Below are 72,089 nucleotides of genomic sequence, written 5' to 3'. Positions count from 1 at the left end.
TCTAGCTGAAACCACTGCCAATAATTTTCCCCACTCTTTATCTGTGCCTAAACACAAATTCCGCTTTCGTAAATAAGCATTGTTGCCTGGAGATGTCTCTAGTTGCTAAACACTAGAAGACCGAAATATGCTCATGACTGTGTAGCAACAAATTACTGCTTATGTAAAGACAAATTGAAAATGTAACTTGCTCTACTTCCGTATCGAGTACTCTTGTATTAACCTCGTTATATTTCATTGGTTACCCTACTTTTGAAAAATAGCAACTTCAAATTATATATATATATATAAGTTTTAAAAGCCAAAAGCAATGCGGAAAGGACCGAACAAACAAATAGACTAGTATGTTTGAGTAGTACCCGTGTATTTGTTTGTTCGTTTTTCTTTTCTTTACTCTAATGATTCCGGTTCTTTCCGCATTGCTTTTCGCTTTTAAAACTTCTGTATATTCCTTTATCAGCAATGTTTCAAGCAAACTACCATTTACTCTTTTATATATATACATACATATATATATATATATATATATATATATATATATATATACACACACTAGTAAATACCCACCCCAAGACGGATATAATCAATAAATATAGCATTAGTTTTAAAAAGGATGACAGCAATTACAGACATTTTTTTAAAAGGAAAACAATAGAAAAATCAGAAACGACAAAGGTTAAAATTGATTTTAGCAAATTGGTATTGATTTCAATGTACCTAAACGAAATTGAACACTCAGTTATTGATTAAAAAAAACTTTATTTTAAATTAAATTGCTACAAGCAAGGCATTAAACCACTTGATGTAAGAAGCTAAAAAAAAAATAATCAGAAACGATAAGTGTAGAAGTGTTAGATAGATAGATTTCTGACCCAGAAAACAGCAATTCTTCCCCCTTTGTCAGAAACAAAAGGATAAAATAAGGGACGCAATAGTTAGTAAACACAAAGTCCTCATGAGATAAGCAGGTTTTGCGTAATTAATCAGATTGTGAGCAAGAGTAAGCAGCACTGGTGTGCAGGATTGGATGGGGTGGAGATATGGAACAGTTGGCCCCAGGGATCCAGTCACATTCAAATTATCGCCTTTTCTCATAATATTTTTCAGTACTAGGATTTATACTTATAAACAGCGTCTTGTAATTTTTTCGTTTGGCATTTTGAATACTCGTACAGAATATGTGAGATGCTGTAGCAGTCTAGAGCAGAAAAGGTCGCCTGTTTTAATGGTCCCACTTCCGTCTTCGTAGCTCTTCAGTTTTTAAGTAAAAAAAATAAGGGGCTTTACTTTTTGAACAAACCACATATATATAAGTGAATTTAGTTTACAAACAAATGGCTACACATAAGATGTCCTTGGCCTGACGAAGCGATTCCCGTACTGGGTTTTCGCTGAAACATGTATGCTTATGTGTAGCCATTTGTTTGTAAACTAAATTCACTTATTTTGGCTCTGTCTAAACATTGAGCACTCTTTTGGTGGACACACTTACAAATAATTACTACCAATACAATATATATATATATATATATATTTAGGCACCGCCAAAAATGGCCGCAAAATCAAGTTGTTGTTGTTTTTTAAAACGAAATTAGATTTATTAGAATCCATTATTTCTGAGTAACTTTTTTTTTTCCAGAAAGATAAAACCCTGAATTTTATCATATAGAAAACAGAATAATGTAAAACTTTTTTCTACTATTTTTAATTCAATTTTAAATGTTAAATTTTCCCAAAAAGTTAACAATTGACATTTTTTGTCTTGCACAAAAAACGTACTTAAAGTATTTAAAAAAAGGGGTTTTGAAATAATTAATTAATTTATTTATTGTCTAACTAAGATTTAGGATGATTTTCTAAGAGAATATGCAAAAATATTATAATATAAGTACCTGAATTTCAAATAATTCCACTTATTCATATAGGTAACCAGATATTTCGCGTTGACGTAGAGTTCAGATCGACTCTGTTTACGTTTTCGTTTGATAAAAAGCAAACTATGGAAGACCAAACAGGCCAAAACAAACTTATTTTTCAGTGACGAAAATTTCAATGTATTATTAAGCTGAGGCTGGCCAGTACCAGATGAGTGACCATTTGTATGCGTTTGGTTTTAATGTGTATGTGTGTGGGGGCCAGGCTCCCCAAAATGGGGGGGGGGGCAATTTAAAGCAGAATAAAAAAAAATTATTTCAGCGCGTTTGGTCCACCGTAGTCGAAAGGCGGCAAACGTTTTCAAACGGGATCGAAAAAAATGATGCTATTTTTAACACAAAGGGCACAACATTTATCGAATTTTTTTTTTGTATCGATTATTCAAATAACAACACAATATGTTGATTTCAGTTTCAGATGATTATTTTAAGCATATTTGTTCCCACTTCAAAACAAGGGGGGGTTTTGTAAGCAAAAATATATATATATATAAATATCGTTTATGAAAAATAAGTACACTGTTATAAAGTTAATTCTTCTCCTAATAATCGCTGAAAATTTCGTATTGATCGGATAATTACCTGATTTTTGGTAGATTTTTAAAAAGACGGTCCGTCAAAAAGTAGGTAAATTTATACAAACACCGTGACAGCGAATTAACCCTAACCCTAACGCTGTCACGGTGTTTGTATAATAATACCAAAAAGGGCTGACCTGCCCCCCCCCCCCCCAGTTTTGGCGGTGCCTAATATATATATATATATACTAGCCTGGGTGCAGGCAGGCGTTGCCCGGGTGTTTGGAGGAGTGTGTTGAACAAAAAAAAAAAAAAAAGTGGTAGTAGGCAGACAGGCAGGCTCGAACCCGTACTGCAGACGATCTAACTAGTTGGTTAGTTGTGTACAAATCCCAAATAACAATTGCTCATCATCATTCATGTTGGCAATAATATCTCCTAAAGCTGAGCTCATACGATATAAATATCACTCCCAACTTCAATTTTTTTTTTTTTTTTTTTCATAAATTGGGGAAAATTGCATTTTTCGTAGATGTTTTAGAGTCGACAATGAAAATTGCAGAAACAAGGAGCATATTTAGATTCCATTTTGTTTTAATTTTTTTTATCACTTGGTTTTTGCTGGGATGGAGCATTCTACCGGATGCCAAACATTCTCCCGTTAGTTTAGTTACTCCAACCGAGAGATCCTTTTAAGATTCTAACGATTCCTTTAAGTGCTATTGCTTGTATTTCTCTTGGTTCACCTGGTATATTCTTTTTCATTAGCCCGGTTGCTCCTATAATGACTGGTGATTGATACCTTCTTAAGATTCCAGTTTCTTTTCATGTCGTACATAAGTCCTTGCTATTTTGCTATTTTCTCCCCCTCTGCTCTATTAAGGCCAGCATCATTAGGGACGCTTACTTCAACTAGGGTTATCACTTTCTCCCTCTTGTTCCATCGTACACTGTAGCCAGGTAGCCTATATCGAAAGACTTTTTTTTACTAAAAACACAATAGCAGTTGTTCTACGCGATGAATTTTCGTAATTTTTGGATATATTACTATTTTCGACACGACAATTCAGTAAGTGTTATTGTTTTTGGTACTCGTGCACTTATTGATCCGTGCTGAAATAATAACGTTATTATTTAAAAAGCCATTCTTAACATGGGGAGGGGAGGGTGTTTTGTGCCTATTCTGTACTTTAACCTTACAATTGAATAAAAAAAAACATAAAACTTTAATTAAACTTGGAAATACGATTAAAAAAAAATAGCGCGGATCAGTAAGTGCATTACTAGCACCTTGTTTTTTTACTTAAAATGACATTTTTTTTAAATCGATCTGTCGATTTTCTTTGAACAAGCATTGATTGTTTTGGTCTTTATGCACTTATGTTACCGTGCTTATTTTTTTTTTTTTTTTAAATAGTATTTTCAAGTTAAATTCAAGTTTCACGACACCTTTTTTATTATTAAATTGTTAGGTGAAAGTACAGAATAATTACAAAACACTCCCCTCTTCAATCTTCATGTTAAGAATGACTTTCTAAATGTTATTATTTCAGTACGATAACATAAGTGCATAAGTGCCAGTTTTTTTTTTTTTTTTTTTTTTTTAGGAAACCGGGTTTAATTTTGCATGGTAGTCCTTCCCTTCAGCTGTTCTAATCGAGTCAATATCGGTAGCCATGGGTGCAAGCACTTAATTTTTTTTTTTTTTTTTTTAAGAAATCACGTAAATACGTAATAATGTTTTCACCTGAAATGCGTTGGTTTAAAAGATCACCGAGCTAAACAAGTACTTAAATAATAATTCAAAGCGAAACCAATAAAAACAGGTGATTTATTTTTGCAATCGATTAAATTTTTTGTTTTGTTTTGTATTTTTCTTTTTATTCTCCCGGATATTTAAAAAACGATATTATTTAGATTGTTTTTTGTTTTTGTATCTCAAATTTATGTAAGAACGTTAATATTTATCTAAAACGAAACTGAAAATAAATAATTTTAATCAATAAATGAAACACGTCTTCCGTCTCTTAAGCAAAAATAATGTCTTGAAAATTAGGTGTGTGTCATAATAAAAGCGACGCAACGCAACTCTCAGGAAGATATATATATATATTTTTTTTTAATGGATACAGATCTTAAAAATATGGCGATTTAAAAAATAAAACGCCGGCTTCACGTGAAGGTATGGACATTTTGTGGACGGCTCACCTTTTTAAGAACGGGTCCGAACTCGACATATTCAGGACTGTGTTTGAGAGAGAAACATAACATTGGCATTCGAGGTACGGCCTCCATTTTGGCGTCTGAACTCTCGCGTGATTTCTCGCATCGACGAAATAACGCGAGATTACGTCGGCTTTTACTTGAATAAATAAATAAATAAATAAAATAATAATAATAATAAAAAAAAGATCATACACGTTTGTATAGTAGTTAATAAAATAAGGTTCAAGTCCAGAATTCAACCTAATTAAAAAAAAATAATAATAATAATTACAGGAAAGAAAATCATTTTTTAAGACAATTAGTTGGGTTTTTTTCCAATGCTTCCCCCCTGTTAAGAATGCCTTTTTAAAATTTTGCAAGTTTGAATTATTTTGAGTTATCTCCCTTGTTCTTTTAACCTATTTTTAATTGGGATTTGCCACTTATCAAGGCCCAAAGGCCACTCTAGAATAACGGTTAATGAATATAAGATGATAGTCTCGTAATCGTTAATGGTGTGAATTGGGTAGAATTTGATTATTTATGGAGACGGCTCAACAAGAACTTGTTTACATTGGATTTGGAGGATGACCAGTGGAACAGTGTTCCATAGGCGGGCAGTTCTGGGAAAGAAACTTTGTTCATGTAATCTACGTTTAGATTCAGGCACAGATAGAGAGTGAGGGGAAATTTTATATAGTGGCTGTAGCTAGTAGAATGCTTTTTGTGAAAGTTTGCGAAATATGGCGTCATGTTTGTTTTCGTTTTTAGCTAAAGTACTTAACACTACTTGCGCTTAAAATGCACTTTAAAATCAGTTAAAACACAAAACCTATCCAAGTAGGTAGAAGAGTAACTGTCATATAGTTGTTGCTGTTGTTTTTACCACTTTTCCGTACCTTGGTCTATTGTAAAACAAACCCAATCATTTTTAAGGGAATCTGAGTTTTTCCAATGCCCCTTCCCCTCATCATATTAAAAATGGCTTTCTCAGATCTTGCAAAAGTTTGAATTATTTGATGTTCTCTCCCCTTTTTCCTTCAGACTGTTTTCTGTTGCGAGATCGTTGCTCATAGTTTAGCCATTTGATCAATTTAAGAAACATTTTTGGTGCACAATATTTTCTCAGCACTACTTGCGTTTCACACTTAAAACACACTTCAAAATCAGCAAAAGAACCAAAGCCTTATCCAGGTAGGTAGAAGAGTAACTTATCTTGTCTTTGGTAATATTTATTTGTTTATTAGTTGTTGTTTTTTCTTGTTGTTTTACCAGTTTTTCATACTTTGGTCTACTGTAAAACAAACCCAATAATTTTTAATAAAATCTGAGTTTTTACCATGCCCTTTCCCCTCCTCATGTTAAGAATGGCTTCCAAAAATCTTGCAAAAGTTTGAATTATTTGGAGTTCTCGCTACTTTTTTCCTTCAGACTGTTTTCTGTTGGGAAATCGCCGCTCAGTGATTAACCATAAAATTTGACTTTCTTATTTAAAAATAAAACTACTAAATAAATTTAAATAACTTTTTTGGGGTATGCTATTTTCTTAACACTACTTGTGGTTCACACTCAAAACGCACATTAAAATCAGTTAACACACAAAAAACTTATCCAGGTAGGTAGAAGAGTAACTTATCTTGCCTTTGGTAACATTTATTTGTTATATAGTTGGGGGGGGGTATCACTTTTTCATACCTCGGTCTATTGTAAAACAACCCAATCATTTTTAAGTGAATCTAAGTTTTTCCAATGTCCTTTTCCCTCCCCATGTAAAGAAAGGCTTTTTTTTTTTATTACATTTTCACGCCAAACAAGGCACATTGCCACTTTGGTGTAGGGGGCTACTATCAGGGGCAGCAACTACTGGGGCCCTATGTTGGGATTTTGGAAGCAAGATGTCGGTTCACATTTCACTTGAACTTCTGCATGTCAGTACAGTTAGGGAAGCAGGAACCTGGAATGGAATTCCAGAGTCTAGCGGTTCTGGGGAAGAAACTACTGGAATAGAAAGATCTTTTACATCTAGGGATCTCTACTGTGTGGGGGTGGGATTTAGCTGCCTGTCGGGTTTGTCAAGGGTGTCTACGTCGTGGGGGCACAAATGTTTGCAGTTCGTCAGAGCATTCACTATTAAAATACTTGTAGAACAGGCAGAGGGATGCAACGTTTCCTAAATCTTGCAAAAGTTTGAATTGTTTGGAGTTTTCTCCACTTTTTCCTTCAGACTGTTTTCTGTTGCAAGATCGTCGCTCACAGGTTAGTCATAAAATTTGATTTTTCTATTTAAAAATAAATCAACTTGATCGAGTTAAGTAACTTTACGACATTCCGTTAGGGATATGTACATTATACTAATATATCGGTGCTTATTCAGATTGGCACTTATGGCAGCAATTAAAAGTAAAGAAAATACAGAAAAAAGTTTGTATGATGTATGTACCAGTCATGGAATGAAGATATCATATTCCAAAAATCACATAATTTGATCAAGTACATTTTTTTTAATTAAAAAAAATCAAATTTTATGACCAAGCGAGTCGTAGTGTTTTCGTCGACCATGATTAAATCCAATGAAATAAAAAAGGGAGATAACTCAAATATTATGTTTTCAAGTATAACCATCGAGGACAGCCTGGATTTTTCTCTTAGTTAAGAAAAATTTGATTATGTTAATGGTTACGCTTCTAACCCGTTTCCCAGACCAGCAAGAACAACACGCTTCACTTCTAGATCTGTTTCTGGCCACAGTTCCCGAGGATTGTGTAATGAATGCCCACAGCCCACTTGGGAACACCGATCATGCATTGATAATGGTTGAAATCGACCTAAACTCTAGAGCCAAAACTGAAGAGCCATTGCTCAAAACAACGAGATATTATAAAAAGACTGACTGGGAAGACATCAGGGATCTCATCAGACGCCCCATGGTGAATCCTTCGCGGGAGGGTGTAGTATCTTCCCGGCAGATGCTGCAATCAAAGACCATTGCCTTTGTGGCAATGGGCCTTTGGTCCATGTAGGGGCAACCCTATATACCAAGTGGCTCTCACTATCCAGCTCCATTTTCCCACCTCTCGGGATCTGGCCCCCTTTTCCCTCCCCCTCCCCCTCTTCACATTAAAAACGGCCTTGTGCCTAATTTTCTCTCGTGGGGAAGCAAACAAATACAGCCTCACGGTGAAATATCTTCTCACTTCCTGCTGAACAGTGCGCTAATAAAACCACTGAATGGTTCAAAACGGCAATTGAAGCACATATTCCCGTGCGAAAATTTTATAGCAAGCTCCACTCTCCCCAATGGTTTACTTCTACTTGTGCAGCTGCCATTGCACAAAGGCAGCATGCGTATTGCAGATTTAACCGATATAAGTCCAGTTCAAACAGACAGAAGTATATAGAAGCCAAAAGTTACTGTAAGAAAGAAATAAAAAATGCATCAAAGCACAGAAATTACGAACCCGTGACTTCTGAAAAATCTACAACAGTGTAGTAAATAATGGGCAATCAACAATTCCCCCATTAACCAACAATCACGAGGTTCTTTGCTCAGCAACCGAGAAGGCTAATATGCTTGCCAGTCGGTTTGCCTCAAACTCCACACTGGACCCTGCTAACAACCCCCTTTCCTTTGCAGACAGATGCCACACTAGACGATCTAAAAATCACCCCTGCTGAGGTGCATGCTATCATAAAAAATCTTGACACTTCAAAAGCATGTGGACCTGATCTCATCCCGGCTGTGCTATTAAAATATGCTCTCCAAACTTTACAACAAATGCCTTAATGAATCTTACTTTCCTACCTGCTGGAAAACTGCTTCTGTGGTACCAGTATTCAAGAATTCTGGCGAAAGAACTGACCCAGTAAACTATCGCCCCATTAGCCTCCTCCCACTTTTCGCCAAAATTAACCAAGCTCTAGTCCATCACCTTACAGATGCTAAATTTCTGACTGATCAACAATATGGATTTAGGCAAACCCGTTCCACAGCAGACATCCTAACTGTAATCTCTGAATGTATATACCATTCACTGGACAAAGCAGGGGAGGGTAGAGCGGTAGCTCTAGATATATCTAAGGCTTTTGACAGGGTATGGCATGAAGGTCTTCTCAGGAAAATCAGATCATACCGTATCACTGGAAAAATACTTAACACAATTAAATCCTTCTTAGATAAGAGAAAAATCCAGGTTGTTGTCGATGGTGGTACATCTAAACAATACAATATAAATGCAGGAGTGCCTCAAGAGTCTATCCTTGAAACTATTATTCCTAATATTCATACATGACCTCCCAGACAAAGTTGTCTGTGAGATGGGTATATATGCTGATGACACCATGCTCTATAACAGACATGACAGGAAAACAAATGAACACATGTTTAAAGAAATAACAGAAACACTAGAGGATGACCTCCAATCTGTAGTGGAATTGGGACAAAAAATGGATGGTCAAATTCAATGCTGCCAGGACTAAACTTGTTTCCTTCAATAATTACAAAAACCTTCTCTATCATCAATAGCAATGGCCAGTGACTCTTTATCTGAAAGTACATCTTTTAAACTCCTCAGCCTAACGTTCACAGGAAACATGAGTTGGAACAATTACATTGAGAGCATTGCCAGAAATGCTGCGAAGAAGGTAGGTTCTCTCTACCGTGCTAGAAAGCTACTAACGCCCGAAAGTATCCTGAATCTCTATAAGGTCATCATTCGCCCATGTATGAAATATTGTTGTCATATTTGGGCTGGTGCATCTGCTACTAGTATCTCGCTCCTGGACAAGGTTTAAAAGAGAGTCGCCAACCTGATAGGTCCTGAACTGTCATCTAAGCTTCAGCCTCTGTCCCATCGACGAAATGTTGCATCCCTCTGCCTGTTCTACAAGTACTTTAACAGTGAATGCTCTGACGAACTGCAAGCACTTGTACCCCTTCAACGTAAATACCCCCGACAGACCCGACAAGCAGCTAAATCCAACCCTTTCACAGTAGAGATCTCTAGATGTAAGCGAGCCTTCTACTCCAGTAGTTTCTTTCCCAGAACCGTTAGACTTTGAAATTCCCTTCCGGGACCCTGGTTCCCCAACTGTACTGACATGCAGAAGTTCAAGTGTAACGTGAATCGACATCTTGCTGCCCAACTCCCTACATAGTACCCCTGTAACTTATGCCCCTGATATAGCCCCTACATGAAAGTGGCGATGTGCCTTGTTTGGGGTGAAAATGTAATAAAAAAAAAATGGTAAGTATCAATCGTAGCTTTGATAAGCTCGATTTCTTCAGGCAAAATATATATATATATATCCGTTCAGATTTCATATTGGATAATGGGTGCTTATTTAAATTGGCACTTATAACGGCAATTAAAAGTAAAGAAAATACAGAAAAGAGATGTATGTACCAGTCATAGAATGAAGATGAAACATTCCAAAAATCATGTGATTTGATCAAGTATTTTTTTTTAATCAAGCAAATCAAATTTTACAACTAAGCGAGTTGTTGTGTTTTCGTCGGCCATGATTAAATTTGATGAAATAAAAAGGGGAGACAACTCAAATCGAAGTTGAGAGGTGAAAAATCAGCCTTACGTTCAATGCAGTTTTGTAGTTTAAATCACTAAAAATCTTAAATGTTAATTTTTTTAGTTTTAAATAAAAACTATTTGATTGATTTACGTGTCTTTTGGAATATGACATCTTCATTCTGTAACGAGTACATACATCATAACAGATTTTTTGGTGCTTCTACAGAATTGAGACGAGATTTTGTAGTCGCTAAATGGAGTTCTCAGATAAAACGCAATGATTTCAACTGATTTTTTTTTTGTCAATTCTAATAAGTTACAATGGTAGCTTCCAAATTATGCAGTCGAAATCACCTGAATATTACTGAATTATTAAAAAACAACTTTAATTGTGTTAGCAACTGAAAATTTTCCACCATCTTGTTTTAAACCAAAACTGAAAATTACCTCCCTGTTGAATTCTCCTGTGTTTTGTGATCGTTTTCATTAAATTTTATTTTTTTATTTTCTTTAATAAATAAGTTTCTACCTTATCGATTTTCGTAATTTTTGGATATAATCATCTTAAAAATACAAGGAATACATAGATACCATTGTTTTCATGTGAAATTCAGTTTTACGATTTCCGAAATTTCGTCCCAATAGTGTAGAAGCGACTTTTCTGTATTTTTTCTACTTTTTATTCCCGCCATAAGTGAATAAAATGAGACTGTCAGAAGGGAAGGCTAGAATATGTGTAGATCTCACGAAACGCAACAAGTGCATAAAACGTGAACTGCAGTAATTATTTTGGTTATATCTGACGAAGGGCAACTCCTCGTAACGTGAAAACCTTGATAAAAATAAAGAAACACACAAAGAAATAAATAAAAATAAAGAAACACACAAAGAAATAAATAAAAATAAAGAAACACACAAAGAAATAAATAAAAATAAAGAAACACACAAAGAAATAAATAAAAATAAAGAAACACACAAAGAAATAAATAAAAATAAAGAAACACACAAAGAAATAAATAAAAATAAAGAAACACACAAAGAAATAAATAAAAATAAAGAAACACACAAAGAAATAAATAAAAATAAAGAAACACACAAAGAAATAAATAAAAATAAAGAAACACACAAAGAAATAAATAAAAATAAAGAAACACACAAAGAAATAAATAAAAATAAAGAAACACACAAAGAAATAAATAAAAATAAAGAAACACACAAAGAAATAAATAAAAATAAAGAAACACACAAAGAAATAAATAAAAATAAAGAAACACACAAAGAATAAATAAAAATAAAGAAACACACAAAGAAATAAATAAAAATAAAGAAACACACAAAGAAATAAATAAAAACAAAGAAACACACAAAGAAATAAATAAAAATAAAGAAACACACAAAGAAATAAATAAAAATAAAGAAACACACAAAGAAATAAATAAAAATAAAGAAACACACAAAGAAATAAATAAAAATAAAGAAACACACAAAGAAATAAATAAAAATAAAGAAACACACAAAGAATAAATAAAAATAAAGAAACACACAAAGAAATAAATAAAAATAAAGAAACACACAAAGAAATAAATAAAAATAAAGAAACACACAAAGAAATAAATAAAAATAAAGAAACACACAAAGAAATAAATAAAAATAAAGAAACACACAAAGAAATAAATAAAAATAAAGAAACACACAAAGAAATAAATAAAAATAAAGAAACACACAAAGAAATAAATAAAAATAAAGAAACACACAAAGAAATAAATAAAAATAAAGAAACACACAAAGAAATAAATAAAAATAAAGAAACACACAAAGAAATAAATAAAAATAAAGAAACACACAAAGAAATAAATAAAAATAAAGAAACACACAAAGAAATAAATAAAAATAAAGAAACACACAAAGAAATAAATAAAAATAAAGAAACACACAAAGAAATAAATAAAAATAAAGAAACACACAAAGAATAAATAAAAATAAAGAAACACACAAAGAAATAAATAAAAATAAAAATAAACCAACCTAGGAGAGATCATTTTTTATTTAGGTGAGAAAAGGAGGGTAAAGAATCAATGCAGTCATGATTTCGAGTGTTGAGTAATTCTTAATAACAAAGATGGCGGCAAAGAATCAATGTAGTCCGGATCAATCATTTCAAGATGGAGACGGACTTGCATCCAAAATTCTATATTTCTCTAATAAGTTTGGAGGTTTCTCATTGGTTGATTATTCTAACACGTAGTTATAAATAAGACCAACCAAATCATTGGGGGTCATACCCTCATTATTAGTCAAAAACATTTTAACAAAGAGTTTATAAGGAATTAATCCAAGTAATCTTACGAATAGTTCTGGTACACATTTATTTTCTTATAAAGTAACAGTTTTCGAAATAAAAAGAGAGAAATTTCACTTACTAGATGGCAAAATATTCAGAGTTCAAATTAAATTCTTTTTTCTTAGCAGTGTTCTTTGTGTTCATAAAAGTATCGGGTTTGTATTACTGTACACATAGATTCGAAAAAGTTGTCAAAAAACAAATATATAACAAATAAATATTATCAAAGGCAAGATAAGTTACTTTTCTACCAAACTGGATACAGTTTTGTGTTTTTATTCAATGTAACATGTTTATTCAGCTCGAAAAACATGCAGTGTTTACCGATGTATTAGAAAATTCAAAATGGCGCCCGACACTCTCTTTAACATGGTAAGTTCGAGAAAAGGTGTTATAAATAATAAACTAGACAAAATACTATTAAAAAAACACCGGATATATGTCAACTTATGTCACAGTAATATATATTGAGCGAATTTCTAACAGTATTTTGTCTAGTTTATTATTTATAACATCTTTTCCTGAACTTATCGCATTAAAGAGAGACTCGGGCGCCATTTTGAATTTTCTAATACATCGGTAACCACTGTATGCTTTTCGAGCTGAATAAACATGTTACATTGAATAAAAACACAAAAAATATATCCAGTTATGTAGAAAAGTAACTTATCTTTCCTTTGATAACATTTATTTGTTATATATTTGTTTTTTGACAACTTTTTCGAATCTATGTGTACAGTAATACAAACCCAAAGTATCTTTTTTTTTAATTGCATTTTCACCTCAAACAAAGCACAGTGCCATTTTGATATAGGGGGCTACTATCAGGAACATAATTTGCAGGGATACTATGTAGGGAGTAAACTCAATTTCAATCCAAGACATAACTAAGCCATTGTTGCGGTGGCACCCACTCATTTACATATGGGGATAATATTACACATAAATAACAAAACTTGGTTAGTCTGAGTGCGTGTTAACCAGAAGCCACCGAAGGTCGAGCCGAGAGCAGATATGTTCTCCAGCCAAGACTCTCTTACTTGACAACCATTATGTAAATATAATGTAAATATACTTTTCTTAATACACTTCTTATTGATCTACCTTTGTTTGTTGAGTCTTCATTTGTATTGCCTTATACGTTATTTGGTTCAACCTGCAAACATAACAGTTGGCGACGAAGATGAGCATCAAACATAACAGCCATGAAGGGACTTATTAAACCAGAAATAGGCATTCAGCTTCATCAAGAAAGTATTGTGCTCATTGGATTTCGTCGCCAACAAAGAAGTCCGGCGTCGCTGCAATCTCCAGGCAATTACTGACCTACTGCGGGCCCGACACCTTCGATGGTTCGGCCATGCCTCTCGCTGTGATGCAGGGGTCTTTATCCACGAGGCTATCTCCCCACGTCCTCTACCCGGCTGGAAAAAACGTGTCGGTGGCCAGCTAAGAACGTGGCTCGGGACTATCAAAGCCGACGCTGAGCTTATTTCGGGCCCGCTCATCTATGGCCTGTCTCGTTGGAGACGTGACTGGCTGTTGCTCACTCGGGATCTTGCCTCCGATCGCCGGGCTTGGGCCGCAGCGATACGAGATGTGCATCTTCATGAAGCCGACTCAACTCCTCCAGGGTGAATGTCGTTTCAAGTACAAGTAAGTATTGTGCTCATCAGGGATTTACACCTGTTTTAAAAGTGCCCTTTTCAGAGGAATGTGTTATAGGCCTGTGTCTCATCGAGACATTGTTTTTATCACTTAAATACCTGCGCTGAAAAAGTTCTCTGTACGTCACTGGTGCTCATTACCTTTGCTATGCCTGTATAATCCATCAAATGAGACTGTCGGGTTAGGGTTAGGGTTAGTTTCTGCCAACGTTTCATCTAACAGGTTGAGAAATGATGCGTTGCACAGGGTTTACAGGCGTACAAGCAATTTTTGAGACACATCTTACGCTCGGACAAATCAGTAGATGAGTTCTACGCTGCATTGACGAAACTCTCCAGCTTATTTGGAGGAGTCTCCAGCCATACACTGAAATATGCATTCAAGGCCAGACAACAGGAATAGTTATGTGTTTTTACCAGCAGAGAACTAAAGGTTTTTGAATAGGAAGGCCAATTTATAAGATTTTTTTTTTTTACTTATTCTTTATCTGAAGAATATTCTCTCTTTCGCTCTAAATATTTTTTCACATCTGAGACGATTCTCTTGTCTCTACAAATTTAATATCGGATCATGTATGGAGTACTGTTGTCATATTTGGTGCCCATGAATCTGTCTTATTTGATGGTTTTAAAAAGGCCAGAATGCTTTCTTAAGGGTTGGTCTCTTGGCCTTTTGGCCTTGTGTCACATCTTCTTGCTGTGGAAAGAAAGTGAATGCTGCCAGTTTGAATAACCAAAGCAACATCGTAAGCCAACCAGTGGACTTTTACACCAAGGCATTTCAGGTGAAAACATTACTACATATTTATATGTCATGCTGAAATTAGTGTAATTTCCTAAGAATTACTGTTGTGGAGACGCCCACTAATTAACATAAGTGGGTGAGTGAGATATATAAAGGTATCAATCACCAATACCGGGGGAGTTCGGCAACGGATTGCCAAATAGGCTAGACGCCTATATTGCCTCCGGTAAGACATGCAACACGCCACCTGCCGGAATATCTCCAACTTTCTCTTCCTAATATATTATTGTTATACCTTTACTTTCCGTGTTCTTGTTAATTATTTGTGCAGACACAACAATTACGAAAAATGATCCAGTAGTTGCCTCATTCGTAATTGCACGGTGGTTTCAGTAGTAGTAATCACAGTGGCGTAGAAACTATTTTTGCCACCCTGGGTGGTCGTAAGATTTGAAGGATAAGGGTTAATGAATGTACGTTAGCAGTGGAAATTTGGCAAATTGGATTATTTAAGAGGATGGCACATCAAGAATTTGTTTACATTGGACTTGAAGACGACTATATTGCAGTCAGTTAAAAAGCAGGAAAACAGAACAGTTCCACAGGCATGCAGTTCTAAGAGAGAAGCTTTGTTCATGGAATCTATGTTTAGGTTTAGGCACAGATAAAGGGGGGGGAATTATTGATAACGGTTTCAGATAGATGAGTGTTTTTTTGTGAAAGTCAAGACCATAGATTGAAGCTCAGATGAGCACTTGTCATGAAAATAACGATAAAGCAAAGACAGGTTCGCAATGTCTCTCATTGGAAAGACATACAGAGAAGAGAAAAGGGCATCCCCCACTAGACTACGAAGTCTATTTTGAACTGTCAAAGCAGGATAAGCTGCTTCTAGCAGCTCCTGCCCAGATGTGGAAACAGTACTCCATCGTTGGCCGTACTTGGCTCTTATATAGAATTGCATCAACAGTTTGATATCTACTGGAGCAGTAGAACGATCCCACTATTTTTCCAGCAGCATTGGCAACGGATTTGATGTACGTGTTCCATCTCAGATCAGGAGTAAAGGTCAGACCTAGAAACTTGTCAAAACATGGAGCCTCCCCAATTCATTTCATTGATGCCAGACGTGGATCAGAGCATTGATGATGGAAAGACAGAAGCTTGGTTTTAGATGCGTTAAAAAATGAACCAGGATTCAAAACAAAATTCGATATATAAACAATATAAGAAACAAAAAAAAAAATTAATTGACAACAGGAAAAATCATTTTCATTTATCTCTTTATTTCATGAAGTAGTTTTAAAGGTCAGTTATTTACATATCTTCTTATTATAAATTTCCCTAATGTGTGTGTGTGTGTGCGTGTGTATAACACGGTTTATCTCAGCCTAGAGGCAACCCACCAAGGCAAGTTAGGTGCCAAAATGAAGCTTATGACTCAGCAGATGTTTTAGTGATTTTTATATCCATGTTTGGTGTATGGAAATGCAAAAAATTTACTAAACAATGTTTTATTTACTGGATATTTTTCTGGTATTTACCGGAAGTTATTATCTCCCTTAGTAAGTTCGATTTACTGCGTCAGTGTGTGTGTGACGTGGTTTATCTCAGCCTACCGGCAACCCACCCAGAAAAGTCAGGTACCGAAATGAAGCTTATGACCCAGCGGATGTTTTAGTGATATTTATAGCCATGATTGGTGTATGGAAATGCAAAAAATAACAATTTACTAAACGTTTTATTTACTGGCTATTTTGCCGGTACAAAGACTCAAGTTTGCCCAGCTGGGCAAACTTGGGTTCTTGTGCAACAAAACTAGTCAAATATTTACAGCTTGAACTCGTGACTTTCTAATCTAGTAATTATAAATCATTTCACCACATATCAAGGCCCAGAGGCCGCTCGAGGATAAGGGTTAAAGAGTGTACAGTAGTCAATGGCACAATATTATAGTAATCGTTAGTAGTGTAAATTTTGGTAAATTGAGTTACTTAAGGGGAATGGCTCATCAAGAAGTTGTTTACGTTGGACTTGAAGATGATCATATTATAATCAGCTGGAAAGCAGGCAAACAGAAGAGAGTTCCACAGGTGTGCAGTTCTAAGAAAGAAGCTTTGTTCATGGAATCTACGTTTAGGTTTAGGCATGGAAAAAGAGTGGGGGAATTATTGATAGTGTTTTTCAGTTAGACCAGTGTTTCTCGTGAAATTTTGGCAGGGGGGGGTGCCATAGATTGGAGCTCAGACGAGCACTTGCCATGAAAATAATGATAAAGCAGAGACAGGCTCGTACCATCTCTTCTGTGAGAAAGTGGTTGCAGGGGAGAGAAAAGGGCATCCCCTACTATGGAATCTAATTTTGAACTCTATCAAGGCAGGACAAGTCCTTTTTAGCAGCTCCTGCCCAGATGTGACAACAGTACTTCATCCTTGGACGTACCTGGCTCTTATATAGATAGAGAATTGCATCAGCAGTGAGATATCTACTGGATCGATAGAAGGATCCAACCATTTTTCCAGCAGCCTTGGCAACAGATTTGATGTACGTATTCCATTTTTTTGACAACTTTTTCGAATCTATGTGTACAGTAATACAAACCCAAAGTATCTTTTTTTTAATTGCATTTTCACCTCAAACAAAGCACAGTGCCATTTTGATATGGGGGCTACTATCAGGAACATAATTTGCAGGGATACTATGTAGGGAGTAAACTCAATTTCAATCCAAGACATAACTAAGCCATTGTTGTGGTGGCACCCACTCATTTACATATGGGGATAATATTACACATAAATAACAAGATCAGGAGTAAAGATCAAGCCCAGAAGCTTGTCAAAACTTGGGGCCTCACCAAGAAGAGAGCCATTCATTTTAACTGATGCCAGATGAGGATCAGAATGTTGATGATGTAAAGATAGAAGCTTGGTTTTAGATGCATTAAAAGTAACCAGCCACTTCTTTCCCCATTGTACAACGTGATCAAGATCAGAGGAGAGAGAATCGGAGAGAACTTGGTCGTTTACTGTCTTAGATGTACTACCATAGATTGTAGTGTCATCAGCAAAAATGTCTACGAATGATGTAAGGATGTGATTTGGAAGATCATTAATATAGATCAGGAAAAGAGTTGGGCCCAGGATGGACCCCTGAGGGACTCCAGCATTAATACTGAGAGCTTCTGGTTTCTGCCCATCAACCACTACTCTTATGAACCTATCAGAGAGAAAGGATTTAATAATTGAGAAGACATTTCCAGCTATACCATTGTTAAAACATGGAGCCTCCATGATTTGCCTTGTCACCGCTTTCGGTTGTGCTAGGAAATTTCTTTGAACTTAGCCAGTTCAGTTTTTTTTTTTTAGAGGCTGAATTTCTAAAGGCATTTGACTTTGTAAACCGATTCGAATTTCCAGTGAAATCCCTTGCTGCATTTACATGCATTTTATAACAATTTAAAAAACTTATTTTTATTGATGTATAATAAATGCAAGAAAAAAAAAATCAGTAAAAATAAGTTAAACAGCTTTTATTTTAAGCTAGCGAGGGATACCCGGCATTGCCCGGGTGTTTGGAGGTGTGTGGTGGGTTAAAAAAAAAAAAAGTAAGTATGAGGATCGAACCCAAATCCTTGAGGCAAAGTTGTAAATTAAAGTGTGAAAAAAAAAAAAAACCTGTGACGTTAACCATTGCCCCACTGCGAGATGCTAACGGAAACATGTTTGAATTTATTTAATTACTTGGATTTAGCAGGTACCCGTTTTAATGAGTTAATGAGGTCAAGTTTGACTGCGGGATTTCATTTACTGCTGAACGCTTCCCCCCCCCAAGATGTTATAGGAAAAAGACTAACCCACATGCGGCGAGCGACAAATGTTGAATATTTATCTTCCCGAAATCGAGCAAATTAAATAGACAGGCGAGCTTCGTTGTTAACTGTGAGATATTACGATTTATATGTGATATAAAAAGTTTTAAAAAGTTGTGAAGCGAGCGACCGCTCCTCTGAAAAAAGCTTTTTGTAGACACACAGAAAAAGCGAACACACATACATACATACATACATTTTCGCTTTTATATATATAGATTAAATTTAAATTTATTTTGGTATAAAATAAGAAGCAGGTTCTTTTTTTTATTTACATTATGCACACACACACGCACACACACACACATACATATATATATACACACATATGAAATGAAATTGCAGATTGTACAATACTGTAAGTGTAAAGTCCAAATAAATATTAATATCAATAAATTAAATTTAAATAATTTAAGCAACTTCTAGACTGAATCGGAAAAGTCTACGTCTTTCTTAAAATTGCCCGTCTATGGAACACTGTTCTGCTGGCTTGCTTCTTGACCAGCTACAATATCGTTGCCTTCAAGTTCAATGTAAACAAGCTCGGAAAAGTCTGACGATGTTCACTCTACACAGGTCTGAACGCCTCTGCCCACTACCCCTCCCACCCCCAGCAACCTGCTTTTATGGTACCCAGGCACACCTCAAAATCACATGTGAGACGCGATTTTTCGAGAACCGTTCAAGACCGTGGACATTAAAAGACCATGGTTGCCATCTTGGATCTTTTCGTTTTTCCTTCTCAGCCTTCACAACAGACAGACACAAAAAAGCATGTTTTTGCGGTAAGCCTTCTCTATTTTCTGCACATAGACAACTTTCAAAAATGAAAAATATTTTATGTGGAATAATTTATTAAAACTGTAAAAATTATGGTATGTCTATGTATCTAATAAGCAGTTATGTTTGGTGCAATCTCAATAGCGTAGGAAAATGTAGAATTGTTCTAGCGACGACTATAAATAACGAACGGTCGCTATTTATAGTCAGTTATAATACAGAACTGGGATGCGTTCGTAGGTGACCAGACCTCATGACTCCGACCAAAGAAATCACAAGCAAATTCGAGTCGTTAAATAACAGATGAATTGGACAACAAGATACAAAGAAAAAATCTCTTTCATCAATAACTGGTAAACATAAATGTCAATAGTTTTCTTATCATTACTTCCATGGCAAGTGCTCGTCTGAGCTCCAATCTCTGGTACCCACTCGCCAATCTTTCACAAAAAACACCTGTCTAGCTGAACCCACTGTCAATGATTTTCCCCACTCTTTATCTGTGCCTAAATCAAAACGTAGATTCCATGAACTAAGCTTCTTTCTTAGAAGTGCACGCCTGTGGAACTCTCTTCCGTTTGCCTGTTTCCCACCTGACTACAACTTGGATGTCTTCAAGTCCAACACAAACAAATTCCTGATGAACCACCCCCTTAGGTAAGACACTTTATCAAATCTCCAATACTAATGATTACTATGATATTATCCCATTGATTACTGTACACGTAATAACCCTTATCCCCGAGTGGCTTCAGAGCCTTGATAAGTGGTGACTACCATGTATAAAAAAGAAAAGACTGAAAATGTTAAATATCCACCAATAATATTTGTTTGAAAATACAAAATTAAATTTGGATTAATATTTTTATTTATGACCATGAAATCTCTGCTCAAAGCTTGTCGTTCTTTGAAATTCAAAACAGAATGCTCTTTGCAGCTTATATCTGAAGTTTCAATATATGGCAGGGATGAAATTTCACTTGTTTATTTGGGGGGAGGGGGTGGGGGTGTAGTTTTTTTTTGGGGGGGGGCGTCAAATTTCAATCCGCCATTTTGTTACTCCAAAAGTTGTTTGGTATCAAAATAAAACTACTACAGAACAAAAAAAGTTTATCTTTAAATATTTATCTAGCGAATAAACATTTTTTTAAAAATTATATTTTCACCCCAAACAAGGCACATTGCCACTTTGGTGTAGGGGGCTACTATCAGGGGCAACAACTACTGGGGTACTATGTTGGGCAGCAAGATGTCGGTTCACGTTACACTTGAACTTCTGCATGTCAGTACAGTTGGGGAAGCAGGAACATGGAATGGAATTCCAGTCTAGCGGTTCTGGGGAAGAAACTACTGGAGTAGAAAGATCTTTTACATCTAGGGATCTCTACTGTGTGGGGGTGGGATTTAGCTGCCTGTCGGGTTTGTCGAGGGTGTCTATGTCGTGGGGGCAACATTTCGTTGATGGGACAGAGGCTGAAGCTTAGATGACAGTTCAGGGCCTATCAGATTCACGACTCTCTTTTGAACCTTGTCTAGGAGCGAGAGACTAGTAGCAGATGCACCAGCCCAAATGTGACAGCAATACTCCATACATGGGTGAATGGTGGTCTTATAGAGTTACAGGATACTTTCGGGTGTTAGTAGTTTTCTAGCACGGTAGAGAGAGCCTACCTTCTTCGCAGGGGCCCTGGCAACGCTTTCAATGTAATTGTTCCAACTCATGTTTCCTGTGAACGTTAGGCCAAGCAGTTTGAAAGATGTACTTTCATATAAAGAGTCACTGGCCATTGCTATTGGTGGTAGAGAAGGTTTCTTGTAATTATTGAAGGAAACCAGTTTAGTCTTGGCAGCATTGAATGTGACCATCCATTTTTGTCCCCATTCCACTACAGATTGGAGGTCATCCTCTAGTGTTTTTGCCATTTCTTTAGATATATGTTCATTTGTTTTCCTGTTATGCTTGTTATAGAGTGTGATATCATCAGCATATATACCCATCTCAGAGGTAATTTTGTCGGGGAGGTCATTCATGTATATTAGGAACAATAGAGGTCCAAGGATAGACCCTTGAGGCACTCCCGCATTTATATCATATTGTTTAGATGTACGACCATCGAGGACAACCTGGATTTTTCTCTTATCTAAGAAGGATTTAATTGTGTTAAGTATTCTATCAGTGATACCGTATGATCTAATTTTCCTGAGGAGACTCTCATGCCATACCCTGTCAAAAGCCTTAGATATATCTAGAGTTACCGCTATGCCCTCCCCTGCTTTGTCCAGTGAATGGTATATACGTTCAGAGATTACAGATAGGATGTCTGCTTGGTTAATTTTGGCGAAAAGTGGGAGGAGGCTAATGGGGCGATAATTAGATGGGTCAGTTCTTTCGCCAGAATTCTTGAATACTGGTACCATAGAAGCAGTTTTCCAACAGGCAGGAAAGCAAGATTCATTAAGGCATTTGTTGTAGAGTTTGGAGAGAACTGGAGCTACTTCGGCTGAGCACTTTTTTAATAAACAGCTGGGATGAGATCGGGTCCACATGCTTTTGAAGTGTCAAGGTTTTTTATGATAGCATGCACCTGAGCAGGGGTGATTTGTAGATTGTCTAGGGTGGCGTTTGTCCGCAAAGGAAAGTCAGGCAGGGGGTTGTTGGAAGGGTCTAGTGTGGAGTTTGAGGCAAACCGACTGGCAAGCATATTAGCCTTATCGGTTGCTGAGCAAACAACCTCGTGATTGTTGGTTAGTGGGGAGAATTGTTGATTGCCCATTATTTACTACACTGTTGTAGATTTTTCAGAAGTCAAGCGTTCCTAATTTTTGTGCTCCGATGCGTTTTTTAGTGGTTTCTGTAAATTCTCTCTTAGCTGTCGCTATTTCTTTCTTAACGTTACTTCTAGCTTCTATATACTTCTGTCTGTTTGAACTGGACTTATGCCGATTAAATCTGTGGTATGCATGCTGCCTTTGAGCAATGGCAGTTGCGCAAGTAGAAGTAAACCATTGTGGAGAGTGGGGCTTGCTATAAAATTTCCGCATGGGAACATAAATTGCATATGAAAAACCACGTTCATTATCTTAAAAAAATTCAAGTTATCCAATCTGGTGTTTTAACTCTAAAATGAAACTGACTTTTTTTGATAAAATTATGTGTGGCGTACTGGTAAAATATTTTTCTAAAGAATAAAATTGAATAAAGTTTATTTTTACGAGAAAGAATGGTTTCCAAATAATCTGCAGTAAATGCACACAAATATGCTGCAATTCCTTAAAAATGCCATAAATATATTAAAAGAGAAAAGTTAGAAAACTCAAAATTGAATTGTAATGCATTATATGTACAAATAACTGAAATCGAAACCTAGGACTGTTTAAAAATGAATATATTGCAATATTCCTTTGGTATCATTGTAGATTAATACCTTCCGTTAACCACCCACCCCATCTGACCATCTCTCCAAAATATGTGATTTTTACCCTTGTGGGCAATTACATGTGAACACCTTGAAAAACTTTAATAAAAGATAAACAAGTATTATTTTAGAATTTAATGTAAAATGATTCCCCATTTTCAGTCATTCTAGCGGTTTATGGCAGTTAACCATTTTTTTTTTCTATAGGAGATAAATTCTGCGCACCTTTTTTTTCTAAAGACGCTTATGTGTGGTTTTAAGAGGGTCTTTGTGCAATTATGAGAGGGTGGGCAGGTTGCCACTCTAACTTTGGGTTAATGATAGAGCTAAGGAAAATTATGTGTGAACATCCTGAAGACTTGATAGAAACAAAACAAAAACAATTTTAGAATTTAGAGTGGGGGTTAGTTTCACATAAATTTAATGTAAAATAATTCACCATTTCAAGACTATTCTAGCGTTTTAGGACAGTTGACCAATTTATTTTTTATGGGAGATAAATTGTGCACTTTTCTTTAAGGAAGGATCTGTTTTTGTTTTTTTTAGACACTTATATGTAGCTTAGCGAGGAATTTTATTTGGTGAGGAGCTTGCCACTTGAACTTAACGTTATTGTTAGGGCTAGAGGAGGTTTTAGGAGGAGGAGGCTTGGGCAAAATTGCCCAGGTGGCCAGCACTACAGGCCAACCCGATACTTTTAAGAGAGGTGGACACGGCAAATATCTACACCGGTGAAAACATGAATTCGATTTTTAAAACAAATAATTACATATATTTAAACCTTTTTATTTATCAGAAACTATACAGAACGAATCATACAAATGAATTATATATATTTAAAAGTATTTATTTAATGAATTATATATATTTATAAGTATTTATTTAATGAATTATATATATTTAAAGTATTTATTTAATGAATTATATATATTTATAAGTATTTATTTAATAAATTATATATATTTATAAGTATTTATTTAATAAATTATATATATTTATAACTTTTTATTTAACAGAAAAACGAACAAAATAAAAACGAAATAAATTTGATAATGAAACAATTTTTACAAAAGAAATGTGAAACGTAAACAATGTTTGAAATCTATACTGCTATCGGATACATCTAATTAGGCGCGGAAATATGTGTCCTTTTCCACGCCGTCTCTATAGTTCTTCCATTAGATGCGAATGGAACATGTTTTCCTGTGTCCCTGTTATTCGCATTCTGTTTTTGATCTGGGACCAAAACTACTCCACAGTTTGGGTGTGGATTGAGGGGTTCACGAAGTTCTGTTCATGGATCACCTTATCATGGATATATATTGGTGGAAGGTTATCGTATTCTGCCCATCCATCGCTTATGATCCTGGTCCCTGGCAGAATCCAGGATTTTATAATAGGCAATAGCGTTTGCCTATCTCGTTTCTCCACCTGTCATGTTGCACTTGTTGGTCCCATGCTCCACAGCCGTAAACACCCATACCGCATTCTTCACTCGACCTCTATTGTACTTGCGACGGAAGAATAAAGATTTCTACTTCTTTGGGTAGATGTATCTCTTCGTTTATTCCGCCAAGCATAACTGGGTGATCGAAAACGTTCCTTTCATATACCTCACGGATGAATGACATCCAATCCACTATGGTATGCTCTGCCACCTGTATTTTTTCTTTAATCTGGCACTGGAGCATTCCCAAGCTCCACCAGATTAATGGGTGTAATAATTTTTTTAGAGGCAAGCGGCTTTTTTCAAAAAAAGATCCCTTCCTCACACTGGCTGAGGACTGGCAGGGCTGCGGACAATTCCATACAAATCCGTCGAAATTTGACCTTTTCTTCAAGGTCCTAGCCCCATTACAACATTGGCAATGGCTTGTATTAGATACCAGTCCTAAAAATGCTGCAGCTTTCAACTCGTTAGTTCCCAATATTTCTCCAAAATTTTTTTTTTTTTTTTTTTTTTTTTTTTTTTTTTTTACACAGTGATCACCACTTATCAAGGCCCGGAAGCCACTCAGGGATAAGGGTTATTGCAAGTACATTATGTTAGTGAGGAGATTTGCTGAAATGTTTACTTAAGGGGGCGGTTCATTAGGAATTTGTTAACATTGGACTTGAAGACATCCAAGTTGTAGTCCGGAGGGAAGCAGGCAGACGGAACAGAGTTCCACAGGCGTGCAGTTCTAACAAAGAAGCTTTGTTCATGGAATCCGCGTTTTGATTTAGGCACAGATATAGAGTGGGGGAAATTTTTCACAGTGGATTCAGCTAGACGAGTGTTTTTCATGAAAGATTGGCGAGGGGGGACCAGAGATTGGAGTTCAGACGAGCATCTGCCATGGAAATAACGATAAAACAAGGACAGGCTCGCAACGTCTCTTCTGTGGGAGAGAGGTTGCAGGGTAGAGAAAAGGGCATTCCCCACTAAGCCACGAAGTCTATTTTGTACTCTGTCAAGGCAGGATAGGCTGTTTTTAGCAGCTCCTGCCCAGATATGGCAACAGTATTCCATCCTTGGACGTACTTGGCTTTTATATAGATAGAGAATTGCATCCGTAGTGAGATATCTTCTGGAGCGGTAGAAGGATTCCACCATCTTTCCAGCGACCTTGGCAACAGACTTGATGTACGTGTTCCATTTCAGATCAGGAGTAAAGGTCAAACCCAGAAGCTTGTCAAAACACGGGGCCTCACTCAGACGAGAGCCATCCATCACAATTGATGCCAGATGGGGATCAGAGCGTTGATGATGTAAGGATAGCAGTTTGCTTTTGGATGCATTAAAGGTAACCAGCCACCTTTTCCCCCACTGAACCACGCACTCGAGATCAGAGGAGAGAGAATCAGAGAGAACTTTGTCATTTACAGCATTTGATGTGTTGCCGTAGATGGTCGTGTCATCAGCATAGATGTCAATGAATGATTTAAGTATGTGTTTAGGGAGGTCATTGATGTAGATCAGGAAGAGAAATTAGAAAAGGTCTATCGCCTCTGACGCATTTCCGTTATTGCCATAACACGATCGACAATTTCAGTTTTCATGATAAAACTTGAAAAAAAAAAACTTTAAAAAAACCGTAAAACTTAAAAAACAAAACGTAAAACTTAAAAAACAAAACGTAAAACCTAAAAAACAAAACGTAAAACTTAAAAAACAAAACGTAAAATCTAAAAAACAAAACGTAAAACCTAAAAAACAAAACGTAAAACTTAAAAAACAAAACGTAAAACTTAAACAAAACGTAAAACCTAAAAAAACAAAACGTAAAACCTAAAAAACAAAACGTAAAACCTTAAAAAACAAAATGTATAACTTAAAAAACAAAACGTAAAACCTAAAAACAAAACGTAAAACCTAAAAACAAAACGTAAAACCTAAAAACAAAACGTAAAACCTAAAAAACAAAACGTAAAACCTAAAAAACAAAACGTAAAACCTAAAAACAAAACGTAAAACCTAAAAAAACAAAACGTAAAACCTTAAAAACAAAACGTAAAACCTTAAAAAACAAAACGTAAAACCTTAAAAAACAAAACGTAAAACCTAAAAAACAAAACGTAAAACTTAAAAAATAAAACGTAAAACTTAAAAAATAAAACGTAAAACTTAAAAAACAAAACGTAAAACTTAAAAAACAAAATGTAAAACTTAAAAAACAAAACGTAAAACCTAAAAAACAAAACGTAAAACTTAAAAAACAAAACGTAAAACTTAAAAAACAAAACGTAAAACCTAAAAAACAAAACGTAAAACTTAAAACAAAACGTAAAACTTAAAAAACAAAACGTAAAACTTAAAAAACAAAACGTAAAACTTAAAAAACAAAACGTAAAATTTTAAAAACAAAACGTAAAACCTAAAAAAACAAAACGTAAAACCTAAAAAAACAAAACATAAAATCTTAAAAACAAAACGTAAAACTTAAAAAACAAAACGTAAAACCTTAAAAACAAAATGTAAAACTTAAAAAACAAAACGTAAAACCTAAAAAACAAAACGTAAAACCTAAAAAAACAAAACATAAAACCTTAACAGAACAAAAAGTAAAAAATTAAAATAACATAAGTTACTCGGAAAGCGTGTAAAAATCAAATTAACGTTTTCACCGGTGTAGATATTTGGTGTGTCCCCCTCTCTTAAAAGTACCGGGTCAGCCTGTAGTGCTGGCAATCTATGCAAATTCTCTGAGGCTTGCCACTCATACCTAAGGTTAGAGGTAGGATTAAGGAAGATTTTTTTTTAAGAGGGCGTTTGACACCCATATTTACAGTTAGTGGGTCATAATTATTGGCTTTTGAAAATGTTATGCCTTGGATTTTTAACATCAAATTACTTTTAAATATGTAAACTTACGTAAATGAGGAGTGTGAAACTTAACAAGAATTACGACATCACTAACAGAAAACGTGACACATTATGTTGTATATTACCTGTTCTCTTCTCCCTAAGGTAAAACAATTTCATATACATGCTGTAAATTACCTATGCTAGGGATAAAACATGAACAATACCAGTCCTAGGGTAGATAAAACAAATAATACATAGAGATGAAAGATTCCTCTCCCCTAAGAATAAAACATATGTTCAATATCTGCTTTTGTTTTTTCATTGTTTATACGGTCCCGAGCAACGCCGGGTAGCCCTGCTAGTTTAAAATAAGTGACATCACTAACAGAAAACGTGACGCCTGGAAAACTATTAAGTACTTTTTGCCCACCTATATAATAAATATCAAAAAACACTCACAAATTTTGGATAAATTTAGTTTTTATTTTCAATTACATTTCTTGTCAGAGTGACACATTATTTCGTTAAACTTTCCAGTTTAAGACGTTTTTCTATTTCTCTACCTGGACTTCAAGCCAAGATCATGGTGTAGTATTCTGATGGTACACTTTGCCTTTTCTGTCATCAGTGCAGGAGAAATCCTTCATCACAGAGACAATTTTTATGTTCGTTCCTATCCAGATTACCCCTTTTGGGGGAGCTGGATTTTCCTCACATTAAAAACTGACCTTGTGTCTAACTCTGTCCTCGTGGGGAGGCAAGTAAATAGGAACTTGCCTAGAAACTGAGCACGTCCTACAAATATTTGAATGTTGATTTTGCATTTTTTTTTTTTTATAATTGGGTAGATTAGTGTCCATTCGATTGTAATCCGCTGAAAAAAAATCGTAAAAAGATGAGAAAAAAATATGGGGGGGGGGGGTACTGCTCGCACACATGAAGCAAAAAAAAATCATATTTTACATTTTCGTTTTTTTTTTAAATAAAACAGATTAATTCACCGTTAAAAACTAATGCAATGAATAAAAGTGCACGCAATTTACATATTTACAAAGCTTATTTTCTTGTCTTTTCAACCATATAAATATTTTTTAAATTTGACCAAAAATAACGTCGGACTGGTTGGGATTGCTTTAATTATATATTCTGGTAATCGAATTAAGCTAATTATGTTCTGATAACAAAATAGCTCCAACTAAATATGTAAAAACTTGTTTTTTATATTCATATTTCCATTTTTGAAATTTTTCATTCATTCTGGAATAAAAATTTGACAAAAAAACGTTTGCTATTGCTGCTGCAGATAGGTTTTAGATACTTTTTAAAAATAGAATGATTTTTTTTTTGCCAGATATCATGATTTTAAACTGCTCAGTACCACAAGAGAAAGCAGGTTACAAGTTTACTTTTAATGGATAAAAAATAGTAAAAAGATTGATTTAACAGTGGGTGTCTGAAGAAATTTTTTTTCAAAATTTTCAATACTCGTCATGTTGAAGTCTTTTTTAGCACAACAAAAAAATGAATTGTCAAAAGAATTTCAGACACCCGAATCTATTAAAAGTGACAACTCTTCTAGTTAATTTCCAAATTTCATAAAAAAATTTGTAACACAAACACGGTATGACCATTTACAAATCGAGGGACGAGGAGGTATTACAAAATCTTACCGAAAACGCAGTTTTATGATGTTAACATTTTTATCACCTTATCTGCTTAAAACTCTTAAAAATATAAATTTGTAGCAGTTAACAAACTATTTACTATAAGCGGATCAATGCCCGGTGCCAAAGTGATTCGGCCTTAAGGAGTATTTTTAGCCCTTTGGGATCTCAGCTGCGATCACCAGAGAGACGCCAGCAAGCAACCTATACAGACCTCTCTCACTCACCCCTCCCACTGCTACTTGTTGATGACTGCAGTCTGATAGCAGACGATACCTTCAAACAGACATTTACACTTTCTTTCTTTCTCTCCAGTTTGAGATACAATCTCGCCTTTTCTAAATAAACCCTTTATTATTGTTTTGTTAAAAGCAATGTCGTTTGGCCTTGTGTTTATTTAAGTAATTATTAGGCGAGAAATACACAACATTTCACTCCTATACCCCGTCATTTTCTTTGTCTATTTTCTAATTTCTTCAAATTGATTTCATATCGATCAGATCTTAGTAAGTGGTTCCCGACTTTCTAGCTAAAACGCAATGGGACTCCTATTTCCCTCGTATAAATGTACATTATTATTTATTAATTCATTTGAAAGTATATTCATTTCCGAACAAAATAGTGGTATTTTGAGGACTTAAAATAAGGTTTGTAGTTCTTGATATTTGACTTATCTTATTTAATAATTTGTTAATAAGGGGACTTAAAGTGCTTCGGTTTTTATGTATTTTTTTAATAGTTTGTTTGAGATCTGTGTCAGGGATCTTTGTATCGGATCATTCCAACTTCAGGGATTCTTTTGCTGCTGAGTGAACCTTTTCATTATCTTTGATGCCTGCATGGCTTGGGATCCAGCAGAAAATAAGGTTTGTAGTTCTTGATATTTGGGTTATTTAATAATTTGGTAATAAGGGGACTTAAAGTGCTTTGGTTTTTAAAATATGATGATTTTAGCAGAACCCCCTTGAAATCCGTAATTATCCAAAGCGTTTCTATCGTCTGTGTATATTGCTACTTGAAGCAACTTGTATCATATATTGCTATCAACCTTCTTAAACACTCACATATTCTAGACAGATAGAGATAATAATAATGATAGATAGACAGACAGGTAGAGATAGATATTTATATATAGAGAGAGCAAGAGAGGCAGGCTTCTTAAACACATAGATAGATAGATAGATAAATAGATAGACAGACAGGTAGAGATAGATATTTCAAGAGAGGCAGGCTTCTTAAACACATAGATAGATAGATAGATAGACAGACAGACAGGTAGGGATAGATATCTACAGGGTGGTCAAAAAGTCAGGTAACATTTTAAAGGTAGAAAAAACAATATGATCCATTATAATCTCTATTCGTTTAATATTATTTGTTTAAATATTTGAGTGTAATATATAAACTACCCCTCCTGATTTCTGGCTTTGGGGCTATGTAAAGGATAGCGTTTATGGCAAGAAGCCTGATACAATAGCGTCTTTAAAGTTATTTATTGAAGAGGAGATTGCGCGGATATCAGCTGACATGATTACACGTGTTACACAATCAGTGGTTAATCGCTTTCAGCGATTGATAGAGAGAAATGGACGACAATTAACAAAATAAACATATTTCATGTTTGTTTCATTTTATATTTCAATGTATGGTACTTAAATATACGTGTATTGCTAATATCGTTTTTCTTTAAAATGTTACCTGACTTTTTGACCACCCTGTATATATAGAGAGAGCAAGGCTTTGGTTTTTAAAATATGACAATTTTATCAGAACCCCCTTGAAATCTGTGATTACCCAAAGCGTTTTATCGTCCATGTGTATTGCTACTTTTAGCATCCCAGCACATAATTTTTTTTTGTGTCAACACAAGTATTTTTTGCTCTCTGGCTGCAAAATTATAATTTAATTATATTCATTTAGGAATTGGAAATTGAAATTTATATTTTGCATTATTAAAGAGCGTGTCACTTTGGTCCAATGGTAATCATACTTGACTTTAGGTTTGGGTTTCAATCTCAGTTCGAGTTTCCTTTTTTTTTTTTTTTTTTTTTTTTTTTTTTAAAATACTTACAAGAAGTCCAACTGTTTAGAAAAAAACCACAATATTTGTATGTTCATGTCTCAGTTTCTATATTAATTAAAATATAATATTTATGCGTATTTTATGACCGGGCAATGCTGGGTGGCCTGCTAGTATCAATATGAAGTATGTACCTGTGATAGAATAAAAACACAAACCACATAAATTGATTTAGTAGTTTTATCTATATATATAAAAGCCAAACGTCTGTGTGTATGTATGTTTGTTTGTAACGCTAAAACTTTTGAAAGACGGAACCAAACTTGACAAATTTGGTATCATATCGAAGCCCCATCACCCGGATGACAAATATCGAAATTTCACGTCAAACGGACCACTAGAAGTTGGTCAACTGATCAGTTATCTTCGAGGGGGGCCCCCCAAAAAACCTGTCATTATCTATATATATAAAAGACAAATGTTTGTTTGTAACGCTAAAACTTGAGATGAAAGATTCCTCTCCCCTAAGAATAAAACATATGTTCAATATCTGCTTTTGTTTTTTCATTGTTTATACGGTCCCGAGCAACGCCGGGTAGCCCTGCTAGTCTATAATATAAATCTCACCTGTCTGTTTAAATGTATGTATGTCTAAAACTTTCAACAGAGGCAACGGATTTTCACAAGATCAGTATCATCTTGAAGCGCGACCCCTCGGACGGCAAATATCGAAAAATTGACCAAAAACATTAATTCCTTCACCCTCAACTGGGCACTTTTCTACAGGGGAGGGGTCGGTTTTTTCTTGTCTAGTCTTAATTGGAACCTACATCACTTCTGATTTGACGATGGGCGCAGCAGCTAACGAGTCATGTTTTTTTTCTTCTCCTTCGCAGCACAAATGCCTAGAATGCCTGCCTGCCTATTACCACTTTTTTTTTTTTGTTCAACACACACCTACAAACACCCGGGCAATACCAGGTACCCAGGCTAGTTTTTATCTCTCTATATATAAAATGAATTCATTTTTCCTCCTGTGATTTTGACCTTAATAGGATTAAAAATCAAGACATTTCATGCAAATATAATATGCACAAACTGCAGCACAATATCTGAGGTGTGTTATAGGCATATTACCTCTCCACTTCCTTGATAATTGTAGCTTCCTATATTTTTTCTGTTGAGAGTTCACTGCCAAAATCAGTTAAGATCAATGCAAATAGTAAAATCTTTTCTCTTTAATAAATTCTTCCTTCCTCCGCCACCGATTCACACCGTTGTGGATCGTTCACAAGGGACAGTTACGAACGAACACCGGTTTCGGTTTTCTGTACTTCGTAGTTGCTTAAAAAAACTGGAATCAAATTTCACCGTGCCCTTCCATTCGATGTTTCCTATTGGATGAAACGCACCACGCTTACTTTTACCATTTATACACTTAAAAAAAAAACAAAAAAAAACAAGGATTCTTTCCATTTTTTTTTAAAAATAACATTTAATACATCATTTCCGTTTTATTTCGTTTTGTTCGATGTTTTTTTTTCTGTTTTCATTTTTCCAATTTTTTTTTGGAAGTTTAACATGTTTTGTTTTTTTTATTATTGAAACAGGGTTATTACTTCGTTTATTCTTTACTTTACCCCCCCCCTACACACACATACTTACAAACACCCGGCAAACGTCGGGTACCCCCGCTAGTATTTAATAAAGGCAAGAAGCCATAATAGTGACCAGACACTTAACAAATGTTAAGTTAAATTAGCAGTTACTTTGTTAATGTGTCAAAGCTATCTGATGAGTCACTTAGCAATGATGAAATGGTTTAAATTTAATAGGAAAGAGAAAAGTAATTAATTGGCCGATTGCCGATTAATCAGCAAAGAGGCGAGTACCGATAACATGCCGATTAATCGGTACAGCCCTCATAGAAAAAGGCCTTTTCAAGGTAAATGACGAAATTCAAGTTTGTGCACACCCTGGTAACAGGCGTTAAAAATGGGTTTGAGGAAATCATTCACATTTAAAATCCACTCAATGTTATGCATGTAAAATTAGGGAAGACATTAGCTGACCCATGTTTTATTTATTTTTAACTATATATTTCTTGAACATGTTGTAGAAATGTTTCGAAATTATTGAGTACTTTTTCGCATGTCATATGATAAGCTTCTCTATACATGGCCTCGTCGACGTGAGACCATTTCATTTCTTCTTCTGATACTGATCCCGCCATGTGTTTCAGTCGTCTTTTAATCCGAGACCAGTACTCCCCAATGGTGCTGGTGCAAACACTGAAATCGCTGACAATCCTGTGCACGTATCCTAACTTTTCTAAATTATTATAACCCTTCAACTGGACTGTAGAAACAGTCGAACCAGGGGCGACGTATTCCAGAATCACATGTTCTAGTGTTGTGGCCGAGCGGTCCGGTATTTGCTGCAAGAAACCTACGTTTTTGGTTTCATCATAGAACCCTATGATCCATGTTTCTCCAAGGATGCTGCAAATATGGTCTTTACTTTTAAAATGCAGATTTTCATCAACTTGTATTACATGTCCCGGGCCACCCATCATCTTCCGTTCTTTAACCATTTTCGTAGTACACACATCTCTACAAAATTCATACCATTGAATGGCACATTCATGCGTGATACCAGTCAAATTCGCTGAGCATGTCACAGGTAGCTGACAGACAAAATCAAACATTATTTGTAAGATTACCGACAAAGTTAGGTTGGAATTTTCAAAAAAGGTCCCACTCCTTATAGAAGTTTTTTGCTTACATTTGCTGCACTTCCAGCAAACTTTATCCATTTTCATTTTGGAACATTCCTGAACGGACATGGCATGCCCACATGAACACAACTTCTCTTGAGGAATTAATTTTTTCGATTGAGCATATTGTAAAGCTGAATCCGGCATAAAATTTTTTAATAATTCCATTCTTGGGGTTTCTGAAGGAGTAGCCATTATAAGTACTCGAATACCTCCGCTGGAAAAAAAAAAAATATCAATAAGAAAATAAATATATAAATAAATGACAAAAAAACAAACTATATTCCAAATTTCAAGATGCTGTCCATCTTACTGTTTATTTCTTTAAGCATGTTAAGGGTTTGTATTACTGTGCACATAGATTCAAAAAAAGTGGTCAAAAATTAAACTATACCGCAAAACAGTATTAACATTAAACATTAACATAAAAGTTACTTTACAATCTATCTGAATCATTTATTAGTGTTTTAATATTAACATTAAATATTAACATAAAAGTTACTTTACAACCTGAATCATTTATTAGTGTTTTCAAGTAGTTTTAAACACACTTTATTTTATATCAAATATTAACTTTTTGCGAGTCGTAAAAATTCAATTTTTGACCACTTTTTCGAATCTATATGTATACAAACCCAATAAAAATGATGACAAAATAATAAAAATTTATTTTTTTTCTGGTTTTATTTCAATCCTTGTGTCTAATAATAAAAATAAATAGTTTTTACGATTTTTTGTTTGTCAAATTAAATTACGCCGGTAACTATACATTTACCGATTGGGTATTAAAAAAAAAAAAAAAAAAAAAAAATCGAGAAAAGAAAAAAAAGTTCCGTCCTTGTAATGAAAGTCCCCAACACACTCCCCCCCACCTGCTCCCCAAAAAAATTAAAAGAAAAGAAACCCCCTGCAAAAAAAAAAAAGTCGAGTTGTAAGAATTCAAGATGGCCAAAACTTACCACCACCACCCCTTTCCCTTCTTGTTTGCAGAGAAAAGCCTCATTTTCAAATTTTAGTTCGCGCGCATTTTGGTCGGAATAGCGTGCTTTGTTTTCGGCACATGACTCTGCGGACATTTTGGGTATACATTTTTTTTGGTTACATTTTTTAGAAGCTCCGTCTTTGTAATGAAAGTATTTGTGAACATTACATTTAATTTAGATAATTATTGCACACAACTTCTAATTTCTTGGCGCGTGCCCCAACACGCACCTTGGGCCTCTTCGACGAATCCATTTCAATGGAAATGTTTCATCAAGATACTCACGATTTCCTTTGGAATAATTTTCAGAGGCGTCATCTATAATACAAATCTTGTTTGTATGCTTGCCTAAAATTTTCGACAGAGGTGACAGATTTTCACAACATCAGTATCCTTCACTCTGAGCGCTTTTCTGCAAGGAGGGGGGGTCGCTTTTTTTGCTGATATTTTTGAAAGTCACCCCCCTATTTTCGATTGACTAGCCTTAATTTAAACCTTCACCACTTCCGGTTTGGTGATGGATGCAACAGCAAAGACATCACTTTTTTTTTTCACATTATTTTCCTTCTTCGCAGTACGGGTTCGAGCCAGCCTGCCTACTACCACTTTTTTTTTTTTTTTTTTGCTCAACCCACACCTCCGGGCAATACCAGGCAACCAGGATAGTCTTGTTGACAATAAAAGTCATGTAAGTCTTGTTGATGTAATTAGGGGAACAACTTGATTTGTTAGAATTTCAAGATATCTCCTGTGATTGTTCCGTCCAAAAACACCAGAACTTGAAATACCACCCTAAGCATTAACACTGTGGGAATTGAAATTCCCAGCCAACGGACACACAGACAGAAAACAGTACTTTTAAGCTAAACTCGATTACCGCCCTTTAACTCTGGTGACACATGCCTGGCCACCAGAGGGCAAGTCATATGTCACTTCCTGTTCTGTATATTTCTGTCTTTTTCGCTGAGCCCTCAACAAGTCAAGTGTTAGTTCAAATAGGTTCCGGATATACAATACTTCCTCTCACTTACGGTTTTGGTTAAAAATAAAAGTTTACATTACAAAAAAAAATATGTATTTGAATAATTTCTATATATATATATGTGGGAATTGAAATTCCCAGGCTAACTCAATATGCTGGAAACTGGAGAGCGACACAGCCAGGTCACTTCCTATTTCGTAGATCTCTCTCTCTCTCTCTTTTCTGCTGAACCCTCGTCCCGGACACACCGACACAAAACGGTACTTTTAAGCTAAACTCGATTATCGCCCTTTAACTCTGGTGACACATATCTGGTCACCAGAGGGTAAATCATACACCACTTCTTGTTCTGAATATTTCTGTCTTTTTCGCTGAGCCCTCGACAAGTCAACGTGACGAAACAATGCTTCGGTTGGCATGCCCACCCAACCAGCTCTCCTAACTAACCCGTCAGCCTATCATCAAATACCAACCGCAACTGGTACAAATTATCTTAAGTGCGGCATCTGCAGAACAGATACTACACTTTGATCCTAGCCCGAAGGCCAAGAACAACTCGTATTCTTACTATCTGTATATTCATTTCCTCACATATTTATGTAAATAAATCTACCTTCTTTCACTATCCTATATCGGTTTCGTCTTCATTATGCGACTCATCCTGTCCTCCACAACAGGTCCTGGATATGACCTTAAACTATATCCGGTGGTGAGGCCTCAGCTTGCAGGCTTTGAGGAGTGTGGAGCCACCCTTTAATTACCATTGCTCCCAGATCCACTCTGACCCGGGCTGGTAGTAACTGCTAGGGTCCCAACTATGGGTTAAATAGAAACCGACTTAAGAAAACAAAAAAACAAATATACTCTATTAAAAACTTTTTCTTCAAAATCACTGGATTCAGCATTAAATAACCTGAAAAGGGTTGATATGCCGTAAAACAAAAACAACCAACCAAAGTGAATAGCAATACAAAAAAAAAAAAATGAAGAAAAATTGAAGAAAAATATCATAGGGGAATGCATGTTATTGTATAAGGCCAATGTGTTTTTAAAGTCTGTTCCTTTTAGTGTTTGATAACATTTTTATATGGTTATTATTTTTATTATTTGTATTATTATTAATTAATCAAAAATATTTATAATTTTATTTTAATTGCTAAGGTTCGGTTTGAAACCTTAGTGTGCGTTGAATGGAAGTAATATTTTTTATATAAATTCAAATTTGTTGATCCGCTAGTTCCAATTAGAAAATGCATCGTAAATCACGATTTTGTTTTATGTAAAAAAAAAAATCCAGCAGATCTGCAACTAGATCAATTTTCATAATATTTGGAATTCATACTAATTTCGACATGACAAATAATTACATAATACTGTTTTATAAAAGTTACTTATCTACCTAGCTGGATAAGTTTTTTTTTACTTAATGTAAAATGTTTATAGTAGGTAGGTAGAAAACGAACACTTAGGAAAATCAATTTTATCCATTTTAAAACAACAGTAAATAAGTGCAAATATTTTTCTTAAATATTATGGGGCGGGGTAGTCTCTTAAAAACAATATCTCCTTTAAGAACGATCATGAAATGTGTTTTTGAATCGATATTTATTCAATAATGATCCAATTTTCCTACCCAGCAAAATTATAGAGGAAGGAATTTGATCCCCTCTCTCCTCCCCGATTTTATTTTCTAGCTAATAGCATAAATTAAAAAAAGATATTTAAGATATTGTGGTAGTGGTATATTGGGAATGTCCCTTTACATCTTTGAAGTCTTGATAATCACTTCAAAATAAGAAATAAAACAGATTGGTGGATTTCTACCACCATTATGTTTTATTTCTTATTTTGAAGTGATTATCGAGACTTCAAAGACATTGCAGCTAATTTTCCTTGTTCTATTTAAGATATTGTAGCAGTGGTATATTGGGGTAGATTGTTGCTCTTTAACTCTGATAACTGGATAGTGACACAGCCACATCACTTCCTGTTTCTTATATCTCTCTCTCTCTCTCTTTTCTGCTGAACTCTTGATATAGTCAACATGTAACAAAGAGCCCGCTCCTGGTTGGCATGTTACTACTTTCTCATCGAACTCTTATTATCTATACCGTTATTATTTCTCATGTAAATTTATGTAAATAAATCTACATTCTTTCACTAATATGTTTTCGTCATCATTATGCAACCTTTTGTTTTTCAATTTTCACCCCAAACAAGGCACAGTGCCACTTTGAAGTAGGGGGTTACTAACGGGGACATAAGTTGCAGGGGTATTATGAAGAGAGATGAGTAGCAAGATGTCTGTTCACATTACACTTGAACTTCTGCATGTCAGTACAGTTGGGAAAGCAGAATCCCAGAAGGGAGTTCCAAAGTCTAGCAGTTCTGGGGAAGAAACTATTGGAGTAGAAGGCTTTCTTACACTTAAGGATCTCTACTGTGAAGGGGTGGGATTTAGCTGCTTGTCAGAGGCATTCATGTCGAGAGGGTACAAGTGCTTGTAGTTCGTCGGAGCATTCACCGTTAAAGTACTTGTAGAACAGGCAGAGAGATGCAACATTTCAGTGATGGGACAGAGGCTGAAGCTTAGATAACAGTTCAGGACGTATCAGGTTGGCGACTCTCTTTTGAACCATTTCAAGGAGTGAGAGACAAGTAGCAGATGCACCAGCCTAAATGTAACAACATACTCCATACATGGGTACAGCCACCCAACCAACTCTCCTGACTAAACGCAAGTAACGTTACTTCTTTCTCAACGAACTCTTATTCTTACCATCTATACCATTATTATTTATCATGTAAATTTATGTAAATAAATCTGCATTCTTTCACTAAAATATATTGGTTTTTCATCATCATTATGCGGCCTTTTTCTTCTCAATCACTTCATAAAACAACATGGAGAATGGGATCCCAATTACATAAGCAGGCCAGGTCATCCTGTCCCTCTACAGTTCTAATATCAGATACATGTTTTCACTAAACCAGTAGACACAGTTATTTCTACTAATGTGATCGTATAATTTAAAAGAAGCTTCGTCACTCCACACAATGTGATTGAATAATTCCTAGGTTTTTTTCAAATTTGTTAAGCATTATTTCACTAAATTGCAGTCGCCCGTTAAAATGAAGACATCTATCTCGCTCTATCTATCCATCTATCTTTCTTTCCCGCTCTATCTATCCATCTATCTTTCTTTCTTGCTCTATTTATCTATCTTCTTTCTTTCTCGCTCTATCTATCTATCTTTCTTTCTCGCTCTATCTATCTCTATCTCTTTTCTCTCTCTCTCTCTATATATTTTAGTCTCATTTTAATGTTTAATAAACAACTTTATTTGTTATCCTCGTTAGTAGCGTGTACAAGAGAGAAACGGGTTAGTAGTGTTCTTGTGTAAAGATAGATTTAATATTATGCTGGTTTGTTGAGGGAGAGAATAGTTCAGTTTACACGTGTTTATAGCGAGTAGTCATCGGGACGAAGGAGGCCGATTAAAAGTGTTCAGTGTATTTACGTTTTCTAGTGGGTGTGTGTGTTGGTGTATTGACGAGAGCAGTTCTGCAGGATGATAAAGAAAGTTCATGTGGGTACCGCACATGGAAATAAGTAAGAGTTAGAAGAGAGCCATGTTGATTTATTATACTCACTTTGGCCCTGGGGGTGGGGGGCAGAACAGAGAAAAAGAGAAAGACGATTTGTGATTTCACTTTTTATGTACTCGGTCACATAACTGAGAGCTGGCTAGTGATTGGATAAGCCAGAGTTGGTTGTTTGGTTGGTTGTTTTTGTTTTACGGCATATCAAGCATTTTCAGGTTATTTAATGCCGAATCCAAAGATTTTGAACAAAAAATTTTTAATAGAATATAGTTGGGACCCTAACAGGTACTACCACTCCAGGTCAGAGTGGACCTGGGAGCAATGGTAATTAAAGGGTGGCTCCACACTCCCCAAAGCCCACAAGCTGGGGCCTCACCACTGGATATAGTTTAAGGTCATATCCAGGACCCCCATTGAGGGACTTTTACCCTCTGCAGGGAGGCAGTCGGCGTATTCTAATGCCCCACGACAGGGCCAGGATAAGCCAGGGAGAAAATAGATTTCAAATCTCGAGCCGTGAGAATTAGCTCCTGCCTGTGATTGTAGCAAGTTTCGGCTGTTACAGATAATCCCTTGTTGGATTGGTATCAGAAGAAAACAAAAAATAAAAGAAAAGGTGTGTCAGTGTATTTACGTGTTGTAGTGGGTGTGTGTGTCGGTGTATCGAGTTCTGTAACATGATAAAGAAAGTTTGTGTGGGTACCGCACGTGGAAATAAGAAGAGAGACATGTTGACTTATTATACTCACTTTGGTCAGAGGGGCCAAAGCTCACCGGCGATGTGTGCTGCTGGGCAGAACAGGGAGACAGAGAAAGAGGGTTTGTGAGAATTAGCTCCTGCCTGTGATTGTAGCAAGTTTTGGCCGTTATAGATACCCCCTTGTTGGATTGGTATCGGAAGAAAACCAAAAATGTTTATCGAAATAAAAGAAAGGCTCTTTTATGTGTGTCAGTCGTAATATGTCGGTCAGTGTCAGCTGCTTGTAAAATCCATTTTTTGTGTCAACACAAAGCTTGATGCTTGTAACTGTGTTCAAATGTGTTTTGTAGAATTTTATATAATTTTTTTAAATTTGAACTATTCCAGTGGAATTTGAAGTCGTTCAGTTGCTCGTTGCTAAATGTTTCGAGTGTAGCAAATTCTGGTTTCTACACCTATCCAGATCATCCTCCAATAAAATTAGTTTGTAGTTTGTGTTATTCCGTTGGTTATTGACACAGCTGAGCTGGAGCTCCACTGCATCCAGGCTGTCCACTTCATACAGAAGTCCAGTCCACTATATGATTGAGGTTAGAACTAGGGTAGCCTGCTGTTGGTGGCTGGTCAGCTATTTTTTCCAGCCAAATGTCCAGTTATTTTTTTAAAGTGTTGGAGGACACATATTTCTTATTGCATCTGAAATAGAGCTCAATTCCATTCTTTATCATTTGTATTTGTATACTTTGCAACAATGTGTTTTCTAAATTTTACTAGCTGGCAGTCTGGCATTGCACGGTCGTAAACATGATATTTTAATTTTTAAGATTGCGTATGAATTATTATAGAATCAATCCTCTATTCCATCCATAGCCCTTGAGCCCCTGTAGGGGCATAGGCCATCTACAACTTTTGTAGATGTTTTTGTAGCAAGGACTTTTTTTTTTACAGGGTGAGGGTGCTGGCCCCATGCCCAACATTCTCAGAAAGTACATACAGCGCCTAGCCTTCCCAAATGGTCACCCATCTGGTACTAACCAGGCTCAATATTGCTTAAATCCGGTGATCTGGTGAGAACCGGTGTGTCAACATGATTGTGTCGTATGAGCATTTGATTAGCCAATGAAAATTGGAATTTTGAAATGGAAGCAGACGACTTTTTGATTAAATTAGAAGGAGAAGAAGAAAATATTCATTTTATATATTTGTAGAGGCCGATGTTTACACGTACAAAATCAAAAATGCGTAAATACGATTGTGTGCATGGCGTCTGTGCATACACTATCCTGGATAAAAAACAAATAATTATATTTTGGACCAATCAGAAAACTTTCTGAATTTATTTGAAATTCTCTTTCTAGGAGCCACCTAACTCCTTTAAAAAGCCATATTTTTCTTCAATAAACCAGTATAACCCAGTTGACCCCAGTCGGCAGATCGGTGTCGCCCCTCCGTTGGGTGCTAATCTCTGTAACATCTCTCCACTCACTCACGCACAAATGTTAGCACACACACACACACACACTCATCACCTTATTATCGTCTTCCAACCTGTATCAATCCTTTATTGATCATCATATATTAAGAGGAATAATTTGCCCGGTGGACAAATGTACAAAGAGAATTCCGTCTGTGTTTGTTTACAATATCATGTCAGCTGATATTTGGGTTTGACGACGAATGCCCTGGAAAAGTCACTTCTGATTAATGTTTAGCTTTAAAATATGCAAACAAAGAAATAATTTGCGGTGATTTTAAATAGTACATTTTTTTTCCGTAGATTAATAATAATAATAAGAAAAAATTAAAATAAAATGGTGAGGTACACGCCGGCTTGAACAGAGGATCATTCGATCTGTAGTCGAATGCTCTACTACTAAGCTAGGTAAAATTTACCTTTCGCCTTCCTTTGTTTACAAAGCCATTTGGCGGAAGTGACGTCCGACATATTTTTAGCTACGGATGACCAAAACTGTATGGAATGAACCCTTTTTTTTTTGTTTTTTTAGACAGTTTTATTCAAACAGTTTTTATTTGAACTTAATGGACTGTTTTTTTTTCTTTTATAAACTGTTTTTTCCCTATCAATGTTTATGAACGTTTACCTAACTTTTGTAATAAAAGTTAGGTACACGTCGATATCGAAATTTTAAAATTAACGAGTTTGCCAGGCTTAACTGCAAGCCTGCCATCAATTTCGAAAACTTAAGTCACGTTAGAAAAAAAAAAAAATCTTGTTACAAAAATCTCATTTCGAAAAATAAATTTTGTATTTTTTTTATTATTGTAAATTGGTTTATCATTTTATTATTGAATAAAATTTTAAAGTGATAAATGGAGAAAAAAAAATATCTCGAAAAGAAAAAACACCCTGTTTTATTTGTTTATTTATTTTTTTTTTTTTAAATAAAACTAACTTTGATTTTAAAATTTTGATGTTTGGAAAACAGCCCATAATACATATTTCATTATAAAAGTTCTATTTTTGTTTGATAAAAAGAATAAAGCAGTTTATAAATATAAAAAAAAACAAAAAAACAAAAAAAACAGTCCATTAAGTTCAAGACTGTTTGAATAAAACTTCTGAAAAAAAAAGCAAAAAAAGATTAATTCTATACAGTTTTGGTCATCCGTAGCTAAAAAATATGTCGGACGTCACTTCCGCTAAATGGCTTTATAAACAAACGAAGGACGAAAGGTGAATTTTGCCATAAGCTCTATCTCCAGATTATAATACATCTGTTTTTTTTTTTTTTAGAAGAAATGATTTGCTGAGATTTTATTATCTCCCTTGGCTGGTGTAATGGAACATATTCCTGTAAAAATGATTCTTTTTTATCAGTACTTGTACAGTTTGAGACACTAAAAAATGAAAATATTGACAAAAAAAATTATATTCTACATACTCGTTTTGGAATAAAGTTTTCATGCAAAAAAAAAAAAAATTACTTAATTTGATGAAGCAGTTTTTTTTTTTTCACTGAGGAAAATCAAATTTTAATGAGATCGATCGGGTAGCGGACATCTTTTATTTTTTGCTTAGAAGAGAGCGCCAGGAGGAGATAACTCCAATCACTGTTTAAAGTTTGTCAAAATTTGACGGGATTATTTTGAAACATGCAGAAAAAAATACTTAGATAAATATTTTAGTTTTTTTTTAACTTATTTTACAGAGTTTCTGTGTCCTTTTTTAATCCCTTTTTCATTTTGACCTTTATCAATCAATTTTTCATTTAAAGGCACCCACCTCTTCGTGTCTGTAAACAGCCAAATGGCGATGACAGATTGAGCTCACTAAAATTTGATTTTCTTCTGTAAAAAAAACAAAAAAAAAACTACTTGATCAAATTTCGGAGTCGGGATTTCAAAAGTAAAATAAAGGTACATGGGTACCATCAGCTAGAATCGAAACCAAAACTGTAGCATTCAAAGCTGATGACGTTACCACTGTACCAATGTGACACGCATATATGAACTGATTAAAAATTAAAAATAAACTAAGATGAATGTACAAAATGCTTAACAATTTTTTTCAATTTTGAACCATTTTTGACCCCTTAAAAACTATTTTAACCAGCTAAAGACCTGTAAAAGAATGGCCCGTAAAAAATCAATCATTTGAGGCCCATAGTGCTGCTATGCAACTTTCAGTTTCAGAGGAGATAAAGTTTGAAAATATGGAGACAGACAGCCTTTTATACATTATATACATAAGAACAATTAGTTAATAAAACATGTTAAAAAAAAACACTTTGAAAAAGAGTTAAAAAAAACATATTTAATTTTAAAAAGGAAACACTAAATAAGTGGATAGTCCTAAATCCGTGAAGTTTCAAAGAAATACTTTCCTTCTTATCAGAGGGTAGGATTAGCAAAATGCGGGATCGGATTTTGCTTGCAAAAGTATTAAATGAAACTACAAGTAAGTTATAGTTCTTACTTGATAACAAAAAGTGAAGCAGAAGGAATAGGGTGAATAAAAAAGTGATTTCACGTAAAATCCAAGGGAATCGCGTAATTGGAAGATGATCCAAAGTAATCCAAAAGGCAGAAATCCGTGGAATAATTCACAAATAGGTACAAGGAAAAGGGAAAGAATTCCAATATATTATTAAAAGAAAGATAAACCGTGCGCAAAAAAAAGGAATGGAAGAAATATACTGCTCGACTGTCGAGGCAAGACTGAATTAAGGAAAATGAGTGAAGAAGAAGAAAAAGGGAGGAAGAAAAAAAAAGTTGAATGGTGATATATATATAATGAAATAAGAATTAAAGTTAAGTTTACCAAAATGATCCAAGATGGCAAAACTAAAGTAAATTATAAATATTAAAGAATTAATATTTATAAAGTAATCTCAATCAGATGTAAAAGCTCGATAGAACCAAATAGGAAATAGAGTTTATAATAAGAACAAGTAGTTAATATTAAAAAACACTTTGAAAAAGAGTTAAAAACATAATTTTTAAAGGGAGCACAAAATAATATATATATATAAATATTCAATATATACCGGGTGGGATGATAAAATTGACGCTTTTTTTTCAGAAAACATTTGGTCCATGGCTTAAACTGAGCAAAAAGTAAACTACATCCTTTGGTTGGCTGCACTGAAATCTACAGGGAGGAACGATAAAATTGTCGTCCTAAATAAAACAACACTACGGCTTTATTTTAAAACTTTTATTGAAAAATCGATTCAAGTAACTTGATTATGTAGTAGATCTGACATTTATTCAATGTAACCGCCTTCAGCCTCAATCACTGCTTGACACGGGCTTACACTTCAAGTCCTCCTTCAGACATGCATTCACAGTTGTGTGTGAGACACCTAAATCTCTGGCAATCTGGCGAATAGGCCGCTCAGGGGCTTTATCAATGATTACCTGGACTTTTTCGATGGACTCTTTGGTCCGGGTCTTCCTGGAAGTGTCATCAGCCTTAGACTTTTGGTCCACCACCTCCATAGGGTCGTCCGATGCATTGAGCTGTGCCCTCAAGCGTTGAACTGTCCGCATTTGCATTTTGAGGGTGCTGGCAATGGTCTTGTTGTCATAACTTGGATTGGTCGAGAGCATGAGTTGTACAGCGGCGCATCTCTGATCTCGTTCTTTGAATATTGAATCACTTTCAGACATGATAGAAGGCTCCTATCGCTCTTGGGATATGTACACAACTGGCCAACTAGTAGATAGTCTGCAACAAAAAAAAAAAAAAATGGTTTTCATCAAACGGAAATGGAATCCTGTCTTTTCTATGACACTAATTTTCAACACCCATAACAAAAAAATACAGATAAAAACTAGTAAAATTAAATTAATTCATTGTAATTTTTACTCTATATTGAAGATGAAGGATCAGGGTTTATATCGAATAAAACAGACAAAATTCGATTTCCATCCATCCATAGCCTTGAGCCCCTGGAGGGGCAGAGGCCATCTTCAACTTTGTAAATACTTTTTTTTTAAAATTACATTTTCACCCCAATCAAGGCACATTGCCACTTTGATGTAGGGGGCTACTATCAGGGACATAAGCTCCAGGGGTACTATGTAGGGAGTTGGGCAGCAAGATGTCTGTTCACATTACACTTGAACTTCTGCATGTCAGTACAGTTGGGGAAGCAGGGACCTGGAAGGGAGTTCCAAAGTCTAGCAGTTGTGGGGAAGAAACCATTGGAGTAGGAAGCTCTCTTACATGTAGGGATCTCTACTGCGTAGGGGTGGGGTTTAACTGCTTGTTAGGTTTGTCGGGCGTATGTATGTCAAGGGGGTAAAAGTGCTTGTAGTTTGTCAGAGCATTCACCATTGAAATACTTGTAGAACAGGAAGAGAGATGCAACATTTCGTCGATGGGACAGAGGCTGAAGCTTTTATGACAGTTCAGGACCTCCCAGGTTGGCGACTCTCTTTTGAACATTGTCCAGGAGCAAGAGACTAGTAGCAGATGCACCAGCCCAAATGTGGCAACAATACTCCATAGATGGTGAATGGTGGCTTTATAGAGGTACAAGATATGTTCAGGTGTTAGTTTTCTAGCACGGTAGAGAGAGCCTACCTTCTTCGCAGTGAGGAGTTCTTTTTCAGGGTGAAGATACATACAAATAGTCACCAACCTGGTACTAGTTGGGCTCATTATTGCTTAACTTCGGTGATCAAGCAAAAACCGGTGTATCAATGTGATTATGAAAAAAATTAGAATGTAACATAGCGTCACAGATACACGAAGAACAGGTCTTATAAAACATTAAAAATATAGAAAAAAAAAACAAAAAAACTAAGTACAAATATACGTTTTGCAAAATTTTTGTTCAATCTTTATTAAAGTGAAATATAACGGTAAAAGTTTCACCATTAACTTGAAATATTATGAAAAGGATATACATAGATATGCTAGTATAATAATATCCAGAAAAAAAAAAATGAAAATTTTTTTTTTTTCTGGATATTATTATACTAGCATTTTAGCCTGGCGTTACCCGGGTGTTTGGAGATGTATGTTGATCAAAAAAAAAAAAAAAAGCAGTCGATTTTTTTTAACTTTGACCCCTATTATGACCTCTTAATATTTATTGTTTTGGGTTAAAATCAAGTTATTAAGTAAGATTCATGTCCAAGGAACCTATATCTAAAATTTCAAATGTTTAGACCAAAAATTATCGGAGGAGTTTGGTAGAGTTCTCAAAGGTAAAATCGTTGAACTTTGACCCCTTAACAGCCAAATTTCTGGCCAAAAACAGATTAAAGATTTTTCCAAATCTCAGTACCCTGTATATCAAATTTCGAGTCTGTAGACTTAAAATTGACAGAGTTATTGCGTAGGGAAATGTACACAGACACACACACACACACTTTCACTTTTACAGATAGATAGATAGATAGATAGATTTCAGTTTACATATAGTTCAATCTTTTGAGAAAATTTTTTTTAAATTGCATTGTTTTCATGGTTTTTGGGGAATTTAAAAAAAAAGAATTCATCGGTTTTTCAGAGAGTAAAAACAAGTGAGATTTTCTTCTCAAGAATGTTTGGGTTTTGATTCTAGCTGATGGCCCCCAAGTCATATATATATATATATATATATATAATTTTATAAAAATATATATGGCAATTAAGCTACACAGAATATTCTGCGTTTCATTCTCGTGAGAATTCGTCAGGCATAAGCCTGAATGAAGTGCGGAATATTCTGTGTAGCTTAATTGTCATATGTATTTTTATAACTTACTAACTAGCTTTACCTATGTTTTGAGCACTGTTGAAGTAAATACTGAAAATTTATGCATAAAATTATATTTTCATATATTAGTTTAGGTGATTAAATGAAGTAGCTATATATATATATATATATATATATATATATATATGTTGCTTTCATATAAGCTGTATCGCTTGAAGGTCTCTAGTTACTAATAACTAACCGAAACCTGCTCATAACTGTGTAGCAATATATTACTGCTTATGTATAAACAAATTGACAGTGTGTATATGTATATATACATATATACACACACACTAGCGGGGGTTACCCGGCGTTGCCCGGGTGTTTCGAGGTGTATGTGGTTTTGGGTAAATCAAAACTCGGGGGGGGGGGATAAAAAAAAGGTTTTGGTAGGTAAGTACTAGGATCAAACTCGAACCCTTGAGGCAAAGTTGGAAATTAAAGTATAAAAAAGAACATGCGACGTTAACCATTGGGCCACCGCAAAATACTAACGGAAACACGTTTGAATTTATTTATTTAAGTATTAAAAACAGAATTGACACGTGTCCGCAATAAAAGTTACCTCCGTGACTTCTATTTGAACTCATTAATGAGGTCAAATAGAAGTCAGGGAGTTAACTTTTGCTGCAGGGCAGCGTTTGGGTTTGTTTACCGAACTTTGACTGGCTTTTTCCCCAAGATGTTGGGGAGGGGGAAACCAGCTCCCCATTGTCCAGATTGAATAGCAATTGTCTGATATAAGGAGTTTGGCCCCACATTGATCAAAGCTGATTGCTTCTGGACGTTTCCCAGCGCAATGCCGAGAACCGAATGGTTTGAATTTAGTTTCACTTTATTTATACTAAAAAGCAGGACAAACAGGCGACACGGCAAAATAGCGCGAATCTCATAGAAGTCGACGTAAATAAATGTAGAGGCGACCCGCGTTCCCAAATCCTAGATATTATTATCTAGCGGGTATATAAATAGTTCTAAGCGATTGTAACCCCCCCCCCCGGGAGCGTGTGCGAAATAAGCCTTTGCAAGACATGCACGAAATGGTCACACACATTTTGCCTTTTATATATATAGACTAGTGGGGGGTACCCGGCGTTGCCCAGGTGTTTGGAGATGTGTGTGATCTTGAGTAAATTAAAACTCCCGGGGAAGGGGGAGGGAGGGAGGGGGGTGGGTTATCTCGTGGCCGAGATGGCTAGGTCCCAGGGTTTTTTTCCATTTCGTTTCCATCTCCACATCAAAGGTTTGGGGGGGGGGGGTTCAAGCCTACTTTCCTACTAAAACTTTTTTTTTTTCTTTTACACCTCCAAACACCCGGCCAACGTTTTTTTTTTTTTTTTTTAAAACAGGGTTGATTTGATCACCCCTCCCCCCCACAACACACCTGCGGGCCACGTCGGTTACCCCCTGCTAGTACATATATATAAGGAGAAAAGGTCTATATTCCAAATGTTCATTTCTTCTGTGTTATAAAACCAAAATAACATAAATAATATAAAAGCGAAAATGTCTGTGTGTGTGTGCGCGTTTTCGTGTATGTCCAAGAAAGGCTTTTTTCCGAGATCTGATCAGTCGCTTCAAAACTTCTTAAAACTTTTTATGTCGTGCTTAAATGATAATATCTACGAGTTAACAACCGGGGTCGCCTGTCTATTTAATTTGCCCGACTTTTAAAAGATTAATATTCAACAATTTTCGATCGCCGCATGTGCCTTAAGCTTTTTCGTATTAAAAAAAAAAAAAAAAAAAAAAAAAAAAAGAAGCGCAGACTTGCGGTAAATAAAAAAAACTGTCCCGCACTCAAAGTTGACCTGATTAACTTGTCAAAAACGGGCACCTGCCAAGTCACACGTTTTTTTTTTCACACTTTATTATTTTCCAACTGCGCATCAAGGCTTCAGTTGCTCTTTTTTAAAACAACCAACGATTTTTGTTTTCATTTACCCAAAAACACACACACCTACAAACACCCAGGCAACCCAGACTTGGCTTCAGAAGGAGTGCTATTACTGTACCCTTCTCTCACTGACACTCCCTCCTTCCACGATCTGAACCCGCTTGACTACTTCATTTGGTCATACATCGAGAACATCACCAACATGACCTCCCACAATATCAAAGGAAGCCTGAAGAGGGTGGTGATTTCTTGATGCTTCAGGTGGCTTCAGATGGAGTGCTACAATTTTGTACTCTTCTCTCACTAGCCCCCCCTCCCCCTACCCCATCCTCCTCCGACCTGAACCCGCTGGACTACTTTGTTTGGTCATACATTGAGAACATCACCAACATGACCTCCCACAACACTAAAGCTAGTTTGATCGCCAAGCTCCCAGTTTCGGGCTCGTATCGAGGTGATTGAGGCTGAGGGCGGCTACATTGAATAGATGTTAGCTTTACTACATAATCAAGTTACCTAAATTGATTTTTCAATAAAAGCTTTAAAATAAATTTGTAGTCTTGTTTTCTTTAGGGCGACGATTTTATTGTTCTACCGTGTAAAAATATGGATAGAAATCGTACCAATATATCTGGTGGAATTCTGTAAGTTGCATTTTCCAGATTTTGAGAAAGTCTCTGCACTCTACAGGAGAGAGCACCATAGTGGTATATTTTCGCTTGTTTTCATTTAGGGTGCTGTTGTATATTGTCGTCACTGATCTGAGGGAGATAACTATTTTACTAAGACATTAGCATACAGTGAGCACCCACTTTAGCTCACTGTGAAAAAAAAAAAAAAAATTTAATTTATATTTAAACTAGCGGGGGTGCCCGGTATTGCCAGAGTGTTTGGAGGTGTGTGTTGAGCACACACACACAAAAAAAAAGTGATAGTAGTCAAGCAGGCTCGAACCCATGACACGAAGGCGAAAAAGAAGGTGAAACAAAGCATTACATCTTACCGCTTCGAAGACATAGGAAGTGAACAGCGTTCAAATTTAACAATGTCAATCAAAATGTTGACTTGCTAAGTGAATGGGTTCATACAGGTGCAGAAATGAAAGTTGGCTAAAAGCCAGTTCAGCTTTCCGCCGTTACATTTATTTGTTTCCCCACGATGTTGGAGAAACCAAGCTCCCCACAAAAAGGGAGTGTCCAAATGAATAGCAATTGTCTGATATGAGGAGTTTTCCCCAGATTGATCAAAGCTGATTTCTTTCTGGATGACCCGGCATGAAAGGCTGAGAAACTGCCTTCGCTTTCGATTCAGTTTCGCTTTTATAAAAACACTCGAGAGGAAGAAATAGTGTAAATTTTATAAAAGTCAAGGTAAATAAATGTAGAGACAACGTCCGTTCGCAAATCGCAGATATTATGATCTAGGGAGCATATAAAAAGTTCTAAAGAATAGCAACAATGATAGAACAGGCCATGAAAATTCTACTGTGGGCAAGTTGATAGCGTGTTTGACTTTTGTTTTTTATTTTTGTTACATAACGTGGTCTGTAGGTTCAAACCCCGTACATAAATTTCTTAATTTTATTTTTTTGTTAACTGGAAAGAAGGTTAGATAAAATAATTTTATAAAAGAAACAGTAGGTTCTCTAGAGTGCAATGTAAAATAACATTTAGACTAATTTTTTTTTTTTTACATTGGACAATAATAATCATTAGTAATGGAAATTCGGTAAATTGGTTAACTTATATGGAACGGCTCATCAAGAACTTGTTTACGTTGGACTTGAAGACAATCAGATTGTAGTCAGTTGGAAAGCAGGCAAACGGAAGACAGTTCCATAGGCGTGCAGTTATAAGAAAGAAACTTTGTTCATGGAATCTGCGTTTAGGTTTAGGCACAGTTAAAGAGTGGGGGGGGATTATTGATGGTGTTTTCAGTTAGACGAGTGTTTATTGTGAAAGTTTGGCGAAGGGGGACCATAGATTGAAGCTCAGTCGAGCACTTGCCATGAAAATAACGATAAAGCAGAGACAAACTCGCAACATCTCTTCTGTGAGGTTGCAGGAAAGAGAGGACATCTACGAGGCTACCCACTCTTTATTTGTGCCTAAACCTAAACGTAGATTCCATGAACAAAGCTTCTTTCTTAGAACTACTGTGGAACTTTCCAGCCGACTACAATGTAAACAATTACTTGATGAGCAGTCCTCTTAAGTAACCCAGTTAACCAAATTTCCACTACTACCGATTACTATTATATTGTCCCACTGACTACTGTACACTCATTAACCTGTATCCTCGAGTGGCCTCTGGACTTTGATAAGTGGTAACGCAATTGTTAAAAAAAAAAAAAAAAAAAAAAAAAAAAAAAATGTACCTATTGTTTTTATTTCAACTTAGGCACTCAGCACTAGTTTCACACTTAAAAACAAGTTAAAACACTGAAAACTTATCCAGGAAGGTAGAAGAGTAAATCGTCCTGCCTTTGGTAACATTTCTATTCGTTTTTTATTACCACTTTTTCATTGCTATCTATTGTAAAACATACCCGCAAATGCAAACTTTGGGTTCACGTGTACGAGTCCAGACAAAACCTTTGTAGATGTCGGGTGCCGAAACTTGAAAATAACCATAAATATGATTGGCAAAAGGGCAAATTTCAAACAATATTCAAAAAAAAAAAAAAAAAAAAAAAAAAAAAAAAAAACGGTGGGGAGGGGGGGGGTTAAATTCGTGCAATTTGGCTGCAAAATGTCGAGTGGTTCTAAAATGGGTGATCGATTTTACTAGAACGTTGCATTAGAAACTGAGCACCCTTACAAGTATTTAAAATATTGACTTTTTTTTAATCTGGTAGATTTAGTGTCAAGTTGATAAATAGTCCACTGAAAAAAAAAAAAAATGAAAATAAAATAAGAGGGGGGGGGAGTACTGCTCGTACACATGAACAAAACAACTATCAGTTTCATGAACTCGGGTTTTATTTTGTGTGATCGTCTTTTTTAAAATTAATTATAGGACTTTACATAAAAATGTCAAAAATTGACTGCCACAAAAAAAAAAAAAAAAAAAAAAAAAAAAAAAGTCCAAATACGTTAGAATACCAACTAAAAAAAATTAGCTTTAAAAATGTTGAATTTAGTATTCGGATATGTTTTAAACAGATATCACATTTAAAATTGTCGCCAACAAGTAGGTTTTATGATATTAAGACATCTATTATTCAATGTATTCTAATGGTTGTTAGTAGTCGCCATGTTGGTTTTCACTTAAGATATTTGTCAAATAATGTGCAAAAGAAAATCGAAAATAATTTTTTTTTTTTTTTTTTTTTTTTTTTTTTTTGTTTAATAACAAACAAGTAAACTCAAACTTCGGAATAAAATTAATTTTTATTAAAGAAAAAAATTGAAAAACAAAACCGAAAGAGGTTATCTTCCAGTTTAGTCCCCCGTTGTTTACAAAGGATTTCTGCAGAGCTGTTGGCTACAGTGAAGACAAAAAAAAAAAAAAAAAAAAAAAAAAAAAATCCTTTTCTTTGAAAATCTTTTAAAAAATTTTTTCCAATAGCAAAAATGGAGGTTTTCATATAAATATTTTATTTTTAAAAATTTTGTTATCAGTTTTCTATTTTCACAACATCCAATGGCGGATCACTTTGCTCATCACCTTCAAGACTCTCGTCGCCATCACTAAATTTCTTAAACCACCATTGTACTGTGCGTTTAGTAGTGGTTCCTGGGCCAAACGCTAAGTTGATATCGCGAGCCGTTTCAGCAACTCCTCGGCCTAGCTTGAATTGAAATAAGAACATTGTGCGAATTTGCCTTTTTTCCATCTTGTATTCAATGTTCTGAAAAGAAAACAATTGTTTTTAAAACGATTGTAATTTAAATTATTAGATAGAGTGAAGAAAAAAAAAAAAAAACTCTTTAAAATGATATAAAGTTAATCTATAAATATAAAAGCGAAAATGTATGTATGTGTGTTCGCTTTTTCTGTATGTCTACAAAAGGCTTCTTTCGGAGAAGCGGTCGGTCGCTTCACAACTTTTTAAAACTTTTTATATCACATATAAATCGTTATATCTCACAGTTAACAACAAAGCTCGCCTGTCTATTTAATTCGCTCGATTTCAGGAAGATAAATATTCAATATTTGTCGCTCGCCGCATGTGGGTTAGTCTTTTTCCTATAACATCTTGGGGGGGGGGGGGAAGCGTTCAGCAGTAAATGAAATACCACAGTCAAACTTGACCTCATTAACTCATTAAAACGAGCACCTGCCAAATCCAAGTAATTAAATAAATTCAAACGTGTTACCGTAAGCATGTCGCGGTGGGGCAATGGTTAACGTTGCACTTTTTTTTTTTTTCACAACTTTGCCTCAACGGTTCGGGGGTCGATCCTCATACTTCTTTTTTTTTTTTACCACTTTTTCGAGTTGGTTGTAAAAAGCAAAAGGGGTTGTATTACTGTACACAGATTCAAAGAAGTTGTCAGAAAAACAAATAAATGTTATCAAAGACAAGATAAGTTACTTTTCTACCTAACTGTATATGCTTTTAGTGTTTTTATTTAATGTAATATGTTTATTCAGCTCAAAAAACAGTATACCGATGTATTGGAAAATTTAAAATGGCGCCAAACTGTTGAACACTAAGTTTGAGAAAATAAGTTAAAAATAAAAACCATACAAAATACTGTTAGACACTCGTTCAATATGTTACCGTAACATATATATGTCAGCCTATGTCATGGTAACATATTGAGCGAGTGTCTAACAGTATTTTGTATAGTTTTTTTTATTTTTAACTTATTTTCCCAAACTTAGTGTTCAGAGTTCAGTGCCATTTTAAAGTTTCAAATACATCGGTAAACACTTTTTCGAGCTGAATAAACATGTTATATTGAATAAAAACACAAAAAAGTTATCCAGTTAGATATATAACAAATTTTTCTACCTGTTTCTTGAATCTGTTTATATTAAGACAAGCCCAAAACAATACATCCAAAATTACTTTTAAAAATCAGGGCTTTTTTACGGTGCAGCCGAAAATTGCACAGAAATCCTTTGAAAACTATGGGGGACGAAAAACAGCAATTCTTTAAATTGCAGTACATCTTCAACTTTGGCACTTTTGCATTACACTGACGGCGCCATTGTTAGCGGGCAATAACTCCAATTTTTCCTGGTCGAATGACAAAGATTTTTTTTTTCTGAACAAATATGAAAACCAAAACATTTATTGTACAAAAAAAAAAAAAAAAAATATCAAAATATAATAGTAAAAACATTTATTGAAAAGTCTGCGTCAGAAAATATAATTTTAATAAAACAATTTTTTTCCTGAAACATTTTTTTGGGGTTTTTGTCTAAATTTGAGCTTATAAAGAAATTTTTTTCCGGCACTTCTCCAAGACAACATTAGGCGAATGTGTATTTTAGTTTCAAGAACAGCAGACTAAAGTCATGTCCGACAAAAAACAGGGATCGATAACTCATACTGTTAGAAAAGTTTCTGTAAATCTTTCTCCAGGGAAAAAGGAGGGGGGGAATTATATTTTTACTACAGTTGTATACAATCTTTCTTAAAAAAAAAAAAAAAAAAAAAAAAAAAAAAAAAAAAAAACTTTATAATGTACGTATTTGTCACTGTATGAAGATGTCATATTCCAAAAATCACGTGAATCAACCAAGTAGTTTTTTTTTTTTTATTTAAGGGAAATCAAATATGACAAATTCTAGCAAAGAATAGCTTCACGCCATTTTGTTTGCGACTGATACACTACTAACGACACCTGCTTAGGGTTGTCGGAAATATAGGATCAACAAGGGCAGACAATCGACTTGGAAACAAAAATGACAAAACCCTTTTTTTTTCTGAAATGTCAAAAACACTTTTTTTATAATACAAATACAAAATAAATTAACATGCCTTTTCCTAAAAAGGTCTAAAACAGTTTTTAGTTGCATGCAAGTCACTCCGTCGGTTTGTAACACTTTTGTGCCTGGCCTTTTTGGTTAAGATCAAAGGTCTGTTGTTAATAGATGCTGTTCTTAGCTTTTTAAGCTTTTCTTAAAAGTGTAGTATCTGTTCTGGCAGATACTGCAAGCAAATACCATATGTGGGGGCAACCCTCCATACCAATTGTCACTTTCCAGCTCCCCTACTCTCTGGGGAGTTGGTCCCCATTTCCCCTTCACTCCTCACAGTAAAAATCGGCCTTGTGCCTAATTTGCTCAGTGGAGAAGCAAATAAATCCCGCTTTTCTTATCCTTTTCGCAAAGATCAAAGTGTAGTATCTGTTCTTACTACATGTACTTATTGTGATATAAAGTGGGGGATCACTTTTCTGTATTAATTAAATGTAAAATGATCATCCACTTTACAACCAGTCAGTCTCAAAGCTATTCAAGTCATTCTCCAGATCATTCAAGTTGTTTTTGAAGAATTCCAGTTATTTTTTAAGCAGTCAAGTGATTCTTAAGGTCATTCAATTCATCCTTAAGTTCATTAAAGTCATTCTAAGTCATTTACTTTTTATTTATTTAAGTCATTTCAGCCCATTTTTTTCGGTCATTTTAGTTTATTTTTAAGAATTTCATGTCAATCCTACATTCACACATTCATTCATTACACGAGAGCACGCGACTAATGGCTAGTGGCCTTGTTTTTTTGCAAATAGACTTTATTAAGCAAACATGAAAAACAAAGATAATGGTATTTCTTGACATTGGATCCACCTTCGCAATTTACCTGTATTATTCACTGTAAATCATTGGCTGCCATGTTTGTGTACACGTACGATAAACACATAGGTCCACGTCCACAATTTTCTTTAAAAATGTTAACGGCTTTCATAATAAACACCCTATGTAATACCCGGTAACAGGAGAAAAAAAAAAAAACATTTTGGCTCATCTGCAGTATTCGGGCGAGCGTCATTTGAAAACCAAAACATTTTAAGGTGTCAAAAAATAATTGCAAAGACATTGAAATGTCTACGTAAGAAAATATAATTTTAATATAAAAATTTTGCAATTTTTATTACATTTTCACCCCAAACAAGGCAAATTGCCACTTTGGTGTAGGGGGCTACTATCAGGGGCAACAACTACTGGGGTACTATCTAGGGATTTGGGCAGCAAGGTGTCGGTTCACGTTACACTTGAACTTCTGCACGTCAGTACTGTTGGGGAAGCAGGGACCTGGAATGGAATTCCAGAGTCTTGCGGTTCTGGGGAAGAAACTATTGGAGTAAAAAGATCTTTTACATCTAGGGACCTCTACAGTGTGGGGGTGGGATCTAGTAGCCTGTCGAGTTTGTCGAGGGTGCTCGCGTCGTGGGGGTACAAGTGATTGCAGTTCATCAGAGCATTCACCACTAAAATACTTGTAGAACAGGCAGAGGGATGCAACATTTCGTCGATGGGACAGAGGCTGAAGCTTAGATGCCAGTTCAGGGCCTATCAGATTTGCGACTCTCTTTTGAACCTTGTCAAGGAGCGAGAGACTAGTAGCAGATGCACCAGCCCAGATGTGGCAGCAATACTCCATACATGGGCGAATGGTGGCCTTATAGAGGTACAGGATACTTTCGGGTGTTAGTAGTTTTCTAGCACGGTAGAGAGAGCCCACCTTTCTTGCAGCGGCCCTGGCAATGCCTTCAATGTAATTGTTCCAACTCATGTTTCCTGTGAACGTTAGGCCAAGGAGTTTGAAAGATGGACTCTCAGATAAAGAGTCGTTGGCCATTGCTATTGGTGGTAGAGAGGGTTTCTTGTAATTATTGAATGAAACTAGTTTAGTCTTGGCAGCATTGAACGCGACCAATTAAAGCAACATTGGATTTTTATAACAACAAATAAATTTTAATGAAACCTTTTTTAGATTAAAGCAACATTAAAGAGTCAACAAATTAATTTAAATACTGATTTCTCCCTGATTTTGACGACAGGTGAAGAAAAAAAAAAAAAAAAAATGGTGTCTGCATTTTCGGCGATAAACTGTAATAGTACCAAAACTGGTCAGTTGCAGAAAAGTGATTTTGTTTATAGCACACACTTACAAACATGGCAGCTAATGAATTAGAGCGCATAATACAGGTCTCCAAATTACTTATCTCTGAAAAATTTAAATGAAATTTTCTTGTTCACCAAAGTCGAAAACCGGTACTTGTACAGTTTAATCAAGACAATAAAAATGAAAATATCGAGAAAAAAAAAAAATAAATAAATAATTAAAAATAAAATATGGTACGTATCCATTATGGAACTAAGTTCTAAAAAAATTTCACTTAATTTCATCAAGTAGTTTTTTTTTTTAATTTTTTATTACAGCGAAAAACAATTTGTTATGATACCGAGCAAAAGGTTCGATTTTTAGGGAAAAAAAAAGCTAGTAATAAAGATAGGGAGGGAGTCTCAGCGCTTTAACTGGAGTTATCTCCCCATGGCGTGTTAAAAATTTCCATAATGGTTGATTGGCCGACTTCAACGCGCTCTTATAAAAACCGTGTTTTTCCGCTGTAAAAGGAAAAACTTTTTTTTTTTTTTTTTTTTTTTTTTTTTAAATCTTCAGTCCAAAAAAACGGATACGTAAAATATAACTGTTTGACATTTCCATTTTCAATGAATTGATTAAACTGTACAAGTACCCGAAAACCTTTTACCGTCATTTAAAAAACAAATTGTGGAGGTGGAGCTAACGTAAAAATTTACCACAGGTCATTTCTATAAAAATAGAAAACAGTTAAATTAAGCAATTAAAGGGGATACATTTCCGCAATATGGTAAAACAGACTTTGTAGTGGATTTCTGGAAAACTTCTGCCGCCACATGAACTCTGCCAGGTACGACTCGACCACATGTGTACGGGTATCACACTTGTTTTTGTTTCTTTTTTTTTGGCCTCTGCTCACATGCGTTCTACATGGTTTGTAGTGGCACCTGTGCTTGGATCTACAAAATGGTACCTGTGGTTGACGCTTAAGTGGCAGTACCCTTCAGCACCCAGTCTATCATAAGCCCGCCAACAATCTGAAACTATGGTCGTGCCTGGCCGAATATATCTTTTTATTATTGGTATTAGTGTCACCGCATTTCTTGCAGGAACGTTCACCAAAAACCCACGTTTTGTTGAGTGTTTGTATTCGCCGAACACCCACAACTTTCTAGTGAGTCTCCCGGTGTGACTTTTTCTTAGAGAAAAAAGACTTTCATCAGTTTCTACTGAACATAACTCGCCACCAAGTATTTGGGGATGTCTTAAAAAAAAAAAATGTTCAACACAAATGTCCCTGACAAACATTCGCCAGTCACATAGATCGGTTAGTCAAAATTCGGCACTCCAGTTTTGTAGCTTACATTTTCACCCCAAACAAGGCACATTGCCACTTTGTTGTAGGGGGCTACTATCAGGGACATAAGCATCAGAGGTACTGTGCAGGGAGTTGGGCAGCAAGACGTCGGTTCACGTTACACTTGAACTTCTGCATGTCAGTACAGTTGGGGAAGCAGGGACCAAGAAGGGAATTCCAAAGTCTAGCTGCTCTGGGGGAAGAAACTACTGGAGTAGAAGGCTCTCTTACATCTAGGGATCTCTACTGTGAAGGGGTGGGATTTAGCTGCTTGTCAGGTTTGCCAGGGGTATTTATGTCGATGGGGCACAAGTGCTTGAAGTTCGTGATAGCATTCACCGTTCAAGTACTTGTAGAACAGGCAGAGAGATGCAACGTTTCGTCGATAGGACAGAGGCTGAAGTTTAGATGATAATTCAGGACCTATTAGGTTGAATGACTCTTTTGAACCTTGTCTAGGAGCGAGAGACTAGTGAAAAATGCACCAGTCCAAATATGACAACAATACTCCATACATGGGCCAATGGTGGCCTTATAGAGGTATAGGATACTTTCGGTCGTTAGTAGCTTTCTAGCATGGTAGAGAGAGCCTACCTTCTTTGCAGCGGTCCTGGCAATACTCTCAATGTAATTGTTCCAACTCATGTTTCCTGTGAATGTTAGGCTGAGGAGTTTAAAAGATGTACTTTCACATAAAGAGTCATTGGCCATTGCTTTTGGTGGTAGGGAAGGTTTCTTGTAATTATTAAAGGAAACAAGTTTAGTCTTGGCAGCATTGAATGTGACCGTCTATTTTTATCCTCATTCCATTATGAACTGGAGGTCATCCTCTAGTGTTTCTGCTATTTCTTTAGATATGTGTTCATTTGTTTTCCTGTCATGTCTGTTATAGAGCGTGGTGTTGTCAGCATATATATCCATCTCAGACAATTTTATCAGGGAGGTCATTTATGAATATTAGGAATAACAGAGGTCCAAGGATAGACCCCTGAGGCACTCCCGCATTTATATCATATTGTTTAGATGTACGACCGTCAAGAACAACCTGGATTTTTCTGTTATCTAAGGATTTAATTATGTTATGTATTCTTCCAGTGATACCGTAGGATCTGATTTTCTTAAGACCCTCATGCCATACCCTGTCAAAAGCCTTAGATATATCTAGAGCTCTACCGCTCTACCCTCCCCTGCTTTGTCCAGTGAATGGTATATACGTTCTGAGGTTATAGTTAGGATGTCTGCTGTGGAACGGACTTGCCTAAATCCATAGATATAAAAATTTTACGAGCTCCTTCAGCGGTATTTTGGAACCTGGAAAGAAAAAAAAAAAAAAAAAAAAAAAAAAAAAAAGCTACCTTTACGTATACCTGACAACGCTTACATCAACAAAAACCCGACGGTCTATTTCTTGTCTGAAATGTCATGTCCCTTCCACAGAGACAAATTTCGCATGCCGAAATTAAAATTTTGAGCTTGTAGAAAGTCGACAACTTTTGAATTCTTCCTAAGCAAATAGCACAGTTCTTCCATATTAATGGCATTTAGATCCAAAGGGTTATCCCTAATACAAATCTGAAGAAATAAATTAGTGCACTGGTTATGAGCCCCTATTCTGGAGCAATTCGTCAGTGGTTATCTCCCCACAACGAAGAATGCCCGACAAAATCCCTATAAAAAAAAAAAAAATACTTGATTTATCTTGTATATTTTCATCTGAGTTTTTCATGTTCAATTATTAAAGTGTTTTCAAACGAAAAAAAAAAAATCAGTGTTTTCGACATTCTCTTTATTAAAAGTCAACTTATTTAATAAATAAGTAAATTAAATTTATTGTATTATAAAAAAGTGCATAGTTTTGAAAAAAAAAAAAAAAAAAAAAAAAAAAAAAGGGGGTTTGCCAATTGTCTGTCCTTGTTGATCCTATATTTCCAACAACCCTAAGCAGGTGTCGTTAGTAGCATATCGGTCACAAACAAGATGGCGTGAAGCAATTCTTCGCTAGAATGTTATATTTGATTTTCTTAAATAAAAAAATTTAAACTACTTGATCGATTTACGCGAGTTTTGGAATATGACATCTTCATGCAGTGACAAGTACATACATTTATAAAGTTTTTTCGGATTTTTCTTGTAAAATATTTTTTTTTTTTTAGGCCCAATTATAGACAAGCACAAAATTATGTTACATTCTAGACAATATTACTGGAAAAAGTGCTTGACATTCTATTTAAGAAAAATCGTTATATTAATTTATTTTGTATTATAAAAAAAATAATTTGAAATTCTATTTAAGAAAAAAAGGTTTTGCCATTTTCTGTTTCTGAAGTCTATGGTCTCGCCCCCCCCCAATGTAAACAGAATTTTTGTTAGGGGGAGGGTCGACGTATGGTGCTCATTTTATGTTAAATTGTATTCATTGTATGTAAAGTGGTTCTCATTTTACATTTAAAAAAAAAAAAAAGTAAATGTTTCTTCATATCTTGGAAACAACCCGTTTGCCGGAATTTTAGATGTTATTTTCGTTCTCAGCGCCCCTGAAAATCTGTTGAGTTGTAAAAATGAAAGGATTTTTGGAGGATGAAAAGTTGATTGTCTGCTCTTGTTGATCCTACATTCCTGAAAGGTGTCGACAGCCTATCATTTGAAATTAAGATGGCGCATCTAATCCTGCCATAAAATGTGTCAAAATTTGTTAAACTACTTGATTGATTTATGTAATTTTTGGAGTATGACATCTCCGTGCGGTGACAGGTGACATCAAGGGTTAAAAATTTTTTTCATAGGCCCAAAATGTAGACAAGAACCATTTTTTGGAGTTAAAGTAAAATTGGATTTTTTTACCCCTGTACAATTTAATAACTGCAATAAAACATTTTTCAAATTAAAGCAACATTGGATTTTTCTGTCCCGCCCCCTACAAAAAAAAAAAAAAAAAAAAAAAAAAAAGTAAGCTTGTCACTAACAAAATATCCAAAAAGCGCCACCTGGCGACAGTTTAGTGAAAAAAAAACAAAAGAAACGGTAACTTTTCAGATTAGGTCCACCTGCACAATTTTCTTTTAAATGACGGACGACTTTTAGAGGTTTTCGACTATGCTGAATACAAAAATCGCATTGAAATTTTGCAGAAATAATTAGTTATCGAGATATAACAAGTTGTATTATGCATTGTATGCTTTAGCGGCCATCTTTTTTACGCGCGCACGTGCTGTAAACAAATCTACTCATCTATGACTGACATTGCAAGCGCGTAAAAAAGATGGCCGTCAAAGAATACAATGCATAATACAACTTGTTATATCTCGATAACTACTTATTTCTGCAAAATTTCAATGTGATTTTCGTATTCAGCATAGTCGAAAACCCGTAGAAGGTGTTACTTAAATTGTGGAGGTGGACCTAATCTTAAATACCCAAAATACAAATAAATGTTATCAAAGGCAAGTTATTTTTTATTTATTCATTTATTTATTTTTTTTACCTAACTGGATGATTTATGTTTTTATTTAATGTAACATGTTTATGTATTAGAAAATTAAAAATGGCGCCCGAGCTTCTTGAACACGGTAAGTTTGGGAAAATGAGTTAAAAATAAGAAACTATACAAAATACTGTTAAAGACCCACTGAATATATATGTCAGACTATGTCATGATAGCATATATTGAGCGAGTTTCTAACAGTATTTTGTTTAGTATTTTTTTTTATTTTCAACTCATTTTCCCAAACTTATCGTGTTAAAAAAAAAAAAAAAGAAATCGGGCGCCATTTAAAATTTTTCAATACATCGGTAAACACTGTTTTTCGAGCTGAATAAACATGTTACATTAAATAAAAACACTAAAAAAGTATCCAGTTAGGTAGAAAAGTAATTTATTTTGCCATTGATAACATTTATTATATATTTGTTTGTTTTTTTTTGACAACTTTTTCAAATCTGTGTATAGTAAGTAATACAACCCCAGATTCTGATTTAGGAGATAAAATTACACTGGGTTAGGTCATAAAAAAGTTTAATGGCAACACAGATTTTTTTTTTTGTTCTCCCTGAACAACTTCCGCTTTTTTTTCTCGCTTACATACCCCCCCCCCTTTTTTTTTTACATATGTCAAACTGCTATAAATTGCACAATAAAATCAAATATTTTTCTTATTTCAAATTATTTAAGTAAAAATTTTTTTTCTTGATTACATTTAAAAAGCTATTTTTTTTCCATAGTATTTTCAAGTTAAATTCAGTTTTTATGACATTTTTGTTTATTAAATTAGTTAATTTACTAGAATATTTTAATAAATTGATTACTAGATTTTAAAGTCAATCAAGTAATTCCAAATAAAAATGGTTTTCATTTAATTATTTGGTATTTTTTTTTTTTTTTTTTTTTTTTTTACTTGTTTCCACCTTGACACTTTCCTTTAAAATGACGATTTAAGCAGGTTTTCGGGTATGCTGAAAACGAATATCGCATTTAAATTTCCCTGCTATTAAGCAGTGTAATTCCTTAAGTTAAAAGTGATAACCTCTGTTGTACACACACTTGCACCATTTTTAACATAAGGAATTACATTACTTATTAGCTGGAAAACTACTTTTTTGCGGAAAATTGTGATATTCGTTTTCAGCATACCCGAAAACTTCACGGGTAGTCAGTTTAAAGAAAAACGTTGAAACCAAGTAAAAAATTTACTAATTTTTGTGCAATAATTTATATTATATTTATATCAGTTTGAAATATTTTAAACTTAACATTCTTAATGACCGCATTGGTAGAACAAAAAAAGTCCGCAGAGGTTGAAAATCCTGCCACTTTTCAAAAATCGCTATAAAAAAAAAAAAAAAAAAAAAAAAAAAAAAAAAAACATGGCGGACGACCAACATCACGGCAACAACATGCCACTGAAAGTAATTAACGCTCCCTCTGACACGTGACCAGAGGTTAGGGGCGGGGCATATGTGTATTTGTAAGGTGTTGGTACTAGTGCAGTTTTTGGGTTTGTATTACTGTACACAGATTCGAAAAAGTTGTCAAAACAACAAATATATAACAAACAAATGTTATCAAAGGCAAGATAAGTTACTTTTCTACCAAACTGGATATATTTTTTTTGTTTTTATTCAATGTAACATGTTTATTCAGCTCAAAAAACACAGTGTTTACCGATGTATTCGAAAATTCAAAATGGCGCCCGACACTCTTTAACATGGTAAGTTTGGGAAAAGGTGTTATAAATAATAAACTAGACAAGATACTATTAAAAAAACACCGAATATATGTCAACTTATGTCACGGTAACATATAATGAGCGAATTTCTAACAGTATTTTGTCTAGTTTATTATTTATAACATCTTTTCCTGAACTTACCGTGTTAAAGAGAGCGTCGGGCGCCATTTTGAATTTTCCAATACATCGGTAAACACTATATGCTTTTCGAGCTGAATAAACATGTTACATTGAATAAAAACACGAAAAATATATCCAGTTAGGTAGAAAAGTAACTTGACTTTGATAACAATTGTTTGTTATATATTTGTTTTTTTTTGACAACTTTTTCGAATCTATGTGTACAGTAATACAAACCCCAGTTTTTTTTTTTAAAGTTCGTATTTCTCGCGTGGTCGAAACTGCACTAGTACTAACATCTCAAGATCAAAGTGTTGTATCTGTTCTTCAGATAATGGAGGAGAAATCCTTCACGACCGAGACAATTATTTTTTGTTCCTTTTCTCCACATTAAAAAACGACCCTGGTGTCTAACTGTCCCGTGGGGAGGCATCGTAAACAGGAACACCTAACAAAATCAAAACAAATACACATATGCCCCTAACTTCCGGTCACGTGTCAGAGGGAGGATTAATTACTTTCAGTGTCATGCGTGTACGTCGTCCATCATTTTTTTTTTTTTTTTTATCGATTTTTGAAAAGTGGCTGGATTGTCAACCTCAACCTTCACCACAGTATTTTGTTTAATTTTATGTTTAACGCATCAGAACTTTAAAATATTTAGGGTGTCAGTTTTCGCCGCCATTTTCTAGTTCATATCAATCGCTCGACACTTTTTTGAACCAATTAAACACTTTAAAGTTAGTAAAAACAGGTACTGGTCGCGATTAGAGTTCCCTGCCGAACACCCTAAAAAAAAAAAAAAAAAAAAAAAAAAAAAAAAAAGTGACTTCTCCCTTAGTTACCATAGTAACTAAACGATCATGAATTTTTATCGACTTTGTTTTACTGTTTACGAATATTGAAATAAAAGACATTACACATTTATTAATAATATCTCACTTTTAATCACTTATCGACTTTTTTTTTATTATTTATGTGTCACTTTTATCGACTTTTTTCTTTAAATAGCATTTTCTTTTTAAATGACGTTTTTACTGTTTATGAATATTAAAAGAAAAATAATTACTAAACATTTATTAATAAAAAAAATGGGTGCTAGTGCACTTATGATCCGCGCTATATTTTAAATCGTATTTCTAAGCTTAATTAAAGTTTAATGTTTTTTTATTCAATTGTAAGGTTAAAGTAGAGAATAGGTAAAAAACACCCTCCCCATGTTAAGAATGGCTTTTTAAATAACGTTATTTCAACACGGATCAATAAGTGCACTAACTGCACTAGTACAATATAAAAATAAAGTGAGACATAAACAGTAAAACGTAGTCATTTCAAAAAAAAAAGAAAAAGTTGATAAAAGTGACACATAAACAGTAAAACAAAAAGTCGATAAAAGTGAGATATTATTAATAAATGTGTAGTAATGTCTTTTATTTCAATATTCATAAACAGTAAAACAAAGTCGATAAAAATTCATGATCGTTTAGTTACTATGGTAACTAAGGGAGAAGTCAGTGTTTTTTTAGGGTGTTCGGCAGGGAACTCTAATCGCGACCAGTACCGTAATTTATCTTGCCTTTGATAATATACATTTGAATTTTTTTACTTTTTTTTTTCCGTACGGCGAACCTAACCTGTACAAGAGTGTCCACCCCCTAAAAATGTGTGTGTGTTTTTCCACTTAGTTCACTTTGTAGCCATCTCACGTGACCGGTGAATATTCCCGTCTAAAAAAACAAAGGGGGGGGGGATTATACTTTCTTTCCAGCTAGATAGCGATTTTTATGTTTTCAAGTATGCTGAAAACTAATATTACAGTAATGTCCTATTTTAGCGTTGGAAAAAATCCAACGCGTAACTTGTTTTTGAAAGCTGAACATGTCGGCATAGACATGGCATGTCCACAAGAAAATAAGTTTTTTCTGTGCATAAAACATTTTCCATAAAATTTTGCAAAAAATTGATTATTGGTGCTTCTACACTTTATTGCCGAAATTGGAGACGCCATTTTATTTCATGCACCTGAGTGCTGCTGTGCAAATGTAAGGGAGACACCATTATTTTAAACTATGGTCGAAGCATGACAAAAAAAAAAAAAAAAAAAAAAAAAAAAATTAAACTTCTAGAAAGAATTATGGAAAAAATAAATTACTGAAAACGGGAAATGAAAACAAACATTTACTGTATAAAATATTATCAAAATATAATTGTAAAACATTTATTGAAAAGTTTCCGTAAGAAAATATAATATTGTAATGAAAGCAACGTCGGATTTTTATAAAATATTTAAAAAAATTTTTAAAAAAATCCAACGTTGCTTTCATTGCAATATTATATTAAAATTATATTTTCTTATAGAAACTTTTCAATGTTTTTACAATTATATTTTGATAAATTTTTATACAGTAAATGTTTTTGTTTTCATTTCCCCGTTTTCAGTAATTTATCCATTTTTTTTTCATAGTTCTTCCCGGAATTTTGTTATTTATTTCATGCATAGTTTAAAATAAGTGTCTCCCTTACATTTGCACAACAGGTGCGTGAAATAAAATGGAGTCTCTAATTTCGGCAATAAAATGCAGAAGCACCCAATTTTTTTTTTTTTACCAAATTGAAATTATTTTTTTACTTCTAGAGTTTATCGCCGAAAACGGAGACGCCATTTTTTCGGGCACCTATCATTAGAATCAGAGGGAGAAATCAGTCAATTTTTACGACGTGCCCCAGCGACGCTGGGGCACGTCGTAAAAATTGACTGATTTCTCCCTCTGATATAATATATATAATACGCTGGGGCCCAGCGTATTATAAACACCCCAACCTCCCCATGTTAAGAACGCCTTTCGGAATACCCCCCCCCAACCTTCCCATGCTAAGAACGGCTTCCGAGGATTGATTGTGTTTATTCCGAAAGGCGTTCTTAACATGAGGAGGTTGGGGTGTTTATAATACGCTCTGGGGTACGTCGTAAAACTTGACTGAAATCAGTATTTTAAGTAGGAAATAATATCTAGTTTAATTTTTTAATTTACTTCCGGAAAGAACCATGAAAAAAGTAGAATTATTTCCTACTTCAATCATAGTTTAAAATATGAATTTCTCCCTGATTTTAACGATAGCCCCCCCCCCCAGTCCCCATTTTCAGCGATAAACTGTAGAAGTACCATTTTTTTTCAGTTTATGGTTGGGATTCTTTTAAACGAGACGACGTGGTTGAAATAGAGGATTTAAGTTCCTTTTTTTAGACGGGAATATTCACCGGTCACGTGAGTCGCAATATTTTTTTTTTTTTTTTCTCGGTGAGGGTCACAAAATGGGTGTTCAAGTTAATAGCTCGTTATAAATTGAAAACTGATAACCTATTGATTAGTAAATTCTTTATTTACAATCTGAAAGTTTTGTAATCGATGCGATTAACATGGAAAAAGGTGTAAATTGTGGAATTTAGAAGTGGGGGGTAACAATCTCCTAAAAACGCCAGAGTTTTTTTTTTTTTGTTTATTTTCTCGCAATAAATTCACGCAGTGATTGCAAACGGTGGACAGGGGGTTATTGCTGTTGCTTTTCCGACTTAATTCTGTAGAGTAATCCGACTTGATGACAAAACTTGTGCAGTAATTTCGTTTTATCCGTCTCACTTTTAAGGAATAAATACCTGGCCAGATATTGATGCATGTAAGTTGCTCGGACGCCCGGCCTCTTCACCCGCTGTTTTATATCCACCCACAGGCGCTTAATATTCTGGGTGTGGACAGTGGGGTCTTCCAGTTTCACAACGCTCTCAGAGGAATTGAACGTGTAATGCTGGTAGTGTTCCTGGAGATTGCCAAAAGCTTTCCAACAATCACTATAAATAATCGATCCAGGGCGAACAGATTTCTTGATGATCGGGAGTAGAGTTTCTTTGTTTCGTTTGTCGTCCGGGCCGGTCAAGGCGACAACGAAGCTGCGCTTCGAAACCCGTTCGATTCCTCCAAATAATCTGATCGTGGTAAACACCCGTTTACGTTTAATGTTGCGACGGACGATCAGCGTGTCGCCAATCTCGACGGCAACCCCTTCACCTCCGATCGGCTCTTGGTTTTGAAGCCAATGTACGCAAACTTCGGAGCAAAACGACCGCCAGTTTACAGTGGAATGGCCGCACAAATCCAAGTTTTCTCTGACAGTCCGATGATCCCACAAATTACTTAGAAAATGGTTGACAAACAGTAATAATTTCCAGCATGAAATTCGGGTGTTTTCTAGAAAGGTTCCATTTGCGTCAGCGATACTAAAGTTACAGTATTTTCTTTTTTTCGTTTTCGGGATCAAATACGAGTGCGTGCAACGCCAAACAGATTTGTCCCTCCGGAAAGAACATGGTCGGTTACAATTAGAGCAATTGACGTCTTTCGGTAAGACACCATGTGATCTGAAGAATTCCCGGCTGAGTTCTTCCTTTTCATAAAATTTAGCGATCACATTGAAGTACTTGTGCGAACAACCGACGCAGGAATCCGTACTGGTATTCATTTTTTTTCTTTTCTTTTGACATATAATTTTAAAAAGTTACAAATTTGCTGACAGAAGGTAAATTATTTACAAGAAAAAAAAAAAAATACTGAAAAAAAAAAAAAAAAAAAATGTTCGGTAAAATTGGTTGTTTTTGTTCGTCTTAATTGAAAACCATTAATAATTTTGGAGCACTAAAAAGAAAATAATTGTTGGCGACAATTTTAAAACGTGTTATTCGTTCAAAACACGAATTTCCCTAAAAAAAAAATCAAAATTAGAAAGGCAGGTGCTTAGTTGATATACATCAGCAATTTGAAACTTTTTTTTTTGTTTTAAACAAAAAAACTTGACTTACTGAAATTACAAAAACGAAAACCTCAAAAGGAACTGTTCGGCGAACTTTTTCTTTTTGTTTTGTTTTTTTTAAAAAAGAAATATTCAAATAAAATTTTTCGTCCTGTTGATACAGCAAAAGCACCAACTCAACTGAGGAACTACAATTTGGTTTTGTGAGGGAGACTGTTTCACTGTATTCATACGCCACTGCGAGAAATATAGTGCCTTTGAACGAACAAATTTCAAAATATATAACCATGAAATATTCAAATTCGTTATATTAAACAAAAGCTGTGTTAGTAATTTATTTTTTTTTTTTTTTACTTTAGATTTCCTATTTGTTTCGAGTTAAAATAATTGTAAAATTGTTGGTAATCGGTGTTAGTAGAAATTTACGTCCGCGAAAAGAAACAAAATTCGCGCGAAACTAATAACTAAAAAAGGTTGTCATATTGGGTTTATTTTAGGCCAAATTTTGTGAACTCCCCCCCCCTTTTTTTTTAAATTTTATAAGTATTTGTGTTATTTGGAAATTTAACTCATTCTAGTAAAAAAAACAAAAAAAAACATATTGTAGTATTCTGTTATGAAGACCAAAAAAACAAAAAAAAAAACAAAGCGGTGATTGAATTAAAAGCGTCACCGTGCGTAAAAGTACCAACTTGTTTTATTCCATGGGTAAATTTTCAAATTAGGTCCACCTCACCTCCACAATTTTCTTTTAAATAACGACTTTTAAAAGTTTTCGGCCATGCTGAATACGAAAATTGCCTTTAAATTTTGCAGAAATAATAAGTTATCGAGATATAAAAAGTTATATTATGCATTGTATTCTTTGGCGGCCATCTTTGTTACGCGCGTAGATTTGTTTATGGAGAGCGCACGCGCGTAAAAACGATGGCTGCCAAAGAATACAATGCATAATACAACTTTTTATGTCTCGATAACTACTTATTTCTGCAAAATTTAAATGAACTTTCCGTATTCAGCAATTCAGCATAGTAGAAAACTTATAATAGCAAATTGCGGAGGTGGACATAATCTAAAAAAAATACCATTTCATGTAATATTTACGTTTAACTTGGCCTTCGGGACAAGATCAAAGTGTAGTATCTGTTCCGGCAGATACTGCAAGCAAAGACCAGATGTGGGGGAAACCCCACATACCTGACCTTTAACCAGCTCCCATTTCCCACCTCTCGGGAGCTGGTCCCCTTTTTCCCTTCCCCCTCCCTTCACTCCTCACATTAAAAATTGGCCTTGTGCCTAATTTGCTCAGTGGGGGAGCAAATAAATACCATCTGTTCCGGCAGATGCTGCACTTAAGATAATTTGTACCAGACAATGGAGGGGAAACCCTCTATACTGGGACAATTATTATTTTTGGTAACCAGAGTGGCCCCTTTTTGCTTACTTTTAGGGGAGCTGGTTTTAACCTCACATTAAAAACGGTCTTGTGCCTAATTTGCTCAGTGGGGGAGCAAATAAATACCATCTGTTCCGGCAGATACTGCAAGCTATGACTAGCTATGACTAGCAAAGACCAGATGTGGGGGCAACCCCACATGCCTGACCTTTAACCAGCTCCCATTTCCCACCTCTCGGGAGCTGGTCCCCTTTTTCCCTTCCCCCTCCCTTCACTCCTCACATTAAAAATTGGCCTTGTGCCTAATTTGCTCGGTGGGGGAGCAAATAAATACCATCTGTTCCGGCAGATACTGCACTTAAGATAATTTGTACCAGTCAATGGAGGGGAAACCCTCTATACTGGGACAATTATTATTTTTGGTAACCAGAGTGACCCCTTTTAGGGGAGCTGGTTTTTACCTCACATTAAAAACGGCCTTGTGCCTAATTTGCTCAGTGGGGGAGCAAATAAATACCATCTGTTCCGGCAGATACTGCAGCTATGACTAGCAAAGACCAGATGTGGGGGCAACCCCACATGCCTGACCATTAACCAGCTCCCATTTCCCACCTCTCGGGAGCTGGTCCCCTTTTTCCCTTCCCCCTCCCTTCACTCCTCACATTAAAAATCGGCCTTGTGCCTAATTTGCTCGGTGGGGGAGCAAATAAATACCATCTGTTCTTCAGATGCTGCACTTCTATTTCTTGTTCTCTTTGGGTGGAGGAGAAATCCTTCACGACTGAGACAATTTTTATTTTTGTACCTTTTCTCCGCGTTAAAAAACGACCTTGGTGTCTAACTCTGTCCCGTGGGGAGGCATAGTAAATAGGGACATGAAACAAATGTGTGTATTTTAGTTTCAAGAACTGCCGACAGATGTCACTCGTCAGCCAAAGAACAGGGGTCGATAACTCTTCCTTTTCTAAAAAAGCGTGTAAACTAAAATTATATTTTGCTACATTTTTTTACAAGCTTTCTGTACAAAAATATATATATATATATATTTATATTTAATTATTATAGTAAAAAAAATAATTATGACAGCCCCTTTAAGAAATACGTTTCTTATCGTTGAGCACTTTCTGTTGAATAAAAGTCGGTCAATTTAGCTCTTATGCGTAGATCGTCGTATAACGATTTGATCACTGTCTGTCTGACGTAATGAACATTTAAATTAAAATGTTTAAAATTCAACGCTATTTCACACGATTAATGGTAGCCGAATGGATACGGCCTCCGCTAATCGAGCCAGAGATGTCTCGTGTCGCGGGGTTCGAATCGTTCGACTGGTAGTAATTGTGACACCCTGCACTGAAGAATCCCGAAAGGATGAAACACTAGTGTCTGTAGGTATTTAATTATTATAGTAAAAAAAAAATAATTATATATATATATATATATATATATATATATATATATATATATATATATATATGTAGGGGACTAAAAATTAGAGGACACCGGGGGAGGAGTAATCTGCCCCTGCTCTAACGCTTGCTGTTTTTTTTCCTTTGGTCATGGGCAGACGTGTTGCCTTTTTCCCTCTCAAGTAGAGGAGAACCTTTGTTCCACCATGAGGTGAGCTCTGAGAACTTTTTCCACCAGTCGGTGAGTCTTATCGAACTGTCGCTATTGTATTGTGTTTTGTTGTTGTTTAAATGTTTGTCAGTGTATAATAAATGTGTAAACGTAATTGGGCAATTGTGTTTATTCATATATTTTTTGTTTAGTTAAAACTAACAAATTGGTGACTCCGATAAAATATATATGTACACGCTATAGCACATTTTCCAGAGAGTTGTTGGCCTCGTTTTCCGCAATAAGACATTATCGGCAGCTCCTAGAGGGACAGCCATTCTACTTGGTGACTGACCACAAGCCTCTATTAGGCGCTCTGCAGTCCTCCTCAGACAAATACTCTCCCCGAGAGGTTCGTCAGTTGGACTATATCCTACATTTTACGTCGGATGTCAGACACGTGAAGGGAGCTTACAATATACCAGCAGATACACT

The 72,089-nt window shown here is 35.2% G+C and overlaps 2 protein-coding genes across 5 annotated transcripts in view; both read right to left on the bottom strand.

Annotated features, from left to right (window-relative positions):
• The window catches only part of LOC145268667 (tyrosine-protein phosphatase non-receptor type 23-like), a 144,856-nt gene extending 140,052 nt beyond the window's left edge, over positions 1–4,804 (bottom strand). For all 3 annotated transcript variants that reach the window (XM_080124154.1, XM_080124155.1, XM_080124156.1), the window contains exon 1: positions 4,661–4,804. In XM_080124154.1, the coding sequence (XP_079980280.1) occupies positions 4,661–4,747 (87 nt within the window). In that variant the 5' untranslated portion in view covers positions 4,748–4,804. The remainder of the gene's footprint in view (positions 1–4,660) is intronic.
• A 39,876-nt stretch (positions 4,805–44,680) lies between these two features.
• On the bottom strand, positions 44,681–68,848 carry LOC145268666 (uncharacterized). Of its 2 annotated transcripts, none has more exons than XM_080124153.1 (2): positions 68,688–68,825; positions 44,681–45,208 (listed from the first exon to the last, which is right to left on the bottom strand). In XM_080124153.1, the coding sequence occupies exon 2, from the start codon at positions 45,148–45,150 to the stop codon at positions 44,770–44,772; it is 381 nt and encodes a 126-aa protein (XP_079980279.1). In that variant the 5' UTR covers positions 45,151–45,208; positions 68,688–68,825; the 3' UTR covers positions 44,681–44,769. The 2 variants fall into 2 exon arrangements, 1 of the variants encoding a protein (XP_079980279.1); XR_013864913.1 differs by lacking the exon at positions 44,681–45,208 and adding an exon at positions 52,505–52,984 and having other exon boundaries at positions 68,688–68,848.
• Between the last annotated feature and the right edge of the window lie 3,241 nt (positions 68,849–72,089).

Source organism: Euprymna scolopes, chromosome 44, assembly GCF_053919585.1.
Source record: "Euprymna scolopes isolate OS-2025 chromosome 44, ASM5391958v1, whole genome shotgun sequence".
In the NCBI taxonomy this organism is placed as follows: Eukaryota; Metazoa; Mollusca; class Cephalopoda; order Sepiida; family Sepiolidae; genus Euprymna; species Euprymna scolopes.
The sequence above is the reverse complement of the archived record's forward strand: the minus strand, read 5'-3'. Positions and strand labels throughout refer to the sequence as shown.

Excerpts from the sequence above, each read along its gene's own strand:
- LOC145268666 (XM_080124153.1), bottom strand. The coding sequence starts at position 45,150 with ATGTCTGAAAGTGATTCAATATTCAAAGAACGAGATCAGAGATGCGCC.